At 39.3% G+C, this 61,553-nt stretch overlaps 1 protein-coding gene and 1 pseudogene across 2 annotated transcripts in view; both read left to right on the top strand.

Annotated features, from left to right (window-relative positions):
- STK39 (serine threonine kinase 39) overlaps window positions 1-7,402 on the top strand; it is a 317,449-nt gene extending 310,047 nt beyond the window's left edge. For both annotated transcript variants that reach the window (XM_010858933.1, XM_010858932.1), the window contains exon 18: window positions 5,861-7,402. In XM_010858933.1, coding sequence (XP_010857235.1) covers window positions 5,861-5,935 — 75 coding nt within the window. In that variant the 3' untranslated portion in view covers window positions 5,936-7,402. The remainder of the gene's footprint in view (window positions 1-5,860) is intronic.
- A 28,172-nt stretch (window positions 7,403-35,574) lies between these two features.
- On the top strand, window positions 35,575-36,462 carry LOC105002363 (annotated as a pseudogene).
- Window positions 36,463-61,553: the final 25,091 nt, after the last annotated feature.

Raw genomic sequence — 61,553 nt, forward strand, 5'->3', positions numbered from 1 at the left:
TTTTTATTGACGTCTAGTTGATTTGCAGTGTGTTAATTTCTGCTGTACAGAAAAGTTATACATATACTTCAATGTTCTTTTTTCATTGTGGTTTATCAAAGGGTACTGAATATAGTTTTCTGAGCTATACAGTAGGACCTTGTTGTTTATTCCTTCTATATATAAAAATTCCTTCTATATATAGAAGCTTACATCTGCTGAATCTGCTCACCCCAGCCTCCAACCCTCCCCCAACTCATTGTCCCTTGGCAACCATCAGTCTGTTCTCTATATGCCTGATTCTGTTTCTGTATCAAAGATACGTTCGTTGGTGTCATATTTTAGATTCCACATATAAGTGTTACGGTATGGTGTTTGTCTTTCTGACTTCGCTTAGTATGATCATCTCTAGTTCCACTCATGTTGCTGCAAATGGCATTCAGTTCAGTTCAGTTGTGTCTGACTCTTTGCGACCCCATGAATCGCAGCACACCAGGCCTCCCTGTCCAACACCATCTCCCGGAGTTCACTCAAACTCATGTCCATAGTTCATTCTGTCTTATGGCTCAGTAGTATTCCATCGTGTATGTGCACCACATCTTCTTTACCCATTCATCTGTCAGTGGACATTCAGGCTGTTTCCATGTGCTGGCGGTTGTGAATAGCAGTGCTCTGAACCTAGGGGTGCAGGTATCTTTTTGGATTAGAGTTTTGTGTGGATTTGTACCCAGAAGTGGGATTGCTGGGTCACATGGTAGTTCTATTGTTAGTGTTCTGAGGCCCTCCATACTATTTTCCATGGTGGCTGTGACAACAGCATAGGAGAGTTCTGTTTTCTCCACACTCTGTCTAGCATTTGTTATTTGTAGGCTTTTGAATGATGGCTGGTGTGAGCTGGTACATTTCTCTAATAATTGGTGATGTTGAACAGATAGCATTTATATGCATTTTGGTAATTAATGGCCAAAGAGCCTGATTTATCAAGGCTGAGTGATTAAGGTGATATTTCCCAAAGTACATGTAAAGCCAGGACTCAAATGATATAAAAAGTAGCTGAGAGTATTAACTTACTCCTCCTGCTGAAAGTGTCAGTTCAAGAAGGTCCATGTAGCAGCTCTGTGTCCTATTCCGTCTGAAACAATGGTTCTGAAAAGTGTGGTCCTCAGACGGATAGTGTCAGCTTCACCTGGAACCTTTATAAAAATGTGAATTCTGGGGTTCCATCCCAGGCCTGAGGAATCAGAATCTGGAGGGAATCAGGCACAGGAACCTGCGTTAACACACTCTGGGGTGATTCTGATGCTAAAGTTTGGGAACCATGGCTCTAAAGGAAAGGGACGCTAGGGTAAAACAGAGGTTCTCAAACTCCACTGACTCACCTGGGGAGCTCAGAAAATCCCAGTGCCTAGGCCACACCCCAGACCAATTCAGTCACAACTTCTGGAGTGGACATGGGCACGGGTATGTTTTCAAACTCTCCTGGTGGTTCCAAAGTGCACCCAGGCTGGCAGTGGAGGGAATTCTTAGGATTGACGTTGGACAGCCACATCTTAAGCTCCTCCACACGATGAAGGCCACACCTGCTGGTCTGGTGGGCACGTTCAGGAATCAGAGTTCAGACACTTGAGTGGCAGTAGTGGTATTACACCACCACGGTAAGTTCCTGATAGCGTGTACATTTTCCTTTGAAGTGGAGGTTCTCGAAACGTGGGTCTTGAACTTCTGGGGTTCCTTGAGACTTCTATTTTAAGGGATCCTGAATGTTCATAAGAACACTAAGATGTTACTTGGCTTTTTCCGTAGTGTTAACATTGGTGTAAAAGCCACTGTGGTCAAACCTAGTAATGTTGGCAGAAACCAAAGCAGAAACATCAAACTGTAGTAATAGCCATCATCTTTAAAGCACTCACTCTATCACTCCGTAAATAAATAAAAATTTAAAAAGTGCAACTGGCTTAAATCCCCACTTGAGAACACATCTTTTTAATATTCTGTGCGATGAGATGGGAAGCATCTCTTCAGTACTTAAGTGTGATGGTTGTCTCTAGGGAAAGCACTGGTGAGATTGAGTTGTGAGCCAAACTAGCTTTTTTTTTTTTTTTTTTCATGGAACATCACTTTTACTTGGAAGAACAGCTGAGAAACATTGGCTCTTCAGACTAGGGATCTGGCAGACATTTGTTTCAAAATGAACCCAGTAAGCCTGACACATCAAGGAAAACAATGGACAGTATTTGTTGTCAATAAGAAATTTCACATTTCAAGCAAAAAACAGGATTTTAGAAAACTTGTATCTGCCATAGTAAGTTTGACAGACACCCACAACCCTACCCCCAGTATTTAAAGCCTTATCCGATTAAATTGGTAATAATAATGTATTGATACTGTGTAATATGTCAACATTTGGAACATTTGCTAGCTCAGTGATGCTGAAAAATTATACATGGGTAAAAGATCCATCAAAATAGACCAATGTTTACCATAACATTTATGAAAAGTTTAACATGTTGGTTTTACATTTTATATTGCAACTAAGCTTTATGAAAATAGCACTTGGAAAGTTTTGGCATAGTGACAAATGATGTCCACAATTACTTGGAAAGGCTATTAAGATACTCTCCCCTTTTCCAACTAGATATTTGTGAGAGACCGGATTTTCTTTGTATACTTTAAGGAAAACAGCAGTGGAGTGACTGCACATGCAGGTGTGAGAATCTGGTCATTTTCATTAAGCAAAACATTTGAGATTTGAGAAAGTGTAAAAAGCAGTGCCACTCTTAATTTAGTTTTGGGAAACTATTAGCATGCAGTGGGCTTATTTCTGTGATGTTTAATGAATCAGTAACTGAATACTTTAGAAACACCTTTTATTTTCTAAGACAGTAAATACAACATAACCTAAACATATTTTGTTTTAATATAGATTCAATACTTTAACATTACTAAAAATATTTTTATTGAAGTTGATTTACAATGTGTTAATTTCTGCTGTACAGCAAAGTGATTGAGTTATATATACACACACACATTCTTTCCTATTATGGTTTATTATAGAATATTGATTGTAAGCTCTCTGCTATAAAGTAGATCCTTGTTTTTCTACATGTAATAGTTTTGCTAACCCCAAGCTCCCAATGCAGCACTCCCCCACCTCTCATTCCCCTTGGCAACCACAAGTCTTTATGTCTGTGAGTCTGTTTATGTGTTGTAAATAAGAGACTGGAACTGGTATCTACAATGGTGGGAATGGGATTGCTGGATTGTAGGGTAGGTAATTCTATTTTTGCTTTTCTGAGAACCCTCTGTACTGGTTTCCACAGTGACTACAACAACTTATATTTCCACCAACAGTGTAGGAGGGCTCCCTTTTCTCCATACTCTAGCATTTGTGGCTGTTCTGACTGGTATGAGGTGGTACATCATTGTAGATTTGTTTTTCTCTAGTAATTAGTGATGCTGAGCATCTCTTTGTGTGGTTATTGGCCATTTGTATTTCTTTGGAAAAATCTCTATTTAGGTCCTCTGCCCATTTTTTGATTGGATTTTTTGTATCTTTGAGTTCTTTGTATACTAGAAATTAAACCCTTGTCGGTGGCATCGTTTGCAAATATTTTACCCCGTTCCGTAGGTTATCTTTTCATTTTGTTTATGATTTTCTTTACTGTGCAAAAGCTTCTAAGTCACATTTGTTTATGTAAATATTTAATATTTCTAAGTACAATAAATACAATCCACGTGGACATATCATTTGGAGTTCTTGATAAAGTTTGAGAACTGCTGCCTTAACGGTTTCTGGTCTCTTTTGTGGAGATTTCAGTATCATTTGCTTGTTGTCCTCATGATCATTTTTCAGGCCACAAAGAGGTAAGGATTTAAGAGGATTTAAGGCCTCTGATTTAAGAGGCTTAAATCAGAGCTAGCAACATGGAGGAGGGAAGGCTGAGTGTCCTGAAGCAAAGCCAATCACCTGGCCTGTGCCTCTTTGCCAGGAGACAGAACCTAGAATGGGACATGACCTCACTGTACCCACATAATCACTGCTTTGGTTACACAAATTCTCACTTTCATTACTCTTCACCACAAGACTTAGTTTTTATTTCTAGCTATTTTCAGCTCCTGCTAGTCACAGCTAGATACAGCTTTCAAATGCATGGATGTGGCTTCACACTTGTTAAAAGCAACAGTTTGGCCTCAGATGTTTGTCAGTTTTCTACACAGGTCATCTCTGCCCCCATCAGTGAGTTGAGGAAGTGCTGTTAGCAATAGCTACAAGGAGAGAAGAAGGGAAGGTTTAGAAAGATGTCAAGAAACAGTGGTAGTACGAGAAGAATGGTCGGGTGGCAGGGGAGGGCGGGGTGGTGGTGGTGGTAAAGGTCACGGTGTTGGTGTGATAAACACCCACCAGAAATCTCAGCTGAGAAGCCGTTTCTGCCAGTGCTGCTTTGTTAGCAGTGATAAGGAGAGCTTCTGATCTTTCTGCCCCTGGCAATGCAAACAATGAAAATTGTACTTTATCTGTCAGTTGAAACTAGAGACAGGCACAAAGTAAATTATTTAAATGTTATCTAATATTCCTACTCTTTAGGCTATGGATTTTCTTATTAAGCATAACTGCTCACACTGAATGTTAAGGATAATTATTTCAAATATTCAAGTTATATGTTCTAATTAGCTGCCTATTTTAAAGGAAAATGCTGGGGTTGGCAAAGGGCTGAGTTCTGTAGTGTTTTGGAACGGTGCTAAGCGGCTTCACTGTGAGGATTGGAAAGGGCTTTGGACCCTGGGAAACTAGCTGTTTTCACCATTATTTAGCAGGCGGTCAGCCAAGAAAAGGTTCCTATGTCCCTTTGGTAATTAATTGCCCATTCCCAGACATTCAAACTTTTCTCACCCCACTTTGTGGTGCTTACGTAATGTCCAGTTCTGATTTATGTACTGTAGAGGCAATTTAGAATGGTGGTCTGAGTACTCTGTGTGTCTATAGGTTAGTTCCTCAGTCGTGTCCGACTCTTTGCGACCCCATGGACTGTAGCCCACCAGGCTCCTCTGTTCATTAAATTCTCCAGGCAAGAATACTGGCAGTGGGTAGCCATTTCCTTCTCCAGGAGATCTTCCCAACCAGGGATCGAACCTGCGTCTCCTGCATTGCAGGCAGATTCTTTACTACTGAGCCACCATATAGGAAAGGGAGGTAAAGAGGAGAATAAGTTGTAAATTAGGGCCAGTGAGAATTTTGATGGGCAAGGGCTTATTTACAGTTTCTTTGAATTTTGACATGATAAAATACTTAGCATTCTGTAATCTGGGCCAATTTTAAGGCACTAAATATGTCCTAAAGTTTTACAAATTCTGTTATAGAAAAAAACGTATGGTACCTTTCCCTGTAAAAAGTACTCATATTTAAACAACAGTTGTCTATCATGAGCCATTCTACTACTTGGTGACCTTTTTTTCCTGACCAGTTTGACAGAGATGATGATTTTGGTAAAAACCAACTTACCCTTGAGTGTGGCCTATTAGATCTCTTCTGCTCATTTTCATAATAGTCTTTTAAAAGTAGGCATATTTAAAACTACATTTTACATAGTAGTTGTTGAGACTGTGTATGTACCTTCCCGGCAGTCCTGTGGCTGGCTCACTGGCGGTTCCATTTCATGGGCAGCAAAGCCTCTCGCCTCTGTCCTCAATGGGCTTGATGATCAGATTTCTCAGAGCAGTTGACACCCAGGAGTCACTGAAGAAAGGGATTCTTAGCATGTCTGCTGGCGGAGATGGAACCCCTGGCCCCATAGACTGCACATGGACCCGCCTTCCCACGAACAACTCCGTAAAAGGCCGCTACCAACCAACCGGCACTGAGGCTTTCTTTTTACCTTTTCAGGCTTCTGGCTGTGATGGGTCGGAGATTCCCGACGAAGTGAAGCTGATCGGGTTTGCTCAGTTGAGTGTCAGCTGATACCTGTCCCTTGATGTCGCCCTGATCTGTCATGCCTCCCCTCGCCACACCCTCCCTCCAACCTTTCCTGCCACTTCCTCCCACCCCCTAGCAAAATCAGAGGATTGTGAAGAGGCCGGCTTCAACGTAACGGGATAAAAGAGTATTTTTTTTAAACTTAACAACACTGAGTTCTGCTTTATTCTCTAGCAACCCACAGTATGAGAACAAGCAAATGCCACAGCTGCACGACTGTTGCTCAGTTTTTCAAAATCTATTTAATATCCTCAGCAACCAATTTGGATCTCCCTTAAGTGAAAAGAATCTGAAACACTCAGGTGGCCCGATTTATTGGCAACAAAAGGAATCTTTTCTATCAGAAGCCTATTTCTTCTCTCATTGTTGTCCTTTCTGTTATAATACTTTAATTGTACATCTGACAATACTGCCTCTTATGTTGTATTTAGAAATTAATATACTTATAAAATTAAGATTTATTAGCCAAACTTGAATTCTAGTTTTAAAACTGACTGTGAATTTTATTTTTCATATATTTATGCATTACACACCTTAGCTATAAGAAAGAAAAAAAAAAGTTTTTGATTATATATGCTTCCTGCAGTTACTCTTGTTATTTAAACAAAAAATTTCAGGTCTATCTTTCGAGTATTTATAACTTGTGATTTTTGAAATGACTGAATTAGGAACTAGGATGCTTACTCTCTTGGTTTGCCTGAAAACCAGTTCACAATCTGATTGTCTCCTGGGAGAGGGAGGTGCCTTGTGGAAAAAAAAAATTCATATTAAGAATGTGCCTGAGGCTGCTTTACTCTGGAATAGTCTCAGATCTAAAATTTCCTCTACATAAAGTGGCATATGTAAGTTTTGCTTCACTGGAACGTTTAGGATGCTCTATAAAATGGCGCCATTCTGTTAGATTGCTAATTCTGTACCCACCTCTGATTTGATGTCTCCTGAAATGATAGAATCTGTCGTTCCAAAGGCGATAAACTTGAAAAATACCAGAATCCGTGTTTTACTTGAAATTCTGCAGAATACCCAGATGGAGTGAAAAATAATAGAAAGGGTTTTGTGCAATGACTAAAAGGTAAAACGCTGTTAAGTTTCAAGAATACATACTTTCAACCCAAATCGCCCTCTGCTTGACTATACATTATGGAATAGTAAACCATCAGATTTTCAAAATTGGAGTCTAAACTTTCAGGGTGGTGGCTCCCAGATGGTACCATTTGCTCTTTCCTAGCTAACCCTAGATATGGCAGCTCTTTAATGTACTTTAAAAAGCAAATATATATTACTAAGGAAAAAAAAGTTATTTATAATTGCCTTGTCATAATTGTTAAGGTGTTCTAGAGCCATTTGCATACAACTTAATGTAATTTCATTCCATTCTATTGTTTACACAACAATTACTCAAAGATGACTGCAGAGGTAAAAGGACAATAAACGTGTATTGTTGCACAAAGAGAGAGCGTGGCATTGTCTCATTCCTCCCGCTGCAGTGACATTTAGCACTTTCGTAAAAGGCCTAGTGAGAATTACCTGGTGAAAAGTGCCCTGGAGGAAGACTAAAGCATCCAGCTAGTCACGGAGAATCAGGTTTGACAATTAGCTTGACAAAAAGAATGAGAGACATTCACTCTCAATGTAGACAGTCTATCTTTACGTCAAAAACAAAGGGCTGCCACAGACAAGTGGGAAGAATTCCTTCCAACCACTAAGGCCAGAACGGTTAGGGGACTTGGCCAGGGCCTTTCACAGCTTCTTGGCCTCCTGACATCTGCTGCACAACTTGTGGCCAAAACAGTGTAAGAAAAAACCCACACATTCTATTCAGAGTAAAACATACATGAGGAACTATATAGAACTCTGTTTTGCAATACAGTGATGAATAAATGCTTCATTTTTTTATGCTCATATTCCCATATGTTTTCTAATGGTATTTGAAGGAGCTTATATACCAGATACCAAGATAAATATTTTTTTCAAGTACATAAATTAAGATGAAGGGTCAGTAAGAACTGGCTACCAAGATAATTGCAAGTGTAAAATTAGGGCACAGAAGCTCATGACGAGGTCCTAGTCAGTCAGCACACAGCCTGGGATTAGAGCTCCCAACCCACCAACAGTGAAGAGTAACATCGTTTCTCCTTCAACTAAGGATGAACGCTGATTTTTCCTAGTACTAATGCCTGGAATGAAATTCTTCTAGGAAGTTCCAGTTATGAATTTAGAAACTTAGAAACTCTCAAAGCATTGACCCATATATTCCAGGTTTTGAACACTTACCCTTTCCAGTGCTTTCTGTGGGGGCTCACATGCAGGGTATGTGATAGGAAGTGCTGGTCAGCTAGGAGCTGAGATCATGATCCAAGCAGTTGCTCTCACGTGTGGTCTAGAAAGATACAGCAGTTAAAGTTGGGTGGGATGAGTAGGGTACATTTCCTTTAGGCAATCCTGTGTGACTATTTCTCCTAATCAAGCTTTTGATTAAACATGACACATTGTGATTCTGCTCACTGGCAAAAACCTAAACTTCGCTAAACACAGATACTTGGCATTATTTATTTGGACAGCTCACATGCTCTAGCAAACAGGAGGGTTTACACTTCTTCATAAAATCAAGGGACTCATTTCATACAAACAAAATCTGTCCAGCGTCCCCTGTGCTCCGACTGTGGTCAACTTGCAGAGATCTAAAATGGAAGGACATTATCATCTCATTTTAATGTCCATATATTGTTCTTATTTGAACAACATGGTTTTCTGTATATAGGACAACTTTCAGAGACACTTCTAGACTGTGTGTGAAAACAATCTTTTTCCAAAAAATTATTCTTGGAAAGTTAACCCATTTTCCTATGTGTTGCATATCTTGCTGCTGCTGCTGCTGCTAAGTTGCTTCAGTCATGTCCGATTCTGTGCGACCCCATAGACGGCAGCCCACCAGGCTCCCCTGTCCCTGGGATTCTCCAGGCAAGAACACTGGAGTGGGTTGCCATTTCCTTCTCCAATGCAGGAAAGTGAAAAGTGAAAGTGAAGTCGCTCAGTCGTGTCCGACTCTTAGCGACCCCATGGACTGCAGCCTACCAGGCTCCTCTGTCCATGGGATTTTCCAGGCAAGAGTACTGGAGTGGGGTGCCATTGCCTTCTCCCATTACATATCTTATATGCTGGTACATATGGTAGCTCTTCATGCCTCTTCATGTCGGAGTAGGTTGAAGTAGTAGTCTTTTGGGGAAGAGTCAAGAATTCCCTCAAAAAACAAATCTAATCCCATATAAAATCCTAGCATAGGAATTTTTTTTTTCAATCAGAATTTTCACTCATCTCAACAATGCACCTGTGACCTGTTTCATGTTAAGCAACATACTTTCCTGGTTAACCTTCCAAAGTTAAGTTGGCAAGCAGAATCTACAAGTAATTACAGAGATGGTGAAAATAACCAATTAGCACTGGAGGGAGGACTTTGCCAGAAATTAGGATTCATATTTGACAGTAAATGATCTGAGGTCTTTTTTTGCCCTAGAGATATATTGGATAAGAGAAGCTATTGCTTAGGCCCATTGAATTTGTTATAGTAAAGTCATATGATCAGCTTAAATTTATCCATACCTACAGTAGAAGTATAGAGAGCATACTTCTGGCTTATCCAAAAGTGGCTTTATCCAACTATGATACAATTAAAGGAACTCAAACATACCCTCATTTTTCTGTTGCACACATTTGTCTAATCTACCCATTTCATACTCTCACCAGGATATTAAAGGGCAGGGTTGGGCGTTAAGTGGTGTGCCAAGGTGGGTGGTGCTAAAACATACCCTTCGGGCCAGAATGTCCCAACCTAGAAAAGAGGTCTACCACTAGGCAGAATTGCCATAATCAGATGGTTTTCAAGTGACAATTTCCATTGCATATTGGCATGAACTAAAATTTTAAGTAATGAGGTTTGATCATAAGAGTATTCCCTTTAAGTGGATAAAATACTTCCTGGAGTTAGGTATTTAGAATGTGTACTACCAAGAATGAGTAAACTGTTTAATGCATATAAAGAGTGGAGACTGTAAAGGCATATGTTTAAAATATGACTAAATGACTGACTCCCTCAGGGACCTGAGATACAATATCAGTTAACACCCAAAACATCACAAAAAAGGAACTGGCACTCCACTGGCATAGACAAGCCATAAAAAATAGCAAAAAGTACCTGTTTCCAAAATGTCTCAGTGATTGCCTCAATGCTTTTTTGCCACAGAGAAAAAGCATGGTCCAATAACAATGCTGCTTCTTTACCTGTCTTCTTACACCTTATTCAACAACCCTAACCATGGCTAGTTTAGACACCTAAGAACAGAAGACAAATTGGCACAATTAGCTTATCAGGTACTGTGCATCTATGCCAAGCCAATGGATGCTTGAAGAAAAGTACATAATACTTCCCCTACATGAATTACAGCCTACAAAATGAGCATCATTAGCTGAAGGGGTTTATTGAACCTGTATAATTTAGCTCATAACTCAAAGGGCAAGGAATATTATTAAGAATTACAATCTTATGCTATTATTTGAATTTGTTACAGAATGAAGAAAGGTCAGTAATAGAATAACGATTCCTGTAGTGTATTTATCGCTTATGTAGAATACTGGCTTGAGAAACCAAGATTTGTAATTTATCACAGAAGAAACCAGCTTATTGTTTAGGTAGACCGTTCAGTAAACTAATGAGTCTATAAGAGGAGGAGATCAAGATGGTGGAGTAGGAGGACATGGAGCTCACCTCCCCCCATGAAGACATCAAAAATGTGAGCAGTTCTCACTGGAAACAAACTAGAGACTGGCAGAAGGAGTATTCAGCATCCGAAAGGCTGTAAGAAAGATCCACACAGAGTCGGGATCAGGAAGGGAAGAGAAGCAATCAGGGCAGGACCTGTGCCCCTGGAGGGGAACACAGAAGAGGAGGGGGCTTACACCCTTCCTGGGGAGTGAGGAGTTTGAACCATGTATCAGACACCCCATCCCTGGGATCCAACACTGGAAGGAAAAGTCTCATGGCAGGTTTGAACATCAGTGAGACTGACAGTGGGGCTGTCAGAAACCTAGACCACTCTTAAGAAATGCACACACACTCTTACTCCCTCAACGAGGCAGAGGAAGCAGACTGAAAGGACCCCAGACTTTGCCTGGTTTTCTGTAACTGCCCTTGTGCAGCCGCAGGCCAAGCTGAGCACCCACCGTGGTTCCTCTTGCTCTGCATAGGAGCAAGCTCCATACTAAGCTGCAGAGCAGCTCCATACTAAGGCAAAGGCTACGGCAGCCAAGGTGAGTGCCCAGCTGTCAGGAACAGAGTCGGCTCAGACCTGGCAAGGCATCCACCCTGGTGGTCACAGGGGTGAAAGGTCAGTGCTCTGGCCAGAGGTGGGATCACTCCAGCACACGCTGTGGCCCCTCTTGCTCCACAGCACAGCTTCCCACTAGAGCAGAGGCTGCTGCTGCTGGAGAGTGCTTTGCCATGGAGGATGGTGCCAACCTGGATCCAGCACTGTACCTGAACAGGGAGAGGGTGACCATTACCAGCACCTGCAGAGGCAGCAGTCTGGAGCTCTGACTGGCATGCATGGACCGTGCCAACTCACACCCTGGCCTGCACAGGGCACATGCTCCAACAGTGCTCCCTTATGGGGCAAAGGTGCCACTGCTGGGAGGGGGAGAGCACACACTGAGGGAACAGAAGCAGCTCTGACTTGACCCTCGGGGCTTCTGGTGTAGCAACTTTGGACGCGCTCCTGTCCCTTGACAGGATGCTGTTGGCTACTGAGCAGAGAAGTGCCCCTCTCGCATCTGGCTCTAGCTCTAACCCTCCCCCATCTCTGCCATCTCCAGCTCCACCTCCTAGCAATAGTGATCACTGCCAGCCTACCCAGAGGAGAAATGTGACTCGAACGCACTTCAGACACAGCTCACCCATCAAAGCCACCAGGCACATGCAGACTGCACAAGGATGCTCCCACACAAGGACACCCCATTCAGGACCAGGATAGGTAACCTTTATCTAATTTCATAGAGAAAAAGATAAGCAAAATGAGAAGACAGAGAAATTTGTTTCAAATGAACAAGAAAGGGGAAAAAAACCCTGAAAAACCGAATGAAACAGATACACAATTTACTAGTTCAGAGAATTAGTAATAATGTTAACTGAATTAGGGAAAATAACAGATGAACATAGCGTGAACTATAACAAGGGACTGCTGCTGCTGCTGCTGCTAAGTCGCTTCAGTCATGTCCGACTCTGTGCGACCCCATAGACGGCAGCCAACCAGGCTCCCCCATCCCTGGGATTCTCCAGGCAAGAACACTAGAGTGGGTTGCCATTTCCTTCCCCAATGCATGAAAGTGAAAAGTGAAAGTGAAGTCACTCAGTCGTGCCCGACTCTTAGAGACCCCATGGACTGCAGCCTACCAGGCTCCTCCATCCATGGGATTTTCCAGGCAAGAGTACCAGAGTGGGGTGCCAGTGCCTTCTCCAAACAAGGGACTAGAAAGTAAAAAAGAACCAATCAGAACTAAAGAATATGATAAATGAAAACACACTAGAAGGAATTAACAGCAAACCAACTGATACAGAACACCTGATCTGGAAAATAGAATAATGGAAATCACTCAATTAGGATAACAAAAAGAAAACAAATTTTTGAAATTAAAACAGTTTAAGGAACATTTGGGACAACATCATGTGTATCAACATTGGCATTATTAGGGTTCCAGAAGGAGAAGAGAGAGCAAAAGGGGTTGAAAATGTATTTAGTGAAGTTATGGTTGTAAAGTTCCTGAATCTGAAGAAGGAAACACATCCAGGTACAGGAAGAACAGAGTCCCAAACAAGATGAATCCCCAAAGATTCACATCTAGGCATCAAAATTAAAATGGCAAAAGTTAGTGAGAGAATTCTAAAGACAGCAAGAGAAAAGCAAGGAGTCACATACAAGGCAACCCTCATAAGGCTATGAGAGATTTTTTCTGCAGAAACACTCACTGCAGGCTAGAAGGGAATGGCATAACATGTTTAAAGTGTGGAAACGGATAATCTCAGCAAGATTATCATTCAGAAGAGATAGAGTTCATCAGTACTAAACCAGCCCTAAAAGAAATGTTAAAGGGTCTTTTATAAGTAAAAAAGAAAAGGTTACAACAAGAAGTTAGAATCTATAGGAAAGGAAAAATCCTACTAAGTAAAGAAAAATTCATAGTAAAGGTTGTGGATCAACCACTTTAATAAGCTAGGACAAAGATTGAAAGAACTGTAAAATCAACTATAACTACAAAGTTAAAAGATAAACATGATATAAAATATGGCATCAAAAATACAAAACATGGGGGAGGGGAGTAAAAAAACATAGATCTTTTAGAAGGTGTTTGAGGTTAAATGACTTTAAAACAAGTAGATAATAGGTACATATCAACATATATGAGCCCCATAATAATCACAAATCAAAAACCTACAGCAGATGCACACAACCTAAAGTGAAAGGAACACAAGCATACCATTAAAGAAAATCATCAAACCATAAGGGAAGAAACTAAAAGAAAAACAGAACAGAGAAGAACTATAAAACAACTGGAAAACAATTAACAAAACGGCAGTAAGTACATATCTATCAATAACCATTTTTAAATGTCAGTTGACTAACTGCTCCAATTAAAATGGCTAATTAGATTAAAAGATAAGATATACTGCTTACAAGAGACTCACTACAGAGCTAAAGGCACACAAAAAATGATGAGATGGAAAAACATATTTCATGCAAATTGAAATGACAAGAGAGCCACAGTAGCACTAGTCATACCAGATAAAGTAGACTTTAAAGCAGTCTACACAATTAAAATAAATAAATATAAATAAAACACAGTCTACAACAAAAGACAAAAACAGAAGGACATTATATAATAATAAAAAGATCAATACAAGAAGGGAATAAAACATTTGTGAACACCTATTGTAAGAGCACCTAAATATATAGAGCAAATATTAATGGACATAAAGGGAGAAATTGACAATAATGCAATAATTGGGGAAGATTTTAATACCCCACTTACATCAGTGGATAGATCAACCAAACAGAAAACCAATACAAAAACAGTTTCTTTTTTCTTAAATTTTTTTTAACATTTAATTTTATATTGAGGTGTAGCTGACTAGCAGTGCAGTGACAGTTTCAGGTAAACAGTGAAGGGGCTCAGCCATACACATGCATGATCCATTCTCCCCCAAACTCCTCCCAGACTTAGAGAACAAACTTATGGTTGCCTCTACACACTGCTATATTTAAAATGGATAACCAAAAAGGACCAACTGTATAGCACATGGAACTCTGCTCAATGTTTTGAGGCAGCCTGGGTAGGTGGCAAAAACAGTAGTTTAAAATGACACATTAGACTAGCTGGACTCCATAGATGTTTACAGGGCATTATATCCCAAAACAGCAGAATACACAGTCTTTTTAAATGCATGTGGAATGTTGCCCAGGATATATCATGTCCTATGCTACAAAACCAGTCTCAATAAATTTAAGAGGATAGAAATTCTATCAACCATTTTTTCCTGACCACAATGGTATGAAACTAGGAATAAATTACAGGAAGAAAAATGGGAGAAACACAAACACATCAAGACTAAACTACATGCTACTAAATTAGATAAGTGATAAGGACCTACTGTATAGCACAGGGAACTCTAATCAATACTCTAATGGCTTATAGGGGAAAAGAATCTTAAAAAAAAAAAAAGAGTGGATACATTATGTGTATAACTGATTCACTTTGCTATACACCCAAAACTAACACAACATTGTAAATAAACTACACTCCAAAAAATGAAAACAAAACTCCAGACCAAGTAATGAGTACATGAAGAAATTTAAAAGGAAATCAGAAAATACCTTACGACAAGTAAAAATAAAAACACAACTTTCCAAAATCTATTCGATGGCAGCAAAAACAGTTCTAAGAGTGAAGTTTATAGTGATACAGGCCTACCTCAAGAAACAAGAAAAATTAGAAATAAACAACCTAATATAACTTGTAAAGTAATCTGTAAAAGAATAAACAAAGCCCAAAGTCACCAGAAAAAAAAAAGAAAAAAAAAAAAAAACCAAAACAGTTTCAGAGAGAGAATGAATAACAGAGAAACAAAAAAATAATATAGAGGCCAAAAAAAAAAAAAGATCAGTGAAACCAAGAGCTGTTTCTTTTTTAAAAGATAAAATTCATAAGTCATCAATAAAAACACAGGATCCAAGTAAACTGAAAAAGAAACGAGTCAATATAATGGAGATAAGATGGGTAAGTTTCTAGAACTATACAATCTTCCAAGATGATTGTAATCAGGAAGAAACAGGCAATCTAAACAGATCAATCAATAGTAGTAACCTAATTAAAAAATACCTCCCAGCAAACACAAGTCCAGGATCAGACAGCTTCACAGGAGAATTGTACCAAACATTTATAAAAGAAATACCTTTCTCAAACTCATTTTTATGAGACCCTCATACCAAAATCAGTTCAACATCCCTGATGAAAAGAGATGCAAAAGTCCTCAAAGAAATATTAAGCAAACTGAATTCAACAATACATTACAAGGATCATACACCATTATTAAGTTGGATTTATCCCAAGGATACAAGGGAGATTCAAGCTCCACAAGTTAGTCAATATGATATGTCATATTAACAAACAGTTAAAATCATATGATTATATCAATTGTTGCAGAAAAAGTATTTGACAAAGTTCAACATCTATTAATGATAAAAACTCTCAACAAAGTGGGTATAGTGGGAATGTACCTCAACATAATAAAAAACAAACCACATTATACTCAATGGTGAAAAACTGAAAACATTTTTTCGAAGATCAGGAACAAGGAAAGGATATCTACTCTTGTCACTTTTATTCAATATAAGAGCAATTAGGCAAGAAAAATCTAAAAGGCATCCAAATTGGAAAGAAAGAAGTAACACTGTCACTATTTGAAGATGACATAATACTATATATATGAAACCCTAACAAAAACTATAAGAACTAATAAATGCATTCAGTACAATTGCAGGATACAAGACATACAGAAGTCTGTTGTTTTTCTATACACTAATAATGAACTTCCAGAGAAAGCAAGAAAATAGTCCAGTTTAAAATCACATGAAATATAATAAGGCACCTAGAAAGAAACTTAACTAAGGAAGTGAAAGGCCTATGTTCTGAAAACTATAAAACATTAGGGACAAGTTGAAGATGATACAAAAAGATTGAAAGATATTTCATGTTCATAGATTGGAAGAATTAATATTGTCAAATGTTCATACTAACCAAAGCAATCTACAGATTTAGCGAAATATCTATCAAAATGCCCACGGCATTTCTCACATAAGTAGAACAAATCATCCTAAATTTATATAGAAGCACAAAAGTCCCCAAATACCCAAAGAAATGTTGAGAAAAAGAACAAAACTGGAGGATCACACTCCCTGACTTCAGACTATACTTCAAAGCTATAGTAACTGAAACAGTATGGTATTGGCACAAAAACAGATGTATAGATCAAGGGGACAGAATAAAGAGCCCAGAAATAAACTCACACAGTTTGGATCAATTAATCTACAACAAAGGAAGCAAGAATTTACAATGGGGAAAAGACAGGCTTTTCAGTACGTGCTGCTGGGAAAACTGGACAGCTACATGTAAAAGAATAAATTAGAGTATTTTCTCACATCATATACATAAATAAACTCAAAATGGATTAAAGACCAAAATGTAAGACCAGAAACCATAAAACTCTGAGAAGAATACACTGAACAATCTTTGACATAAACAGTAATATTTGGATCTGTCTTTAAGGTGAAGGAAACAAAAGCAAAAACAAACAAATGGGATCTAGTTAAACTTAAGAGCTTTTGCAGAGCAAAGAAAACCATCAACAAAATGAAAAGTCAATCTACTGAATGAAAGAAAATATTTCCAAATGACATGCCTGATAAGGAGTTAATATCCAAAATATATATGAAGAGCTCATACAATTAAATATTTAAAGAAGCAATTAAAAATGGACAAAAGATTAGAACAGACATTTTTCCAAAGAGATATATGGATGGCCAACAGGTACATGTAAAGATGCTTAACATTGCTAGTCAGAGAAATTCAAATCAAAACCACAATGAGATATCACCTTATGCCTGTCAGAATGGCTACCATCAAAAAGTATACAAATTACAAATGTTGGTGAGGATGTAGATAAAAGGGAACCCTAATATAACATTGTGGGATGATAAATTAGCGCAACCACTAATGGTTGTGCATATGGAAACCATAATGGATATGCACTATGGTGCATATCCAAAGAAAACAAAACAATAATGTGAAAAGATGCCTGTTCATAGCAGCTTTATTTATTATAATAGCTAAGATATGGAAGCAGCCTAAGCGTCCATCTATAGATGAATGGATAAGTGGAATATTAGTCATGAAAAAGAACGAAAATTTGCCATTTGTGGCATATGGCATTTGTAATAACTTGGATGGATCTGCAGAGTATTATGCTTAGTGAGATATATAAGACAGAGAAAGACAAATACTGTATGTTATTCAGTTCAGTTCAGTCGCTCAGTCGTGTCCGACTCTTTGCAACCCCATGAATCGCAGCACGCCAGGCCTCCCTGTCCATCACCAACTCCTGGAGTTCACTCAGACTCACATCCATCGAGTCAGTGATGCCATCCAGCCATCTCATCCTCTGTCATCCCCTTCTCCCCTGCCCCCAATCCCTCCCAGCATCAGAGTCTTTTCCAATGAGTCAACTCTTCGCATGAGGTGGCCAAAGTACTAGAGTTTCAGCTTTAGCATCATTCCTTCCAAAGAAATCCCAGGGCTGATCTCCTTCAGAATGGACTGGTTGCATCTCCTTGCAGTCCAAGGGACTCTCAAGAGTCTTCTCCAACACCACAGTTCAAAAGCATCAATTCTTTGGCACTCAGCCTTCTTCACAGTCCAACTCTCACATCCATATATGACCACAGGAAAAACCATAGCCTTGACTAGACGGACCTTTGTTGGCAAAGTAATGTATGTTATTACTTGTATATGAAATCTAAAGAATAAAATGAATGAATATAACAAAACAGAAATAGATTCACAGATATATGGAACAAACTAGTGGTTGCCAATGGGGGGAGAGAAAGCAGGAGGAGCAAAACAGGGGTAGGGGATTAGAGGTACAAATACTATGTATAAAATAAATAAGCTCCACAAGTATGCTGTACAGCACAAGGAATACAGTACAATATTTTATAATGACTTTAAAAGGACTACATCTATAAAAATATTGAATCACTCTTATACACCTGAAACATATAATGTAAATCAACTGTACTTAAATTTAAAAAGTAAATTAAAGTGATATAGAAGATAGAAGAAAAATACAAGCATGTCACATATTGGGATACCAATGCTATTGTGGCATATTTTGGGAAATGCCTGAATTTAGATACCACGCTCTTATTTTACCATTCTAAAATACTATATGAAGCTTGATCATATACATAATCAAATTTGATTCACATGTTAGTCCTGTGGTAATGTGTATTTTTACACTGAGGAACAATTTAAGATCTATTTCTTATTGTGGGCTGTAGTCAAAAAGATGAAAAGTCACTGTTTTAAGCTATTTTAAATATTTGTCCTTGATGTTACTTGCAGGCAAAATCAACTCTGATGAGCAATTTAAATCATCTCATTTAATCTCAAACTACTATATTGATTAGGTTTTAGTATCCTGTCTTAAAGATGAAAAAACTAGGGCTCAGAAATACTAAGTTGCCCAAGATAATACAGTAAGTATTGTAATATAAAACAGGAATTTGAATACAGGTATACCTGGTTCTGGAGAAAGCAATGGCACCCCACTCCAGTACTCTTGCCTGGAGAATCCCATGGACAGAGGAGCCTGGTAGGCTGCAGTCCATGGGGTCGCTCAGAGTTGGACATGACTGAGCGACTTCACTTTCACTTTCATGCATTGGAGAAGGAAATGGTAACCCACTCCAGTGTTCTTGCCTGGAAAATCCCAGGGACGGGGAAGCCTGGTAGGCTGGCGTCTATGGGGTCACACAGAGTCGGACACGACTGAAGCGACTTAGCAGCAGCAGCAGCAGCAGCATACCTGGTTCTAACGCCCACTTTCTTAACTGCTATATCGGACAACCTCCCTCCATAATACAAAAGCCCCCTTATTGCAGGTTTGTTCTGGGCCAGGCATTAAACTGAAGACTTTTCCTACCTTACTTTGCTTAGGGCGTGCAACAACTCTAGGAGATCAGTTTCATTATCTGCCTTTTATAAGTGAGGAAACAGATATACTAAGATCTTTAGTGACCTCTCCAAGGTCAGCCAGGTAGCAAGTGATAGAGAACTGAATCCAAATCAGTAGACTCCAAGCATTCCCACTATGATCCCTTAGAGAGTTACCCAAGGGCAAATCAGATTTTGTGGGTCCTTAAGTTTATACAGGTTGGGGTAGAAAACTAAAAAATTTTCTGTGCAAAATTATTCATAGAAAATTAGGTAGTCTTGCAAAGGCACCTGAAGATTAGTCCTGGCAATTCTTCCCCTAAGCCATAGATGTTGCACTTGCTTTACATTCATGATTTGTATTGTAACTAACTTTTATGTTCATTAGAGCCTTTTGGGATGTGGCTTCCAAACTCAGCAAGGTAAGTACAATTTTCCCAAGATCAAAGAATCAGAAATAGTTGTTTGAGAAGGGACAGTTTCAGTTTGATTCTTTATCTTAAATGTCTTTAAAACCCTAAAATTAAAAAAAAATTACATCCTTTGGTAATAAAATATCAAAACCAAAATGGCTTCTGCTCAGGCTTTGTTGCTGACTGTCAGCGTGACCTCACCCAAGTTCCATTTCACTAAGCTTCAGTCTACTCAATTTTAGACTGGGGGGGGGGGGATTAATTAGTTGATCATTAATTTCCTTTCCAACATGAACATTCTAGGGACCTAATTGAGCAGAGGAACGAATAAACCACTGGCTGCTTGAGTGAACTTGCCATCCATTCAGCTGTAACAGTTGAGCTGTTGGTGAATAGGGTTTTTGAAATTCCAATCAGCTAATTAGCATCTTTTGTTACAGCAAAGAGTTGTACAGGGAATCAGGACACATCTACTAGAGGTTTAAAAGATGAATATGTTAATTAACTTGATTGTGGTGATTATTGCACAATGTATGTGTATATCAAAACATCAAGTTGTACCTTAAATATATATACTTGTCAGTTATAGCTCAATAAAGCTGGGGGGAAAAAAGAGGTAGAGGGTCATAGCTCTACAAGGCAGCTTTATTGCTTTCTGATTATTTTCCTGGAGCCTCTTGAGAGCTGATGCATCAGTGTGGGAAGGAGATAGCACAGTCTTCAGGCTGCAGGAAGCCATCAGACAGTTCTGGGCTCCATACCTATCTTCATAGGCATTTTTTCTCAACGTTATATTAACCAGGGGACATGGTCTTAAAGTATTATCTAAGTTTCTGGGATTATACCCTAAGCACACAGCACTCTTCAAGGGCCATTCCTCCAAGCTCTTTCCTTCTCCACAGAACTCCCCTTAAAGGAAAAGGGGCAGAAAGTGTGGTAAAGGGAGAGGCAGGGAGGGAGACCCCTAACAAATGATCCTAACCATGCATCCTGTCAAACCTGAATAACTGCAGCCATGGCGTCCTCAATGATCCTAGGATCTAAGTCAAAACCAAAGTCTAGAAGTTGCATATTCCCAATATCTCTCGCATGTTTGTTCTCTGACTTGTTAATATTAAAATTATTTTAAAATAGTTACCATTGACTTCCCTGGTGGCTCAGATGGTAAAGCGTCTACTTGTAATGCAGGAGACCCGGGTTCGACCCCTGGGTTGGGAAGATCCCCTGGAGAATGAAATGGCAACCCACTCCAGCACTCTTGCCTGAAAAATCTCATGGACAGAGGAGCCTGGTAGGCTACATACAGTCTACGCGGTCGCAAAGAGTCGGACACGACTGAGCGGCTTCACTTTCACTATTGCTAAAAACAGTAACCTGCATAACTATATTCCAGGTGCTTTTCATACATATTATACCACCTTATAAGCCAAGCAGACTTGCCTGTGTCCACCTTATGGATAATGGAAACGAAGTTCATAGAAGTAAAGTATTAACTTACCCAAGGTCAACAGCTAATAAATAGCAGTACTGGAATCTGAACATGCCTGTATCTTCCTATCATATCACTTTGCTTTCCCTGAATTGCTTATAATGTTATTTGATTGCCTTTCAACCCAATAAATAGAGTATAAGTTTCTCATAGGAGCTGTTTCAAATGAAGCTTGTAATATTAAATCGTCTGGTACAGGCCCTCATTCAACATGTGTTGGAAAATTAAAAAAAAAAAAGTCCAACAGGAGAAATATATTGTTGAAAATCAATGACTGCAGTCAGACCAACAAAGAATTCAAGCTATAAAAAGTGCAAATGGTAGTTACAGGCTGATCATGAAAAGGACAGTCTGACTGGGAAGTCGCATTTTCAAGCTATTCCTCTATATTGGCAGCCTTTCAAAGACACAGAACTCCTAAATGCATTAGTATAAGGAAGGCTGTGATAACACCACAGTCAGCTGTGCAAAATGAATTTAAAAGTGATTGACAGATAAGTAGACTTGAAGTAGCAAATTGCTAAAAAGATCAGCCCAGAACTGAGAAACACAGAATGATACCTCAGTGCGGGTCAAGAGAGAATAAGTTGACTTCTCCATTGCTACTGCCACTTTAGGGGAATCAGTCAATTTTCTTAAACTTCTGAGAACCAGCAGGGATATCTATACCAGATAAGGTTAAACTTCTCCTTGAAGTATCACCTGGACAATGCTCACTACCATAGAACATCACCTTTGAGTCTAAATCACTTCTGTATTCTGTATATAGTTCTTTCACTCCATCAGAAGGATTTCCAGGTGGCTCAGTGGTAAAGAATCTGCCTGCCAGTGCAGGGTCAGGAAGATCCCAAGGAGAAGGAGACAGCAACACATTCCAGTATTCTTGTCATGGAAAATTCTATGGACAGAGGAACCTGGTGGGCTATACAGTTCATTGGGTTTCAAAGAGTCAGACACAACTGAGCATGCGTGCGTGCACGCATGCACGCACGCACGCACGCGCACACACACACACACACTCCATCAAGAAGACAGGAGACTGGTTTTTAAACAGTGATATAATGTTGGGCCCTTGGTAGAGCTCTGTAATTTTCAGGAAACAGTTTTGGGTTGCCTCTGAAAAAGAGAATCAAAAGTGTCTGGGCTCCATTTATGCACAAGACTTTGCTTTTACTCATACTGTACATCGCTAATCAATCACCAATATCTTCTATTGAACCTCAGTATTTTTCAACACAGCAATCTAGACAACCCTGACTAATTAGGCACTTGTGAAGTAAGCTAAGTCATAAAAATAAGAGCCTCATGCCTATTTTATTAACAACTTTGCACACAAAACTTAGAGTATTTATTGTTAAATGAATGAATGTTATGGCTGACATACCAATTCTCTCAAATCTGGACTCATTGATCATATTTCTTAGAAGATCACAGGATTTCAGAATCATATGATCTAATCTTGCAATCATCTTTGGAATCCAAGCTTTCTAACTGCCAGCACTGTATTTCTTATACTCCACATGAAAAGAAATTCCCTTAAACTCCTTTTAAAGAAGGAGTTATCTTGAAAATAGAGAATAGATAGTTTTCTGAGTGGGTCAGGGCTTGTGTTTTGGAACGTTTTAATCAGAGAGCATATATTAAATGCAAGGTGATCCCCAAAAACCCCTAGTCTGGAATATACATATAAGTACACAGGGAGGTAATTTGATATATAAACTTAAAGTTTCAACAAATCACCTTGCAGCTTTCAGCTGCAGGGAAATGATTAATTTAACAATAACTGAACAAGGGAAAGTTCTCTACACCTATTTCTATGTTGAAGGCTGTCAAAGCTGTGTATTCATTCCTTGTCCTTCACTTTGCAAACTGATGCCTGTTGACTAAAAAAGATGTACAACTTGAGAGTTGTGAATTAAGTTTTATTTGGGGCAAAATGAGGACTGCAGCCCAGGAGACAGAACCTTAGGTAGCTCTAAGAGACTGCTCCAAAGAGGCATGGGGGAAGGTCAACATATAAGATTTTGGTGAAGAGGAGTTCAATGTAATCAAGTGCTTACTTTACAAAAGGTTCTCTACTAGTCACAAGGAGCTGATGTCACCACGAAGGGATTTAGTGATTTCTTAGATATGAAGAGATGCAAGGGTTGGGATCATGAAATTAGTTCCTGAAAATGTTTAACTATCTAAAGACTTGTTCCACCAGATTCCTTGGAGCATAGAGTGCATCTCTCCAATACCCCTGGAGTTCAGACTCCCTCTGGGGGTGTTGAAGGTCAATAGCGGCAGCAGGGCAAGGTTCAATTTCCCCAGAGGCAGATGGCAAATGCCCTCGTTGTTGTTGTTCAGTCACAGGCAAATGTTCTTGGAAGTGCCAATTTGTAGTTGACATGTCAATGAGGTGGTTGTATTTGGAACGCCAACCTCAAAAGAGCCCTTTGACCAAAGTCAATCCAAAATGAGGAAAGAGAGCCAAGTGTTCATCTGTGATGACTTTTTCCTCAAACATATTATTCAAAGAGCATCATTTTGTCCACCTGCTCAGAACACATGAGGATGAGAGTGTAGATTTCAGTATTTTTTTTCAACTTCCTTTTCTTAGTTAGATATAAAGCTCCTATTACCTTACACTGATCTTGAGAAGACACAGTCACTGGTCTACAAAAAAAATTCTTCCGTACAAGTTGAATCGTCTGTCTCCCTTTCCCCAGTCTTGTTTTCTTCCACAGATGCCCTTGCTGTCTTGGGAGTGTCAAGGACAAACTGTCACTTGCCAAGGGCATTTGCCATCTGCCTCTTCGGGGGTTGAATCCTGTGAGGCTGCGGCTGTTGACCTTCGACACACCCTGAAGGGAGTTCAGGGTGGAGAAGGAGGCACACTGTGCTCCAGGAACTCTCAGTTCAGTTCAGTCGCTCGGTCATGTCCAGCTTTTTGTGACCCCATGGACTGCAGCATGCCACGCCTCCCTGTCCATCACCAGCTCCCAGAGTTTACTCAAACTCATGTCCATTGAGTCGGTGATGCCATCTGACCATCTCATCCTCTGTCATCCCTTTCTCCTGCCGCCTTCAATCTTTCTCAGCATCAGGAAATCTTTAGATAGTTAGATATTTTCAGCAACTGATCACATGATCCCAATCCTTGCATCTCCTCATATCTAGAAAAGCACTAAATACCTTTATGGTGACATTAGCTTGTTGTGACTAGCAGAAAGACTTTTGTAAGATAAGTGCTTAATGGCGTGAACACCCCTTCAGCAATATCATATATATCGACCTCCCCCTACTACCTCTTTGGAGCAGTTTGTTAGAGCTATCTGAAGTTCTGTCTCCAGGCTGCAGTCCTCATTTTGCCCCAAATAAAACTTAACTTGAGACTTTCATGTTATGCATCTTTTTTAAGTCGACAGGAGTAGGAGCAGAGAACTAAAGATCCTTCACTTGTCCAAGGATGATGGCTCCCATCATCTCCATGACTTCTCCTCTATGTTCTCTTGACTTCAGCCTCACTGGCCTCCCTTTAACAGAGCAGGCACTGCTTTAGCCATTCCTTCAGAAACAAGATTCTCCCAGATCCCCTTGGTTAATTCTCTCTTCTTCTCTAAGTCTTTGAATAAACATTACTTTCTCAATGAGGCCTTCCTGAACTCCACATTTAAAATTCCAACCTTCAACCCAATTACCCAGCACTCTTAATCCCCTTTACTCTGCTACTTTCTCCGCCAAATAACACATCACTCTCTAACAGTCTATAAAATGTACTTATTTGGTCTAATATATACTCTCTCATTCTGTACTCCAAGGTTAAAGATCTTTGTTTTGTTTACTGATGTTTTTTAACTCTCAGAAGAGTACTAAGGATATTATACGTTCTCAAATACTTGATGATGAATAAATGAATGAATTCTTTAGAAAATGTCTTCAGAAAAGCTGTGAAACAAAGCAACAGCTCAGAGGAGCTAATCACAGATGCTCTGTTCTGGAGCTTTTTATGTTCTCTTTTCACTTAGCCTCAAATTTTACTAATTATAAATTTGTTTGACATAAGGGATGTTATCTTTTAAAATGCAAATACTGTGGTATTGGCCTTAAGGATTGTCAGTTACAAACACATCATTGTGAATCAGTTTGAGTTTAGTCTCTCTCCCAGTTTCTAATGGATACTAGCTTCCTGACGAGGAAAAGAATGACAGAGGAAGCTAGGACATTTGGAAACACAATGATTTTACTGAGTGTGGACATCCTGGGTGGGCACCAGAGTGTGTAGATTTAAGGCAATATAACAGGGCTCAGCCTGGAGAGATGGGAATGGTAAAGCCACATTTACATATTAATGTTTAGTTTCTGTGATGATCTTTTCAAAATCCCTCCAAGAAAAGTTTGTTTAGATCAATGACCTCCTCCCTTAAATCAATAAATTCTGTAGGGCAAGTAGAACCTACTTCCCAAAATAAACCCAGCAGGAACTTGTTTAACCGAGTAAATGGGAACAGGAATGGGCATTTGGTTTCCTGGAGCTCTCACTGTGTCTCTTGCCAAGAGGCTAAAAATGCTTATCAGATTTGCTTCATCTAGAAAGAATGGCTCTATGTTTCCCTTGCAGCTCTCTACAGGCTGGTCCAGCTGATTAGCACTCCAGATTTCACTGCCCAACATTGTGGCACTTCCATCATTTATTTGGCCGCCATGAATAACATCAATATTACAGCCTACACAAACATCACTTTATGGCTATTTTATGACTGTTAGATTGTTGATGGTCAAGCTGTTTTCAGAGTCAACACATCATCCCTTAGTGTCCAGAGGTCTCAGATCCAATCAAAGGCCTGAACCAAACCAACTTTGGAATAATGGTGAGGGCTGTGTGGGGCTGGTATGAGCAGTGGTGCATTGAACTCAAGCTTAAGTTTGTGGCCATTAAAGTTATTCATATTCTCAGGCTGCAGAAGTTTAATCAAATCATTTTCCTCCCACCTTTCTGGGATACCAAATGATCCTTTGTAGCACAATTTGAGATTTGAGAAAACAAAGGAAAGGATGAGAAAGCTATTGACTCTTACGGCACTGTGTCCCTGTGAGCTAAATGGAGCTATGTCTACAGAAAAGCTAAAAATCCCTCTACAGACTCTTTTGGATTAAAAGTCTTCTACAATAAATAATAATAATAGCTACCATTTACTGCATGGGCACTCCTTGTCAAACACTGTATATGTAACATCATATTTAATCCTCATACTAGCCTGAATGATGGGTGTTATCTTTTGTTCTACAGATGAAACAAATATCTCATTGGGTATCTGCCCAGGCTCCCAAAATATGAAAGGGTCAGAATCAGAGCACAAATCAGTTGCCTGAGCTAACACACATGTGCTTATTTACTTTATTATACTGTCCCCAAAGAGGAAGCATGAAGGGCATGTGGGTCTCCTGGCTCTGTCTGTAGAGAGAATATTTCAAGATATTTGTTTTACATCAGAAATTTTCCCCCTTAGAGCATGGTGTCAGGTTTTAGACTGAGAATTCCCCTGTCTCTGTCATCTTATCAATATCTGAAACCAACAGAGTGGTTGTGGGCTTCACTTTTTCCTCCCACCCAGGTAACCAGCTGCCCACAGGAAGCACACTTTTTTTTTTTTTTTTTTTTGCTGCTCAGTGCCGTAAGCAGCACATGGAGAGAGCTGCAGGTTATACCTGGAGAGTGAAATCACCAAGATGGCAACCTAAGTCATTCCCAACTCTGCTTCCCCTCGCAAAAACAGCAAGTCTTCATGAACAAGACTGCATTAAGGGAACCCTAGAACAGGGGTGTGAGGCAGAAGTACCTTCCTGTACCACCAAGACCAAGACAAACCATATTAGAAGGATAAGAACAGTCACACAGTACTGCACCGCCTCCCCCTCAGGTCAGCACAGCACCCTGCTGAGAGGTCTTTCCCGAGTCTCTGGTTCCTCCAATGGGAAAAGAGATCCCATGGGTTTCAAACAGCTACCCCAGCGCTGAGGGGCACTTTGTGGGATTGCATGGAGCATCACTGGGATCTGACTACAATAGAGAAGTGGGAAGGAACTCCCAAAAACCAGTCCACGATCTTGGCAGATGGAGCTCATTACCACCCAGAAACTTTGATCCCCTGCAGACCCAAGTTGATAGTCCACTCTGACCAGGGAACCCACTGGGGTGCACATTTCCCTGCCTTTGATCCTCATATAAGTTTTGCCAGTCTTCTAGTTTGGTTTGCCTACAACCATGAAAAAAGCTGAGTCATAGCCCAATGCACTGGGGATAGTGTAGCCTGACCTCATCTGGCCAGAGGGCCTGGTGACAGCACCTAGAAGCTGTGTAGTCCAGGACTGTTCTAGCTGAGAGGTGAGCGGGAGCTGACTGCCCACAGAGCAAAGTCAACATGGGGGTCTTGGAAGCTCCTCTGATATGCCCATGCAGAAGATTCATTCAGTTAAGGCCGAGGGTAGCTCAACCCCTTCCAACCAGAAAGCCTACTTGGAAAAAATTGGAGAAACCTGAAATAGCCCCTCTCTCTTCCACCAGACTAGGAAATGAAGACCCAGCAGCCCGACCTGCTGTGGAAGGTGTTTCCTAGTCTGATCTGTCAAGAAGGGTTGGTGACAACACCTGAAAGCTGCATAATTCATCAGTGTTTGAGTTAAGGAACTGGCAGCATGGCCGATAGTGCAGACTGAAGCTAGTGACCCTTTTTGGCCATGGAACTTGGGGCATGGATTGGCTTAAGAAAACAAAGACTTTTACCAGTCTCAGATTTGCTCTTCTGATGCTACAGGGCAGGGAAACAAATTCATAGCCATGCTCCTTGCTGTTTCCACTCATTGCCTTTAGCCTGCCTGGCCAAGACCTAACTAGAACATGTGGGGAAGCTGTGGGAAAGCAGTGTAGACCATACAACAGCCCTGCCCACACTGACACTTGAACAGAGAGCACTGTTTATGGCTTTCCCTATCTACAGACTAAACCAAGAGGCACATCTGACAAGGTATTCAGTGCACACTCCTGCCTAATATGAATCTCCAACAATAAATATTACAGACTCTGGGGCCCATCTTACTGCCCTGCCATAGCAGGAAAGCCAAGGTATAGCCCCATCTACTAATGAGTATGAATATAAATACAGGAGTTAGCCCTAACCACCTAGAAAGCCTGACTAGAGAATTCAGGTAACCATGGAGCCCATCCTATAGTAGAGAACCAAGTTACCAGTACTCAACCAAACAGAGTGCCTATCTCTGATCGAAGAGCTTTAAAAGTTGCTTTATTCGGGGTGGGGGTGGGGACACACACACACACAAAAAATGGTAGGTCCCACCTACCCAAGAATATTACCAGCAAACACACCCACAAACCCAAACTGAGCTGACTAGTGAAAATCTGTCTCTGCCAAAGCAAACCTGTAGTATCTAAGTACTCAAATGTGCAGATGTGGACATAAGAATTCAAGGGTCACAAAAGAATCAGGTAAACATGACACCAAAGGAAACAAATAAAGCACCAGTAACTAATGCTAAAGAAATGGAGATTTATGCACTTTCAACGAATTCAGAATAATCCTCTTAAGCTTAGCAAACTACAGAAAGATTCAGACAGTTTAGCAAAATAAGAAAAATAAGGCAAGAAGAAACCAAAGAAGTTGGACAAAGAAGTAGAAACCAGTGGGGGGCGGGGGGGGACAGAAACCATAGAGATGAAAAGTACAGTAATAAACTCAAGAATTCAATAAAGGGTTTCAAAAGCAGACTTGAAAATGCAGAAGAATTGGTGAGATGGAGGATAAGGTATCTGAAATTATCCTATCAGATGAACAAAAAGAAAAATAAGAAAGAATGATGAAAACTTAAGGAACATCTAGGACACAATTCTTTTAAAATATTCATATTATGGGATTTCCAGAAGCAGAAAATCTAAAAGGACAGAAAGTATATATAAAGTGATAATAGCTGAAAACTTCCCAAACCTAGAACCAGAAGCTAGAAGCATCTACCTGCATGAGGTAGGGCCTCGTAACAACTGGGCTGGCAGACAGTGACACCTCCCAGACCACCCACAGCAGTCAACCTGCCACAACAGACTGACCCATGTAGTCCACACAAGGCATATCCCAAGGGCATATAGCTCTGGTGACCAGAGAGTGTGCTGCTGGTACCAATAGGATGTCTCCTACAAAAGGCCACTTCTCCAAGGTCAGGAAATGTAAAGCTACCAGATACATAGAAATAAAAACAGCCAGTTAGGTAAAATGAGATAATAGAGGAACATGTTTCAAATGAAGAAACAAGATAAAATCCCAGAAGAACAACTAAGTGAAGTACATATAGGCAATCTACTCAATAATTCAAGGTAATGACTGTAAAAAAATCAAAGTACTTGGGAGAAGAATGGATGAACAGAATGAGAAGTTTTTAAAGAATTAGAAAATATAAAGAAGAGCAAGGCAGAAATGAATAATAACTGAAATGAGAAATACACTAGAATGAATCCACAGTAGATGAAAAAATACAGAGGAATGGATCAGTGAGCTGGAAGAAAGAGAAATGGAAATCACTGAAGCTGAACAAAAAAGAAAAAAAGAAAGAAATGAGGACCGCTTAAGAGACCTTTAGGACAACATCAGGCATAGCAACACCTACCTGTAGGGGCTTGGAAGGAAAAAAGAGAGGGACAGAAAATACATCGAAGACATACTATCTGCAGACTTCCCTAACCTGGGAGAGGAAACAGGCATCTAAGTCTAGAAAGCACACAGAGTCCCAGACAGAATCAACCCAAAGAGGACCATACAAAGACACGGTGTCCAAAACTGTCAAGATTTAAAGGCAATGTGAAGAGCAGCAAGGGAAAAGCAACAAGTTCATGTACAAGGGAACTCTGAAAAGGCTGTCAGTTGACTTGTCATCACAAGCTCTGTAGTTCAGAAGGCAGTGGCATGATATAAAGTAATGAAAAGGAAAACCTATAGCAAAGAAAACTCTACCCAGTAACCCATTTAGATTGAAGGAGAAATCAAAGTTTGACAGACAAGTGTTCATCACCACCAAATAAGATTTATAAGAAATATTAAAGGGACTTCTCTAAGCAAGAAAGAAAAGGACACAACTAGAAACATGAAAATAACAAAGGAAAAAGCCCATTGCTACAGGCAGATATACAGTTGCTGCTGCTAAGTCGCTTCAGTCGTGTCCAACTCTGTGCAACCCCATAGACGGCAGCCCACCAGGCTCCCCCATCCCTGGGATTCTCCAGGCAAGAACACTGGAGTGGGTTGCCAAGATATACAGTCAAAGGTTATAGATTAACCACTTACAAAGCTAGTAGGACGGCTGAGACAAAAGCAGTAAAGTCATTTACACATCTGCAATAGATAGTTAAGGGATACACAAGACAGGAAGATGCTGGATTTCCCTGGTTAGAACTCTGCATATTCACTGCTGGCACCTGGGCTCAATACCTGGTCAGGAAACTCAGATCCCACAAGCCACACACAGTATGGCCAAAAAAAAAGACAAAAATATGTAAAATGTGATGTCAAAAATAATCATGGAGGGTGGGGAGTAAAAATGTGGGGATGTTAAAAGATCTTTGAAATTGAGAGATATGCAACTTAAAATAATTGTGTATGTAAACCTCATGACATTCATAAATCAAAACTCGTAAAACACAATAAAGATAAAGGATTCCAAACACAGCAATAGAGATAGCTATCAAATCAGAAGAGAAGAGAATAAAAGAAGGGACAAGAAAGAACCCCTAGACTGACAAAATGGCAATAAGTATCAATACATATCAAGAATTACTAAATGGACTAAATGCTTCAAACAAAGAAAGAGTGACTGGGTACAAGGACAAAACCTATATTTATGCTACCTATAAGAGACTCATATCAGATCTAAAAACATACAGACTGAAAGCAATGGGATGCAAAAAGGTATTTCATGCAAATAGAAATCAAAAGAAAGCTGGGGTAGCAATACTATCAGGCAAAACATTTTAAAACAGACTGTAATAAGGGACTAAGAAGGACATTACATAATAATCAAAGGATCAATACAATAAGATACAACAGTTACAAGTATATATGTAGGCAATATAGGAGCACCTAAATACCCTGGGTGGCTCAGTGGTAAAGAATCTGCCTGCCAAGCAGAAGACACAGGTTCAATCCCTGCAGTGGAAGATTGCCTGGAGAAGGAAATGGCAACCTATTTTGGTGTTCTTGCCTGGAAATTCCATGGACAGAGGAGTCTGGCAGGCTATGGTTGCAAAAAGAGTTGGACATGATTTAGAGACTAAAGAACAACAAATACATAAAATATTAACAGATGTAAAGGGAGAAACTGGCAGTAACACAATAATTGTAGGGGACTTTACCACCCCACTTGCAATGCACAGATCATTCAGGCAAAAAGTGGAAAAAAGAAATCAAGGAAACACTGGCATTAAATGACACATTTGAGCGAGTGGATTTAATAATTCTAAATAGACCATTCCGACCAAAAGAAGCAGAATACAGTTTTTCAATTACACATGGAACATTTTCCAGGATAGAGAACAAGCTAGGCCACAAAAACAACTTAGGAAATTTTAAAAAGCTGAAATTATATAAAAGCATCTTTCTGACCACAACGCTATGAACAGGAAAAAAATTGCAAAAATAAACAAGTGGAGGCTAAACTACATGCTACAAAACAACCAATGGAGCACTGAAGAAATCAAAGGAAAAAAATTTTTTTAAATCAGATCAGATCAGTCGCTCAGTTGTGTCCGACTCTTTGCGACCCCATGAATCGCAGCACGCCAGGCCTCCCTGTCCATCACCAACTCGAGTTCACCCAGACTCACGTCCATCGAGTCAGTGATGCCATCCAGCCATCTCATCCTCTGTTGTCCCCTTCTCCTCCTGCCCCCAATCCCTTCCAGCATCAGGGTCTTTTCCAATGAATCAACTCTTCGCATGAGGTGGCCAAAGTACTGGAGTTTCAGCTTTAGCATCATTCCTTCCAAAGCTGGGGACAAATGAAAATGAAAACAACAATCCAAAATCTGTGGGACACAGATGAAAAAGTAGTTCTAAGAGGCAAGTTTATAGCGATACAAGCCTATCTTAGGAAATAAAAAAAAAAATTCAAACAACCTAAACTTACATCTAAAGGAACTAGGAAAAGAACAGGCAAAACCCGAAGTTAGTAAAAGGAAAAAAAATATCATAAAGATTAAAGTGGAAATAAATGAAATAGAGACTAAAAAATCCATAAAAAAGATCAGTGAAACTAAGAGTTGGTTCTTTGGTTCCCTAAAGAACTAAAAACAGAGCTACCATGCTGCTGCTGCTGCTATGGAGAAGGCAATGGCACCCCACTCCAGTACTCTTGCCTGGAAAATCCCATGGACGGAGGAGCCTGGTAGGCTGCAGTCCATGGGGTCGCTAGGAGTCGGACACGACTGAGCGACTTCACTTTCACTTTTCACTTTCACGCATTGGAGAAGGAAATGGCAACCCATTCCAGTGTTCTTGCCTGGAGAATCCCAGGGACGGCTACCATATGATCCCGCAATTCCACTTCTTGGGGTTATATCTGGAGAAAAACATAGTTTGTAAGGATACATGCACTTCAGTGTTCATTGTAGCACTATTTACAATAGCCAAGACATGGAAGCAGCCTAAATTTCCATCGACAGAGGAATGGATAAAGAAGATGTGGTACATATATACAATGCAGTATTACTCAGCCATTAAAAACAAATGAAATAATGCCATCTTCAGCAACACGGAAGGACCTGGAGAACATCATACTAAGTGGAGTAAGTTACACAGAGAAAGACAAATAGCATATGATATCACTTATATGCAGAACCTTAAAAAAATGATACAAATTCACTTATTTATAGAACAGAAACAGACTCATAGACTTAAAAAACAGACATGATTATCGGAGGGGAAGGGTGAAGAGGAGGGAAGATTGGGAGTTTGGGATTGACATGTATACACTGCTATATTTAAAACAGATAACCAGCAAGGATCTACTGCATAGCACAGGGAAGTCTGCTCAATAAAACAACCTAAATGAGAAGAGAATTTGATAAAGAACAGAAGCATGTATGTGCATCACTGAATCACTTTGCTGTACACCTGAAACACATTGTTAATCTACACTCCAATGTAAAGTTTTTAAATTAATAAAATAAAAATTAAGAGTTGGTTCTTTGAAAAACTAAACAAAAGTGATAAACCTTTCACCAGACTCATCAAGAAAAACAGGCTGCTACTGCTACCAAGTTGCTTCAGTCGTGTCCGACTCTGTGCGACCCCATAGACAGCATCTCACCAGGCTCCCCCGTCCCTGGGATTCTCCAGGCAAGAACACTGGAGTGGGTTGCCATTTCCTCCTCCAATGCATGAAAGTGAAAAGTGAAACTGAAGTCACTCAGTCATGTCCGACTCTTCGTGACCCCATGGACTGCAGCTTACCAAGCTCCTCTGTCCATGGGATTTTCCAGGCAAGAGTACTGGAGTGGGGTGCCACTGCCTTCTCCAAAGAAAAACAGGGAGGGGCCCCAAATCAATAAAATCAGAAATGAAAGAGAAGAAGTTACAACTGACACCACAGAAATACAAAGGATCACAGGAGATTATTGTGAACAACTATATGTCAATATCCTGTGAAATGCCAGGCTGGATGAATCACAAGCTGGAATCAAAATTGCTGGGAGAAATATCAACCACCTCAGACATGCAGATGATACCACTTTAAAGGCAGAAAGTGAAGAGGAATGAAAGAGCCTCTTGATGAAAGTTAAAAAGGAGAGTGAAAAAGCTGACTTAAAACTCAACATTCAAAAAATGAAGATCATGGCATCTGGTGCTATCACTTTATGACAAATAGAGGGGGAAAAAGTGGAAACAGTGTCAGATCTCACTTTCTTGGGCTCCAAAATCAATGTGGACGGTGACTGCAGCCATGAAATTAAAAGATACTTGCTCTTTGGAAGAACAGTTATGACAAACCTAGACAGTGTATTAAAAAGCAGAGACATCACTTTGCCAATAAAGGTCTTTATAGTCAAAGCTATGGTTTTTCCAGTAGTCATGTATGGATGTGAGAGTTTGGTCCATAAAGGAGGCTGAATGCTGAAGAACTGATGCTTTCAAACTGTGGTGCAGGAAAAGACTCTTGAGAGTCCCTTAGACAGCAAGCAGATCAAACCAGTCAACCCTAAAGGAAATCAACCCTTCCAATTCATTGGAAGGACTGATGCTGAAGCTCCAATACTTTGGCTACCTGATGCAAAGAACTGGCTCGTTGGAAGACCCTGATGATGGGAAAGATTGAGGGCAAGAGGAGAAGGGGATGAAAGAGGATAAGATAGTTGGATGGCATCACTGACTCAAGAGACATGAGTTTGAGCAAACTCAGGGAGAGAGTGAGGGACAGGGAAGTCTGGTGTGCAGCAGTTCATGGGGTTGCAAAGAGTCAGACACCACTAAGTGACTAATAACAACAACATATGTCAATAAAATGGACAATCTAGAAGAAATAGATTCCTAGAAATGTACAATCTTCCAGGACTAAACCAGAAAGAAATAGAAAAACACGAATTGATCAACTATCAGCATTAAAACCAACTCATTAAAAAAAAAAAAAGGCAAAGCAAACAAAAACTCCCAACAAAAGTCCAGGATTGGATGGCTTCACAGATGTATTCTATCAAACATTTAGAGACGAGTTAACACCTATCCTTCTCAAACTATTACAAAAAAAATTTCAGAGGAAGGAGGAAGACTTACAGACTTTTTCTATGAAGCTTGCATCACCCTGATACCAAAAGCATAGATATCAAAAAAAAAGAAAATTACTGTCTGATATCACTGATGAACACAGATGCAAAAATCCTCAAAAAATTAACAACTGAATCCAGCAATGCATTAGGGTGATCATAAAATATGATCAAAGGGGATTTATCCCAGGGGTGCAAGAATGGCACAATATCTACAACTCATGTGATACACACTGCATAAAAAATTGAACAAAATACTAGCCAGAGCATCCAGAGCCCCATAGGAACTGAACTGGCAACTAGCAGCAAATCCACAGAGAAGGAAATGGCACCCCACTCCAGTACTCTTGCCTGGAAAATCCCATGGATGGAGGAGCCTGGTAGGCTACAGTCCATGGGGTCGAGAAGAGTCAGACATGACTGAGCGACTTCACTTTCACTTTTCACTTTAATGCATTAGAGAAGGAAATGGCAACCCACTCTAGTACTCTTGCCTGGAGAATCCCAGGGACAGGGGAGCCTGGGGGGGCTGCCGTCTATAGGGTCACAGAGTCGGACACGACTGAAGCAACTTAGCAGCAGCAGCAGCAAATCCACTCTAGTGGCTAAGATGGATCTTACACTCAATGCTATAGAGTATTGTCTGTTTGTGCTATACATATATCCTGCCACATAGCCAGAAGATGACATCTTCTGACAAGTTATTAGCCTCCCGATTATAACAAATCTCAGGATGTATAACTTTTATTCCTTCTTTGCAACACTGAGTTATTATGTTGTCTATGATCTTTCCTTAATTAAAGACAATTTTTAAAGAATCAAGTCTATTGATAGATTATGCATTCTGTCCAGCCAATGCCATGGATCAGCATCCCCATATTTCCTCCTTTCCTGCTAGAGGTGACAGGTTACAGCAAATTGTATAATGGCATAGGAGAGTTTCCATATAGTTGGTTTCAACTCATTGCTGGTATCTATTTTTCTCTTTTTCACTGACATGCTGATCTACTGGATTCACAGAGGCTTTCATCAGAGACTTGTATATATAAGCGCTTACACAAACCTCATCACATCTGGCAGGTTCTGACTTCATTTGTAAATCATGCTTTTCACCTTCTGGATGACGTCCTTCAGAGTCTGCCTTACCATAGATATCCTTTTATCTTTCCTTTAAACATAGTAATTTATTTAGGTTCATATATCCTGGTCAATATTTATAGTTTCCATTCATGATGGTGATATTCACATTCCTTAAATCTTAAGGCCTTAATTATTAATGGCTCAACTCATCATACAGACTACCACATGCTCGTTGACTATAGTTATGGACAGTATTTCACATTGTGGGATAGAATTGGGGGCTTGTTAAAAAATCCCTCCTCCTTTGAAGGCAATGGACCACTCAGTTACGTGAGGATGACAAGAAAGCAAAAGTCATGTAGGAAATGCTTGTAAAAATGAAAAGTTGTTCAATATAGAGTTCATAAAGACTGAGTAGATGACTGCCCAGTTGTTAAATACTTTTGATAAAGAAAGATAATCTACATATGTTCAGCCAAGAGGCATAACAATTGAACAGTATTATTTGAAATTCAGTACTGTTGGTACAGCTGAGGAATGATCACAATGATAGGTCAAGGGAATGTGATGTGAACACCAAGATTAACTTGATGGACAGCACTTTTGATATGTTTCAAAGCTATAATTATACAATGTTCTATAAAAGGAAATAACTGCCAAATATTTAGGTCTATCACTGAAGATTAATTTTGAAATCTTATTTTCCTTCCTTTTTCTCCATTTTTCTCCACTTCCTCTGTAAAAGAAGATTTAACAAATACCTTCATAAAGAAATGTCATGTGTTGTAACAAATGTAAGGAAAATAAGGTTTGCAAAGTCATTCTATAAGCTATTTATGTAAAATCAATAAAAGCTGATTATGAATGTTAAAAATTGAATAAAATAATCTCATCTGAACAGATGCAGAAAAAGCTTTTGACAAAATTTAACATTCACTTATGATTAGCTCTTTATATTAACTCTGTGAAGTGGTAACACACCTCAACACAATAAAATCCATATATGATAAGCCCACAGCTAACACACTCTACAATAAAAAGCTGAAAGCATTTCCTCTAAGATCAGGAACAAGACAAGAATGTCCCCTCTCCCCACTTTTATTCAACACAGTATTGGAAATCTTATCCACAGCAATCAGATAAGAAAAACAGGAAAGAAAGAAGTAAAATTGTCACTGTTTTCAGATGACATGATAGTACACACAGAAAATCCTAAAGACATCACTGAAAAACAACTAGAATTCAATGAATTCGGTAAGGCTGCATGATATGAAATTAATATACAGAAATCTGCTGCATTTCTATACACTGATAATGAATTGTCAGAAGTTTTTTTTTTTAAAGTCTCATTTATCATATAAAAAAGAATAGGATACCTAGGAATAAGTCTAATTAGGGAGATAAAAGTACTTGTACTTGGAAAACTATGAGACATTGTGAAAAAAACTGAAGATGACAGAAACAGATGGAAAGATATATAATGTTCATTAACTGGGAGAAATAATATTATTAAAATGTCTATTTCCCAAAGCAATCTACATATTCAATGAAATTCCTACCAAAATACCAAACATGTTTAACCTAATTAGAATAATTCTAAAATTTGAATGTAAACACAACAGACCCCGAATAGCCAAAACAATCTTGAGAAAAGAACAGAGCTGGAGGTATCATGTTCCCTGGCTTCAGACTATAACAAAGCTACAGTAATCAAAACAGTATCAGTTCAGTTCAGTTGCATCTGACTCTTTGTGACCCCATGGACTACAGCATCCCAGGCTTCCCTGTCCATCACCAACTCCCGGAGCTTGCTCAAACTCATGTCCATTGGGTCTGTGATGCCATCCAACCATCTCACCCTCTGTCCCCTTCTCCTCCCGCCTTTAATCTTTCCCAGCATCAGGGTCTTCTCCAGTGAGTCAGTTCTTCACATGAGGTGGCCAAAGTACTGGAGTTTCAGCTTCAGCATCAGTCCTTCCAATGAACACCCAGGACTGATCTCCTTTAGGATGGACTGGTTGGATCTCCTTGCAGTCCAAGGGACTCTCAAGAGTCTTCTCCAACACCACAGTTCAAAAGCATCAACTCTTCGGCGCTCAGCTTTCTTTATAGTCCAACTCTCACACCCATACATGACCACTGGAAAAACCATAGTCTCGACTATGGACCTTTGCCGGCAAAGTATAGTGCTGGCACAAAAACACACAAATAGATCAAAAGGAAAAGAATAGAGAATCCAGAAGTAAACTCACACACTTATGGTTAACTAATCTATAACAAAGGAGGCAAGAATTTACAATTGGGAAAAGGCAATCTTTTCAATAAGTAGTGCTGAGAAAACTGAACAACTATAGGTAAAAGAATGGAATTAGAATGTTTCCTCACATCATATACAAAAACGAACGCAAAATGAATTCAAGTCCAAAAGGTAAGACCAGAAACCATAACATTCCTTGAAGAAAATATAAGAATACTCTTTGATATAAATCATAGTAATATTCATTTGCTTCCTAACACAAAAGAAAACAAAAGCAAAAGCAAACAAAGAGGATCTAATTAAAGTGGCAAAGGAAACTATTAACAAAATGAAAAGACAACCTGTAGAATGAGGGAAAATATTTGTAAATGATGACCACAAAGGGGTTAATATCTAAAATATATAAAGAGCTCATACACAACTAAATATTAAAAAAGCAAACAATTCAACCAAAAATGGGCAAAAAACCCGAACATTTTTCCAAACATACTGATTGCTAATAGGAACATGAAAAAGATACTTAACATCACTAATCAGAATAATGCAAATCAGAATCACAATGAAATACCTCCACACCTGTCTGAATGGCTATCATCAAAAAGGACCACAAAAAACAAGTGCTGATGAGGATGTGGAGAAAAGAGAACCCTTGTCTACTGGAAATTGGTGCATCCATCGTCAAAAAGGATAAGGAATAAACTACCCACTCCAGTATTCTTGGGCTTCCCTTGTGGCTCAGCTTGTAAAGAGTCCACCTGCAATGAGGGAGACCTGGGTTCGATCCCTGGGTTGGGAATATCCCGTGGAGAAGGGAAAGGCTACCCACTCCAGTATTCTGGCCAGGAGAATTCCGTGCACTGTATAGTCCATGGAGTTGCAAAGAGTCGGACACGACTGAGCAACTTTCACTTCTTCACTTGTCAAAAACAGTATAGGGGTTCCTCAGCAAACAAAAAATAGTACTAAATAATCCAACAATTCCACTTACGGAAACATAAAAAGTTTAGCATAAAAATCACTAGCTATGATAAATAGCAAAAGTTAGAGTCTATAATATAGTAATGGTAGTGTACAATAAAATTAAACACTAAAAGTGTAGTGAAGTCGCTCAGTCATATCCGACTCTTTGCAACCCCATGGACTGTAGCCTACCAGGCTCCTCTGTCCATGGGATTTTCCGGGCAATAGTACTGGAGTGGATTGCCATTTCCTTCTCCAGGGGATCTTTCCAACCCAGGGATTGAACCCGGGTCTCCTGCATTGTAGACAGATGTTTTACCGTCTGAGCCACCTAAAACTAAAAAAGCCTTCTTAGTTACATGTAATGTAAAAATATGCAAATTTTAACAACAATAATCTAAAATGTGAGGGGTAGGAGAAGAAAAAGTGTAAAGTTTAGGACTTCAACTGAAATGAAGTTGTTATCAATTTAAAATCAAGCGTTATAATTTTAAGATATTTTAGGTAATCTTCATGGCAATGATAAAGTAAAGACCTGTAACAACTGAACAAAAGAACAAGAAAAAGAAGTCAAAGAATACTGATGCCAAAAGACATCAAAATATGCAAAATGATGGCAGGATAAGAAACAAGGAACAAGGGATCTACAAAACAATCAGAAAACAATAACAAAATGGCAATAGTAAATTCTTGCCTATCAATAGTTACTAACATATGAAATTCTCCAATCAAAAGACACAGAATGGGGCCTCCCTAGTGGTCTAGTGGTTAAAAATCCATCTGTCAATGCAGGGGACATGGGTTTGATCACTGTCCTAGGAAGATCCCACACGCCATGAAGCAACTGAGCCTGTGCATCGCAACTACTGAGGCCCCTGCCTAGAGCTGGTGCTCTGCAGCAAGAGAAGCCACGGCAACGAGAAGGCCATACCTGCAACAAAGAGCAGCCCTGCTCCACACCCTTCCCTCCCCGATTCCCTTACCACAACTAGAGAAAGCCCATGCAGCAACAAAGACCCACCCAAATAAAAAAAAATAAATAAATCTTAAAAAAAAAAAAGACAGAATGGCTAAATAGATAGGAAAACAAGATCCAAAAATATACTACCTTATAGAGAGTCCCTTTACCATAAAGACATAAACAGAGAGAAGGGATGGAGAAAGACATTTCAAGCAAATGGTAATATCCCACTGTCTACAAATAAGGCAGGGGGAGCTATACTTACATCAGACAAAATGAACTTTAAAAACAGTTTTTCTTAAAAAAGGCCATTATATATTACATAATAAAAAAGGTAAATAACAACATCATGTTATAGCAATTGTAAATATCTGTGCACCCAAAAAAGCACCTAAATGCATAAAACAAAACTAATAAAGCTAAAAGGAGAAATAAACATGAATACAATAACAGTTTGTGATTTTAATACTCTACTGTCAACAATGGATAGATCATTCAGAAAGATAATAAACTGAATTTAAACATTACACACCAACCTAGACAGCATATTAAAAAGCAGAGACATTACTTTGCCAACAAAGGTCCATCTATTCAAAGCTATGGTTTTTCCAGTAGTCATGTATGGATGTGACAGTTGGACTCTAAAGAAAGCTGAGCACTGAAGAATTGATGCTTTTGAACTGTGGTGTTGGAGAAGACTCTTGAGAGTCCCTTGAACTGCAAGGAGATCTAACCAGTCCATCCTAAACAAAATCATTCCTGAATATTCATTGGAAGGACTGATGCTGAAGCTGAAATGCCAATATTTGGCCACCTGATGTGAAGAACTGATTCATTTGAAAAGACCTTGATGCTGGGAAAGATTGAAGGCGGGAGGAGATGACAGAGGATGAGATGGTTGGATGGCATCACAGACTCAATGGACAGGAGTAAGCTCTAGGAGTTGGTGATGGATAGGGAAGCCTGGCGTGCTGTAGTCCATGGGGTCGCAAAGAGTCAGACACGACTAAGCGACTGAACTGAACTGATCAAATAATATAACAGACATATATAGAACATTCTAGTCAACAACAGCAGAATTCATATTCTTAAGTGCAAATGGAACTGTTTTTTAGGACAGCCCAAATGTTAGGCCATGAAACAATTCTTCAAGCAAACTGAAATCATAACAAGAGGTAAACTGGAAAAGGTTCATATATGCATAGAAATTAAACACTTTACTGAACAACCAACAGATTGAAGAGGAAATTAAAGACAGTAAAGTTTTGAGACAAATTAAAATGGAAACACAGCATACCTGACCTTATGCGATGCAGAAACAACAGTTATAAGAGCAAAGTTTGTAGCAATAAACACCTACACTAAAAAGCAGGAATGATCCCAACAACCTAATTCTATTCCTTAGGAACTAGAAAAATAAGGTGACCTCAAGTTAGCAGAAGGAAGGAAATAAAGATTAAAGCAGAAATTAAGGAAATAGAGAACAGAAGAATAGAAAACACTAAGCAAACTTAAAGTTGGTTCTTTGAAAAGAAATAAAACCGACAAACTCTAAGGTAAACTAACCAAGGAAAAGGAGAGAAGACCTAAATCAAAATTGTAAATGAAAAAGAAGACATCACAACTGATATAAACAGAAATAAAAAGAATCGTAAGATGCTACTGTAAACAACTATATGCTAACAAACTGGATAATCTAGAAGAAATGGAAAAAATCTTAGAAAACATACAACCTACCATGACTAAATCAGGAATAGAAAATTGAACAGACCAATTACTAGGAAGGATATTGAATCAGTAATCAAAAACCTCCCAGTGAAGAAAAACCCAGGACCAGACTGCTTCACTGGTGAATTTTACCAAACATTTAGAGAATAATTAAGATAAAATTATTCTCAAACTCTTCCAAAATATTGAAGAGGGAAGACTTCCAAACTCACTTTACAAGGCCAGCATTCTCCTGATAATCAGATATCCTGATATCTGATTGACATCAAAGTCAGATAAGGACACTACAATAAAACTATGCCCAATAGTTGCAAGAAGTCTCAATAAAATACTAGCAAAACCAAATTTAGCAGTACATTAAAAGAATCATTCACCTTGATCAAGTGGAATTTATCCTGGGATGAAAGGATTGCTCAACATATGCAAATCAATGTGATACATTACATTAATAAAATGGAAGAAAAGAATCATATGATAATCTCAATAGATACAGAAAAGCATTTGACAAAACTTAACATCTGTTCATGATAAAAAAACACCTAACAAATTAGGTCTAGAAGGAACATATCTCAATATAATAAAAGACCACAAATGACAAGCCCACAGCCAACATTATACTCAATGGTGAAAAGTTTAAAGCTTTTCTTCTAAAATCAGGAACAGGACAAGTGTGCCCACTCTCATCACACCTAATCAATATAGAACTGTTAAGTCTTTGCTAGAGCAATTGGGAGAGAAAAATGAAGGTATCAGAATTGGGAAGGAAGAAGTCGTACTGTCTCTATTTGCAGATGACATGATTTTATACATAGAAAATCCTACAAATTTCACCAAAAACCTGTTAGAACTCATCAGTGAATTTGGTAATGTTGCAGGGTACAAAATTAACATGCAAAAATCAGTAGCATTTCTACACACTAACAATTTTATGAAAAATATGTCAATTCCATTTATAATAGCATTAAAAATGATAAAATACTTAGGAATAAATTTAACCAAAGAGGTAAAAAATTTACTCTGAAAATTACATTTTTATTGATGAAAGAAATAGGAGACACAAATAAATGGAAAGGTATTTATGTTCATGGACTGGAAGATTAATATTGTTGAAATGTCAGTACTACCAAAAGCCATCTATAGATTCAATGCAATCCCTGGAGCTTGGGATTAAAATATACACACTACTATATACAAACAAAATAGATAACCAAAAAGGACCTATGGTATAGCACAGGGAACCACACTTAATATCTTATAATAAACTGTAATGGAAAATAATCTAAATATATTTATATCACATATAAATAAAAATTATATATATCTATATGTGTGTTCATACATACAAACACACCTGAATCACTTTGCTGTATATCTAAACCTAACAAAACATTGTAAATTAACTATATTTCAATAAAAATTGAGAAATAAGATTTTAATGACACTTTTACAGAAACACAAAAAACACTTCTAAAATTAGTATCTTAAAGTATTCTAAAAATATCACCAAAAACCCTGAATAGCCAAAATAATAAAGAAGAACAAAGAAGGAGGTATCACACTTCCTAATTTCAAGCTCTACTATAAAGCTACAGCTTTATAAAGTAGATCAGATCAGATCAGTTGCTCAGTCATGTCCAACTCTTTGCGACCCCATGAATCGCAGCACGCCAGGCCTTCCTGTCCATCACCAACTCCCGGAGTTCACTCAGACTCATGTCCGTTGAGTCAGTGATGCCATCCAGCCATCTCATCCTCTGTCATCCCCTTCTCCTCCTGCCCCCAATCCCTCCCAGCATCAGAGTCTTTTCCAATGAGTCAACTCTTCGCATGAGGTGGCCAAAGTACTAGAGTTTCAGCTTTAGCATCATTCCTTCCAAAGAAATCCCAGGGCTGATCTCCTTTCGAATGGACTGGTTGGATCTCCTTGCAGTCCAAGGGACTCTCAAGAGTCTTCTCCAACACCACAGTTCAAAAGCATCAATTCTTCGGCGCTCAGCCTTCTTCACAGTCCAACTCTCACATCCATACATGACCACAGGAAAAACCATAGCCTTGACTAGACGAACCTTTGTTGGCAAAGTAATGTCTCTGCTTTTAAATATGCTATCTAGGTTGGTCATAACCTTCCTTCCAAGGAGTAAGCGTCTTTTAATTTCATGGCTGCAGTCACCATCTGCAGTGATTTTGGAGCCCAGGAAAATAAAGTCTGACACTGTTTCCACTGTTTCCCCATCTATTAAAGCTTTAATTAAAGGAGTGTGGTAAGGGCATTAAAAAAACACGAAGAATCCAGTGGAGCAGAATCCAGCACATACCTAATAAATAGGCACAGAAGGAACATATCTCAACATAATAAAAGCCATAAATGACAAGCACCTGGCCAACATCATAAATCATACAAGGTCAAGTAATATTTGACAATGTTGAAGCTGAAATTCCAATACTTTGGCCACCTGATGCGAAGAACTGACTCACTAGAAAAGACCTGATGCTGGGAAAGATTGAAGGCAGGAGAAGAAGGGGATAACAGAGGATGAGATGGTTGGATGGCATCACCAACTCAATGGACATGAGTTTGAGTGAACTCCGGGAGTTGGTGATGGACAGGGAGGCCTGGCGTGCTGCAGTACATGGCGTCGCAAAGAGTCAGACACGACTGAGCAACTGAACTGAATATTTGACAACGGAGCCAAGAATACTCAATGGAAAACAGAAAATCTATTCAATAAATGCTGGTGAGCAAAGAGGATAGAAAATGAAAGTGAAGTCTCTCAGTCACATCTGCCTCTTTGCGACCCCATGGACTGTAGCCTACTAGGTTCCTCTGTCCATGCAATTTCCAGGCAAGAATACTGGAGTGAGTTGCTATTTCCTTCTCCAGGGGATCTTCCCGACCCAGGGATTGAACCCGGGTATCCCTCATTGTAGGCAGATGCTTTACTGTCTGAGCCACCAGGGAAGTCCCAAAGAGGATATTCACATGTAAAGGAAGCAAATTTGACCCCTATCTTATACCACTCACAAAAATTAACTCAAAATGGGTGAAATACTTAAATCCATTAAGTACTAAGTAGTAAGAACTGAAACCATGAAACTTCTAGGAGAAAACATAGCAAAAAAAGCTTCATGATATGAGTCTTCTTAATATGTTTTTTTGAAATCATACCCAAAGTACAAGCAACAAAAGCAATAATAAACATGTGGGACTACATCAACTAAAAGGCTTCTGCATAGCAAAAGAAACTATCAACAACATGAAAAGAAAGTCTATGGAATAGCAAAATATTTGCAAACCATGTATCTATTATTTATAAAATATAAAAAGAATTCATACAATTCAGTAGCAAAACATTGAGTAATCCAATTTTAAAATGTGCAAAAAAACTCAAAATATTTTTTTTTTTTTCAAATAACGTATACAAATGGCCATAGGCACATGAAGAGGTACTCAATATAACTAGTCATTAGAGAATTGCAAATTAAAACCACACTGAGATATCACTTTTTTTTAAATTAATTTCTTTTAATTGGAGGCTAATTACCGTATTGTAGTGGTTTGTGCCATACATTGACATGAATCAGCCATGGGTGTACATGTGTTTCCCATCCTGAGCCCCCCTCCCACCTCCCTCCCCATCCCATCCCTCAGGGTCATTCCAGTGCACCAGCCCTGAGCACCCTGTCTCATGCATCAACCTGGACTGGCGATCCGTTTCACATATGATAATATACATGTTTCAATGTTCTCTCAAATCACCCCATGATAATAATCATGATTATTTTGACACCTTTCTTTGATACGTCAAGAGTTGTTTTAAGTGTGTTCTCTGCAGCAGCCCCTTGCAGAGCCACCTGGCAGGAGGGCCAGTGCCATGGGCTTTAACACATAGCTTCTCACTTCCTATGGGGAAACAACTTTGACCTGCATGTCAGCTTTTTTGATGTGATAAAAACCAATACTCGTAAACATTTTACTAAGTGACTTTTTAATTCCAACTATATTAAAGACAATGTCCCTGCTTAAAAAAAAGAAAAAAAAAAAGATATCACTTCTTATAATGGTCTTTATCCAAAAGACAAGAAACAACAAATATTGGTATGGATGTGGAGAAAAGGGAACCCTGAGTGATATTGGTAGGATTTTAAATTGGAGCAGCCACTATGGAAAACAGTATAAAATTTCCTCAAAAAATTAAAAATAGAGCTATTATATGATCCAGCAATTTCACTTCTGGGAATATATCCAAAGAAAATGAGAACATTAAATCAGATATCTGTAGCCCCTAGGTTCATAACATTATTTACAGTGGCTAAGACATGAAAACAAGCTAATGTCCATCAACGGATTTGGATAAAGAGGATGTAGTATTATAGAAATACAATGGACTATTAGTCAGCCATTAAAAATGAACAGATTCTACCATTTGTAACAACACAGATGGACCTTGAAGGTATGTTAGTTGCTCAGTTGTGTTCTGCTCTTTGTGACCCCATGGACTGTAGCCTGCCAGGCTCCTCTGTCCATGGAATTCTCCAGGCAAGAATACTGGAGTGGGTAGCCACTCCCTTCTCCAGGGTATTGTCCTGCCCTAAGGATCAAACCAGAGTCTCCTGCATTGCAGGCAGATTCTTTACCATCTGAGCTACCAGGGAGTGAAATAAATCAGTAAAACAAACACTATATGAGTTCACTTATGGAATCTAAAAAACAAACATACCGAACTCATACAAAAAGATCAGAGATCAGGCTGGTTATTAGAGCGGGTGGTGATGGGGTGAGGAGAAGGGGTAAGTGGGAAGAAATTGATTAAACTGTACAAACTTCCAGTTATAAGTAAGTACTAGGAATGTAAGCTACATGATACAGTTAACACTACTGTATGATATATAGGAAATTTGTTAAAAGAGCAGGTCCCAAGAGTTCTCATTACAAGGTGAATTTTTTTTCTTTTGGGATGTTCAGTCACTTCAGTCATGTCCGATTCTGGGTGACCCCATGGACTATAGCCCACCAGACTTCTCTATCCATGGGGATTCTCCAGGCAAGAAAACTGCAGTGGGTTGCCATGCCCTCCTCCAGGGGATCTTTCCAACCCAAGGACTGAACCCACATCTCATGTCTCCTGCATTGGCAGGTAGGTTCTTTACCAACTAGCGCCATCTGGGAAGCCCCTTTAGTATATCTATGAACTGATGAATGTTAACTTGATCTACTGTTATCATTTCAGAACCTATGTAAATCAAATCATGTTATACACTTTAAACGTTATACTGCAGTGCATGTCAATTATGTCCCAATAAAACTGCAAAAAATAGTTGAATGAATAAAAAAAAGTAGTGGATGTTTGATGGGAGACCAAAGGGTTCACATGAAAAAGAATTCACTGGGTTGTGTATTTTACTAATTTAAGAAGAGTACGAAACTTTGTTTGGAAATAAAAAATGTTACTCTTTGTCTAAGGTCTACAGTTTCCTGATCACAATTTTTGTCTCACTTTTCCATGAAGACATGATGTTCTTTTGACAATTTTCAGAGTTAACCTTTCTATTCTCATTTAGCAAAGCACCCTCACCATTCATCCTTCCAAGCTTTAAGGAATAAAAGGTCAAGCAGATGAGGCAAAGTCTCAGATTGTTTCCTTCACAAAATGAACCAAATGTTTTCTAAAGCAAGAACCCGGAGAGCCGTCATTAGTGGGTAGCACTGATATTGGAGATTAGGGGGCTCATATCTCTTTAAACATTTTCAAAATAGATTAATGTGAATGAACATTACAATTCTGTTGCCAAATGCCTTCAGGTGTGTGAAAATTAATAATTTAGGTAAAAATTGAGAAATCTCTCAGATAAACACTTCTCTTTGATTGAACACAGAGCAGATATAACAAATTACAGTGTGCTATAATTTGGAAGGGCTTCTTGAGAAGACACATGTGTTTAAAAATTAAGTATATGTTCAGCTTTAATGGTAAACTTTATAAGTACTCATGCCATTGAGTAGCACAGAAGGCAAGTTGAATTAGAAAGGCTATAAAATAAGACACGAACAAATGAAAATATAAAGAGTCAAAGTTCTCACTTTTTTTCTGTTCCCATAAAATGCCCTGGATCTGTTTGATTGTTTCTTGAAGAGTTTCTTTACTCCATATGCTTCTCTTGGTATTTTTTATGTGGTATAGTTGCCACAGGGTGCTTTCCTTTACTATTGAACCAGATATAAAAAACAATCCGTAATGAAAACCACAAAAGCCCACAACTCAGAAATGAAGCATATACACTTCCAAGTATATTAATTTTACTGAGAAGTTACCTAAGTACAATATTTCTCGACTTCAAATGGGCAAACTAACCCTCTGGTAGCGAAAGACTTTTCTCGAGTGAAAGCATTAAGCCTTTTGTCTGTGACAATCCTAAATGGAGAACACTGTTCACTTATTTTATTCCCACTATCCTAGCCTGGAACCAGGACTTTGTACATCTTGGTGGATATATACTTCTGCTATTACAACGTGTACAGCCAATAATTATGTTTATAACAGTGCCTAAACTGAGTGCCAAGAACCGGTGATGCTTTAAAAGAAACTGATATAGTGAACTTTAGGAAATACAGAATACCTAGCCAGAAAATCTCTCCATTTAACTAAAAGGAACATTAACGTTTAGGATTTTCAGTTCTGACTAAAAGAGTAGGAGAATAAAAAATTCTAAACTGGAAATGCTCTACCATAAACCTGCTTTTCTGTTAAAGATATTTTGCTAGAATCATGCATAAAGGGAATCGAAGCTAGACATCTACTTTTTCCTCCACAATCTCAATTACCAATAGAAAACCAAAGCAAACTTTGGAAACGATATAAATTATTCACATAGTAATTGAGTTTTTCCAAGTCAATTATGGGCTAAACTAAACAAGCAGACACCCAACAAACATTTGTCCATTCCTCCTTTTATTTGCCAACAGTGAAGACTCAAACTAAGCTCTTTTAAAAATGTTTTCCCTATTTCTGGCTCTGAGAAAAACAGATACATTATAATATCTGAGAGCTTACATTCAGGAGAACATTTCAACAGAAGCCACGAATGTGAGAAATTCTACGCTCCAGTCACGTCTGTTTGCATATGGAGAAAGCAGGGCCCAGAGAGATGAAGTTCTTGGCCTGTACCGCACACAGCTTGGTAGTGGCAGAGCCAAGACAAGAACTTAAATAGCTTTACCTCCAGGCTCACGATCTTCCCATGGTGTCATGCTGCCACAGATGCTGCAGCCTTAACTATCTATCCCTCCCATACTACTCCAATGATTCTCTGGGCTTCTATAAATGCTAATTCATCTGAGGAATTAGTAAAGGGAATACTTCAATTATATACGAAGGCAGTGTATGATCATGCATCAAGTTAACTGCAATTCTTTCAGAGTCCTGAATGACAGACCACTGAATGAACCCCCACATTGGCCACTGGTACCTGGTCAGTTTACAATTGACCTGCTTTTTATAGCTGATTACATGGTAAACATTTTTCCTTTTCTTTTCTAGCTTTGAGGTGTAACTAACAAAAATTGTATGTGTTTAAGTCTGCAACTTGATTCTTTGATAACATATACCTTGTGAAGTGAGCTACGTGGTAAGCATCTTTATGCTGGCTTAGGTGAAATTTTAATTTACATAATAATTTACTTATAAGTAAAACCAGCATAAAAATGCTTACTATGAAGCTCAATTCACAAGGTATATGTATATCAAGAATGCTTAGGAAACACTACTATGAATAAAACTAGTGGAGGCGATACAATTTCAGCTGAGCTATTTAAAATCCTAAAAGATGATGCTGTTAAAGTGCTGCACCCAACATGTCAGCAAATTTGGAAAACTCAGCAGTGGCCACAGGACTGGAGAAGGTCAGTTTTCATTCCAACCTCAAAGAAAGGGGGTCAGTTTTCATTCCAACCCCAAACTACCACACAATTGCACTCATTTCACATGCTAGCAAGGTAATGCTCAAAATCTTTCAAGCTAGGCTTCAACAGTATGTGAGCCAAGAACATCCAGATGTACAAGCTAGATTTAGAAAGGGCAGAGGAACCAGAGAGCAAATTGCCAACATCTGTTGGATCACAGAAAAAGCAAGGAAATTCCAGAAAAACATCTACTTCTACTTCATTGACTATGCTAAAGCCTTTGACTGCATGGATCACAACAAACTATAGAAAATTCTTAAAGAGAGTCTAAAGCCTTTGACTGCATGGATCACAACAAACTATAGAGCATTCTTCAAGAGACAGACCACCTTACCTGTCTCCTGAGAAACCTGTATGCAAGTCAAGAAGCAAGAGTTAGAACCAGACATGGAACAATGGACTTGTTCAAAATTGGGAAAGGATTACATCAAGGCTATATATTGTCATCAGGCTTATTTAACTTATATGCAGAGTACATCATGCAACATGATAGGCTGGATGAATCACAAGCTGGAATCAAGACTGCCGGGAGAAATATCAACAACCTCAGATATGCAGATCATACCACTCTAAGGGCAGAAAGCAAAGAGGAATTAAAGAGCCTCTTGATAAAGGTGAAAGAGAAGAGTGAAAAAGCTGGCTTAAAACTCAGCATTCAGAAAACTAAGATTGTGTCATCCAGTCTTGTCACTTCAAGGCAAACAAATAGGTGAAAAGTGGAAGCAGTAATAGATTTTATTTTCCTGGGCTCCAAAATCACTGCGGATAGTGACTGCAGCCACGATATTAAAAGACGCTTGCTCCTTGGAAGAAAAGCTATTACAAAACCTGCTGCTCCTGCTAAGTTGCTTCAGTAGTGTCTGACTCTGTGCGACCCCATAGATGGCAGCCCACCAGGCTCCCCCATCTCTGGGATTCTCCAGGCAAGAACACTGGAGTGGGTTGCCATTTCCTTTTCCAATGCATGAAAGTGAAAAGTGAAAGTAAAGTCGCTCAGTTGTGTCCGACTCTCAGCGACCCCATGGACTGCAGACCACCAGGCTCCTCCGTCCATGGGATTGTCCAGGCAAGAGTACTGGAGAGGGGTGCCATTGCCTTCTCCCATGACAAAACCTAGACAGTATATTAAAAAGCAGAGATATCACTTGGCCAACAAAGGTTATGGCTTTTCCAGTAGTCATGTACGGTTGTGAGAGTTGGAGCATAAAGAAGGCTGAGTGCCAAAGAATTGATGCTTTTGAACTGTAGTGCTGGAAAAGACTCTTGAGAGTCCCTTGGACAGCAAGGCGATCAAACGAGTCAATCCTAAAGGAAATCAACCCTGAATATTCATTGGAAGGACTGATACTGAACCTCCAGTACTTTGGCCACCTGATGCGAAGACCCAACTCACTGAAAAAGACCCTAATGCTAGGAAAGATTGCGGGTAGGAGGAGAACAGCAGAGGATGAGATGGTTGGATGGCATCACCGACTCAATAGACATGAGTCTGAACAAATTCCAGGAGATAGGGAAGGGCAGGAAAACCTGGTGTGCTGTAGTCCAATGGGTCACAAAGCGTTGGACTCGACTTAACGAATGATCAACAATTTCACAAGGTTAAACCACAAAGAACTTACTTTGTTAAAAAATATTATTGATTCTAAAATGACAGCACAAAGAAGAAGAAAAACATCTTACCAGACACATTCTCATGTACAGAAAAAGTCTATTTATTTTTGCTTTGGAAGCTCAGTTATGCTTGTTTAATGTAACATGTTTATACTAAGAGAGCAGTTAATATATTAGTATCCATTACATTCCTGACAGGGAATTGAGTGCAAATAAATGGGACCTTAAGGAGACTTCTAATTCCTGCATTTATGCTTAGTCCGGGAGACAGAGAAGAGACAAAGCAATGTGCAAAAGTATAAATATGCCTGACTCCTAGTGGGGTGATGTTCAGATGCCGTTTTGGCATCAACAAGCTAGTTCAACACATACAGATGTCAAAGACTTTTGTTTGTAGCATTGAAGCTTCTTTCCTCCAATGCACCTGTGCCATGTCTGGTTGTTTCACTGAGTGGCCAGTTTTCTTAAGCTACTTTATGTTTTTTTTAAATTTTATTTATTTTAATTGGAGGCTAATTACTTTACAATATTGTAGTGGTTTTGTCATACATTGACATGAATCAGCCATGGGTGTACATTGTCTGTATCAGTTTGCTAGGGCTTCCATAATATACCACAATCTGGGTGGTTAAATAATAGAAGTTCATTATCTCACAGTTCTGAAAGCTGCTGCTGCTGCTGCTAAGTCGCTTCAGTTGTGTCTGACTCTGTGCGACCCCACAGACAGCAGCCCACCAGGCTCCTCCGTCCCTGGGATTCTCCAGGCAAGAACACTGGCGTGGTCTGCCATTTTCTTCTCCAATGCATGAAGGTAAAAAATTAAAGTGAAGTCGCTCAGTCATGTCCGACTCTTCGCGACCCCATGAGCTGCAGCCTACCAGGCTCCTCTGTCCATGGGATTTTCCAGGCAAGAGTACTGGAGTGGGGTGCCATTGCCTTCTCCTGTTCTGAAAGCTGGAAGTCCTAAATCAAGGTGTCAGGAGGGTTGGTTCCTTCTGAAGACTGTGAGGAAAGGATCCATTTCATGCCTCCCCTAGCTTCAGAGAGCCTGCTGGCAATCTTTGCTGCTGCTGCAAAACTCCAGTCTTTTTCCTTACAGGGCATGGCCATGGGATGATATTCTGGCCAATGAGATGTGAGAAGCAGCACTGAGAGCAGGTTCTGGGCAACATCCTGTTGAAAGCGGCTTTCCCTCCTCTTTCTCTGCCTCCCTTCCCTTCAGCTGGAATGGGAGCGGAGTAGGAGCCAGCTTCAACCTTACAGATGAGGGCAACACCTAGGGCAATAATTTTCAAACTTTGCTTTCTGGATTCCTTTACACTCCTACAAATTGAGGACCTCAAAGAGTTTTAACTTATCTATTGATATTTAGTGATGTTTAAATGAAGTGAAAACATTTAAATACTTATTCTGAAAACACCAGTACAGTATACTAACACATATATACGGAATTTAGAAAGATGGTAAGGATAACCCTGTATGCGAGACAGCAAAAGAGACACAGATGTATAGAACAGTCTTTTGGACTCTGTGGGAGAGGGAGGGGGGCATGATTTGGGAGAATGGCATTGAAACATGTATAATATCATATATGAAACAAATTACCAGTCCAGGCTCGATGCAGGATACAGGATGCTTGGGGCTGGTGCACTGGGATGACCCAGAGGGATGGTACGGGGAGGGATGTGGGACGGGGGTTCAGGATGGGGAGCACGTGTACACCCGTGGTGGATTCATGTTGATTGGCAAAACCAATACAATATTGTAAAGTAATTAGCCTCCAATTAAAATAAATAAATTTATATTTAAAAAAATAAAATTGAAATGATCATAAAATAAATAAATAAAAAAAATCACATATTCTTTTCAGAAAAAAAAAACTTATTCTGAAGTAACAATCAATCCATTACATGTTAATGTAAACAAAATGTTTAGTGGAAGATAATACATGAAGCAATTCTGTTAAACGTGTGGCAGGTGTTTTACTGACATTTTTGTAAATCTCTTTAAAGTCTGACAATAGAAGACAGCTAGACTCTCATATTCTGTGTTTGATTTATTGTTGTATCACATGTCATTTAATCTGTGGAATATTTCCGTGCATACACATGAGAAAATGAAAATGACAAAATGCCTTCATAGTCTTCTGAAAATAAGTTCTTATGAAAATAAGATCACTGATTAAAAATATAGAAGATGACACAATCAGATGGAAAGATAAATTCATAGACTGGAAGGATGTTGTTAAATTGATCAGACTATCCAAGGCAAACTACACATTCAATGCAATCTCTATCAAAAAAACAAAGGTATTTTTCGTAGAGCTAGAACAAGTAATTCTAAAATTTGCACAGAAGCAAAAAGACTCCTAATAGCCAAGGCAATCTTGAGAAAGAAGAACAGAGTGGAGGGATCATGCTCCTTGACTTCAGACCACACTGTCGGCACAAAACTACAGAAATTAAAACAGTGTGTACTGGCACAAACCACGAGGATCAGTGGGACAGAAGAGTCCAGAAATGAACCCACACACTTACAGTTAATTGATCAAAGCAGAGGAGGCAGGAAAGCATATTGGGGGAAGGGGCATCTCTTCAATAAGCAGTCTTGGTAAAACAGGACAGCTACATGTAAAAGAAAGAAATTAGAACATTTCCTCATACCATATACAAAAAGATATTCAAAAGAGATTGAAGACCTAAACGTAAGACCGGAAACCACAAAACTCTTAGAGAAGAACATAGGCAGAACACTGACATGAATCATAGCATTATTTATTCTGTCTAAGGCAAAAGAAATAAAAGCAAACATGAACAAATGGAACCTAATTCAACTCAAAAGCTTTTGCACAGCAAAGGGAATCAACAAAAATACAACCTGCTGAATGGGAGAAAATATTTGCAAATGACATGATCAATAAGGAGCTATATCCAAAACATATAAACAGCTCATACAGTCAGTCAGTCAGTTCAGTCGCTCAGTCATGTCCGACTCTTTGTGACCCCATGAACTGCAGCACGCCAGGCTTCCCTGTCCATCACCAACTCCTGGAGATCACCCAGACTCACGTCCATCGAGTTGGTGATGCCATCCAGCCATCTCATCCTCTGTCGTCCCCTTCTCCTCCTGCCCCCAATCCCTCCCAGCATCAGAGTCTTTTCCATGAGTCAACTCTTTGCATGAGGTGGCCAAAGTACTGGAGTTTCAGCTTCAGCATCATTCTTTCCAAAGAACTCCCAGGGCTGAGCTCCTTCAGAATGGACTGGTTGGATCTCCTTGCAGTCCAAGAGATGTGTAAAATAGAGATTTTTTAAAAATAAGGCATACAGATGGCCAATAAGCACCTGAAAAGGTATTCAGCATCACTAATCGGAGAAAAGCCAATCAAAATCACGAGATCATCTCACACCTGTCAGAATGGCCATCATCAAAAAGACCACAAATAACAAACATTAGTGAGGGTGTGGAGAAAAAGGAACCCTATTACACTGTTAGTGGGAGTGCAAATTCATGCAGCCACTATGGAAAACAGTGAGACGGTTTCTCAAATAACTGAAAATAGAAACTACCAGGAAGATCAATCAGGATGGCAAAGTAGGAGGATGTGGAAATCACCTTCCCACAAACACTTCAAAAATACATCTACATGTGGAACAATTCTCACTGAAAACTAACTAGAAACTGGCCAAGAGACCAAGACTGTAAGAAAGAGCCATAAAATCAAGTACAAAGGGGCAAGAAATGACCAGGTTGGAACCTGTGCCCTTGGGAGGGGACTCAGAGGAAAAGTGAGATTACTCGGGAGGGGAGCCACCATGTTGAGTGAGTAGTTTAAGACACATACTGGGCACCCCAGTCTTTGGGCTGAAGCTGTTCTGCTTGACCCAAAACCTGGGTGGCAGTATTAATAATAATACTGAGTGGTGTCTGCTCTGACTCCCAGGAACCAGAGTGAAGCCGTAGGCCCACCCTAGGAAAGGCATGAGTCCAGATCCCTTGGGGCTAAATGCTGCTGAGTGGATCTTGTTTTTCACCTGCAAGGATGCCCTGCTGGGGCCTGTAGCCAGGCCAGTGCTTCCACTGGCCTGGGCAAGGTAGCTGGGCAGACTGGCTGCAGGCCTGGAGAGGAGCCTGTGTGGAGTGAGGCTAGGGGCCCACTATTCCTGCAGTCACGCAGGTTATGCAACCACCACTTCCACTGGCACAGACATCCTCTGTGGCCTGGCTGTACTGGTCAAACCGGATAAGTAGGGCCTCAAACATGGCTTGGAGGCAGAAGAGCTCAGGTTCCCTTTGGTGCTCTGGATGGCCCAGGCCCATGCTCAGCCCATCTAGCCGGCTGGAGGAAATGGAAGGGTTTTGGAGTTTCTGGTAGGTGGGAAGATGAGCCCCCTGGACTGGTTGGAATGCTGGTGAAACTAACAGGAGGGTGGTAGGAAGCTCAGACTCCACTCAAGAGAAACACATGCATGTTTGCTTGCTGCTGAGATAGGGCAGAGAAGCCAGACTAAAAACTCCAAGGTGGCTGCCTGATTCCCTGTGATCAGCCCTGTGTGCACCCCAGCCTGAGCCCAGTGAACTCTTTAGCCCAATGTAGTAAGGCACAACTCCACACTGAAGCAGGAGCCATCATGACAAAGAAAAGAGCTGGGCCCTGGGACGCACAGGCAACTCAGACCTAAAGTAGCATCTAAGCAGGATGATGGCAGCCCTTACTGGTGCTCACACAGACAGCACTTCAGAAACATTCTTGATCTCTGATGGCAGCTGGACCACCACAGGGCATGCACCAACACATGCCAAGTTCACACAGCTCTGCATGCCCCACAGTGCAGCTCCACACCAGGGTGGGGGTGGCAGATGCTGAGGGAGAGATCAGATGTGAGGGAAGAAGACACTCAGGCCCAAAGCACTGTCTGAACAGGGCTGAGGAAGATACTACTGGTGCTTGCATAGGCAGCACATCAAAAGCAGCCTGGACCATTATCTGAGGCTGGACCACCACATCCCATACCTTGTCACAAGCTGAGAGCCCTCATGGTCCTCATGCTTCAGCACTGCTCCTGCCAGGGCCAAGGATGCCGGTGCTGGGATGGAGGGGAGGTCACATTTAAAGAGAGTGGAGCCAGCTTGGACCTGACCCTCAGGGCTTCTGCTCCAACAATTTGAGACCAGGGCCTGGATCTTCCTTTGATAGGTAATGACCCCTGAGCAGAGGGGCCTCCTTGCCTCACCCCTGGATCTGGCTCAAGTACCCCTCCATCTTCAGCCCCACATCGTACCAAGGTGATAGATGCCAGCACACCCTGATGTAAGATGTGACTTGTGTTCATGTCAAATCCAGATCTCCTACCAAAGCCACTGGGCACAGGCAGACTGCATAGGGATGCTTCCACATATAGACACCACTACAAGACTGTAACTGTTAACTGTTTCACCTAAATTCAGAGAGACAGAGAAAGTTAAGCAAAATGAGAAAACAGGAAACTAGTCTCAACTGAAAAAACAAGAGAAAAATCCCTGAAAACATAATGAAACAGAAACAAACAACTTACCAGATAAAGAGTTCATAGCAGTAGTAATAAGGATGCTAACTGAATTAGAGGAACACAGTGAGACTTTTAACAAGGAACTAGAAAATATTAAAAACAACCAGTCAGAATTGAAGAATACCATAACTGAAATGAAAAACGTACTAGAAGGAATTGACAGCAGAACAAGGGATAAGGAGGAATGCAAAAACGACAGCACTTCAGAAACATTCTTGATCTCTGATGGCAGCTGGACTGCCACAGGGCATGCACCAACACATGCCAAGTTCACACAGCTCTGCATGCCCCACAGTGCAGCTCCACACCAGGGTGGGGGTGGCAGATGCTGAGGGAGAGATTTAAGCTAAAATATCTTAAAATATCTCTGGGATAATACCAAGCATACCAATACTCCCATTACAGGGGTCCCAGAAGGAAAGGAGAGAGAGAAGGGGTAGACAGAATATTTGAGATTATGGCTAAAATCCTCACAAGCCTGAAAAACTACATTTAAGTGCAGGAAGCATAGAGTGTCCAGAACAAAATGAATTCAAACAGACCCACACCAAAATATAACAGCTAAAATGGCAAAAGTTAGAGAATTCTAAAAGCAGCAAGAGAAAAACCAAAGTCATGTGCAAGGAAGCTCCCTAAGGTTATCAACTGGTATCTTTACAAAAGCTTTGCAGGTCAGGAGGGAGTGCTGATATATTCAAAGTGCTGAAAGGGAAACATTTGCAGCCTAGAACACTTTACCCAGCAATACCATCATTCAGAACTGAGACAGAGAGGAAGAATTTCTCAGACAAACAAAATTAACAGTTCATCAATACAAAACCTACCCTAAAAGAAAATGTTAATGGTCTTCTCTAAGCAGAAAAGAAACTGCTCTAACAAAAAGTAAGGATCTAAGGAAAGGAAAAATTCTATTAGGAAAGGCAAATACATAGTAAGGGCTGAGGCTCAAACACTTAAATAAGCTAATATGAAGATTAAAAGACAAAAAAATGTAAAAGTGTAACTGCAAAAAATAATGAAGGGATAAACATGAAGATACAAAATATGACATCACAAAATGTGAAGGAGGGGAACAAAAAAACATAGATCTTTTAGAATGTGTTTGAACTTAAAGTAACAGTCTAAAATGAGTAGATATAGTTTATAGGTTAACATTTATGAACCTTGTAGTAACTACAAGTCAATACACTACAATACTAAACTAGAAAGAAAAGAATACAATCATATCACTAATGAAAATCAAACTACAGCAAAATAAATGAACAGAGAAGAACTAAAAATAACCAGAGAACAAGCAATAAAATAGTAATAAGTACACACTGGTGAATAATTACTTTAAATGTCAATGGACTAAATGCTCCAAAAGACATGGGGTGGCTGATTGTATAAAAAAACAAAACCTATCCATACGCTGCATACAAGACATTCATTTCAAAGCTAAAGACACACACAGGCTAAAAGTGAAGGGATGGAAAAAAGGTATAAAAAGACAGCAGTAGTAACATTCACACCAGACAAAATAGCTCTTAAAGTTTATAATAAAGACAAAGAAGGGCATCATATAATGACAAAGGGATCAATACAAGAATCAATACAAGAAGAGGGTGTTATACTCAAATATGCATCCAGTACAGGAGCATTTAAATATATAAAGCAAACACTAACAGACATAAAGGAAGAAATTCACGATAATACAGTAATAGTGAAAGTGAAAGTCGCTCAGTTGTGTCCAACTCTTTGCAACCCCATGGGCTAAACAGTCCATGGAACTCTCCAGGCTAGAATACTGGAGTGGGTAGCCTCTCCCTTCTCCAGGGGGTCTTCCCAACCCAGGGATCAAACCCAGGCCTCCTTCATTGCAGGCAGATTCTTTACTAGCTGAGCTACAAAGGGAGCCCGCAGTAATAGTAGGAGGCTTTAATATACTACTTGTATTAATGGAGAGATCATCTAGGAGAAAAAAGTCAGTCAAGAAGGTCTTAAATAAATGACATAAATAATGTAAATAAAATGTAAATAAATGACTTAAATAAATAAATGACAAAATAGACCAGTTACACTTAGATATCTACAGGATCTTCCATCTAAAACACAGTAGAATACACATTCTGAAGAACACACTATGTGCACTTAAAAGATAGATGACATGCTAGGCCATGAAACTACTTTTGACAAATTTGATAGCACAGAAATTATATCAAGTATTTTTTTAACCAGAATGGTATGAAACTATGTCAATTACAGAAAGAAAAATGGGAAAGCACAAACCCATGGATACTAAAAACATTCTATAAATACTATAAAACCATTGGATCTCTGATGAAATCAAAGAGGATATCCAAAACCACCTTGAGACAAACAGAAATGTAAACACAACTTTCCAAAATGTATCAGTTCAGTTCAGTCGCTCAGTCCATTCGGACTCTTTGCAACCCCATGTATTGCAGCCGCGGCACAACAAAAGCATTTTAGGAGGGAAGTTTACAGAAACATAGGCCTGCCTCAAGAAAAAAGAAAAACTTCAAATACACAATCAAACCTACCATCTAACTTTCTACCATCTAATTTCTAAAGAAATTAGAGAAATAACAAATGAAGCCCAAAGTCAGCAGAAGGAATAAGATCAGAGAGGAACTAAATAAAATGGAAACTAAAGAAACAACAGAAAATGATCAGTGAAATTAATAGCTGTTTATTGGAAAAGATAAACAAAATTGACAAACTTTAGCTAGGATCTTCAAGAAGAAAAGAGAGAGGACCCAAATAAACAAAATAGGAAATGACAGGAAAAATAACCACCAACACCAGAGATACAAAAAATCTTAAGAGAACGCCATTCACAGTTATATGCCAACAATTTAAACAACTTAGAAGGAATGTACAAATTTCTAGAAACATTCAACCTTCCAAGACTGAATCAGAAAGACAATTTGAACCGACTGATCACTAGTAGTGAAATTGAATTTGTAATTAAAAACAACTCTCAGCAAAAAAAGGCCAGAATTCTATAGCTTGACAGTAACTTGTAACAAAATAGAGCTAATATTCTCAAACTATTCAAAAAAATTGAAGAGGACAGACACTCCCAAATTCATTCTGTAAGTCCACCATTATCCCAATACTCAAACCAAAAAAAGACAACACCAAAAAAGAGAAAAGAGAAAGAAAATTACAGGCCTATATCTCTGATGAATATGATGCAAACATTCTCAAAATATTAGTAAACTGATTTTATATATAAATATATACTCGTATATACACACACACAATATACAAAAAGGATTATACATCTTGATTAAGTGGGATTTATTTTAGGGATGCAGGGATAGTTCAATATTCACAAAAAAACATTACACACCAAGCCAACAAAAAGGATAAAAATCACGTGATCATCTCAACAGATGCAGAGAAAGCATTTTACAAAATTCAATATTCATTCATGATAAAAAAAAACCCTCAAAAATCATGTAAAGGGAACATATCTCAACAAAATAAAGTCCACTTATGACAAATGGACTAATACATCCACAGCTAACATCATACTCAATGCTGAAAAGCTAAAAGTCTTTCCTCTAAAATTAATAGCAAGATAGAAATGCTCATGCTTGCCACTTCTATTTAACACAATATTGCCAGTCACAGCAATCAGACAAGAAACAAAAGGCATCTAAATTGGAAAGGAAGAAGCAAAACTGTCACTATTTGTGAATAACATACTAAGTCTTTCGCAAAACAAAAACTGACAGAATAAATGAATTCTGTAAAGTTGTAGGATGCTAGATTAATATACATAAATCTGTTTCTTTTCTATGAACTAATAATGAACTATCAGAAAGCAAAAAAAAAAAAAAAAAAAAAAAAAAAAAAAACTAAGGAAAAAACTTAACCAAGGAGGTGAGCCAGCTATACACTTAAAACGTGTACCCCAATGTTCATCACAGCACTGTTTATAATAGCCAGGACATGGAAGCAACCTAGATGTCCATCAGCAGATGAATGGATAAGAAAGCTGTGGTACATATACACAATGGAGTATTACTCAGCCATTAAAAAGAATACATTTGAATCAGTTCTAATGAGGTGGATGAAACTGGAGCCTATTATACAGAGTGAAGTAAGCCAGAAAGAAAAACACCAATACAGTATACTAACGCATATATACGGAATTTAAAAAGATGCTAACAATAACCCTGTGTACGAGACAGCAAAAGAGACACTGATGTATAGAACAGTCTTATGGACTCTGTGGGAGAGGGAGAGGGTGGGAAGATTTGGGAGAATGGCATTGAAACATGTATAATATCATGTATGAAACGAGTTGCCAGTCCAGGTTCAATGCATGATACTGGATGCTTGGGGCTGGTGCACTGGGACGACCCAGAGGGATGGTATGGGGAGGGAGGAGGGTTCAGGATGGGGAACACATGTATACCTGTGGCGGATTCATTTCGATATTTGGCAAAACTAATACAATATTGTAAAGTTT

This window comes from Bison bison, unplaced genomic scaffold, assembly GCF_000754665.1.
Source record: "Bison bison bison isolate TAMUID 2011002044 unplaced genomic scaffold, Bison_UMD1.0 scf7180017864452, whole genome shotgun sequence".
Lineage (NCBI taxonomy): Eukaryota > Metazoa > Chordata > Mammalia > Artiodactyla > Bovidae > Bison > Bison bison.